Genomic DNA, 72,089 nt, shown 5'->3' with positions numbered 1-72,089 from the left:
TGTATCTGACCTTAACAAGCAATGAAATAGGCATCATAGCATTCTGAAAAATTATGTCTTAACATGATTGCATTGGTCCAATGTACTTAACACAAGCAAGCATGTACTCTCACGAAGTGACAAGTTGATGCTAAATGACACAAGTCAATGTCTAGAAGCGTTTAATATCCAAGTCACTACAAGACCACCAACCCCACAAAGAACCATTATGGAGGAAGTGACAGGAATACCAAGAAACAAAAGCCATGACGAAAACGCCACTGGATGAAAACCCAAGGACACCTCTGTGGAAAGCACATATTGCAACTGAGCATGGCCGAAGCATAATCATCGATTACCTCCTCCTTCTTGGCCAAACTTTATGTTCGGGCAGGAGTCACGCTCTCAACAAGGGCGAACGTCTCTTCATCATCCAGGATTCAATTCGCAAGATGCTCTGCCCTTGTCCATGCGCAGCTCACTCCAAGTGCTACCTCAATTCATACAAAGAGGATTGCAAATCTCTAGTGTATCTCTTCATCTCGACAATAGTTCCCCTAGCATCAAAGCTGGTGACACAATCATCTCTGTAATATCAATTCTTCATAGCCTTTGAATCCCAACATTTCTCAATCCAAATGAAAGGCTAAGAGCCTCAATGTGTGGCATTGATTGTATTCATTTTTCCCACCAAAAAAAAAGGCACACACGATCACAACACCGCACCTAGGAGTCCTCAAATTAGGTACGTCCAGTGACCTTGGTCGGCTGGCTCCGTCCCTAATCCCCTAGCCCTTTGTACATCCCCCACAATTGTTCAGGGCACATCAAGGGTAGGACATACCTAGGAGCTCACCTTGCCTATGGTTAGACCCGTCACCCTGAAACACTTGCCATTTCTTTTACACTCCATCTCAATGCCATTACAATCAACAGTGATCAGCAAGGCATGAAAGACACTGGAAAAGTACACTATACTTTTCAAGCACTACAAGTAGTCACTAGCTACCAAGAGCTAGACATCAAGGAGCTCAATTATTCTACATGGCCTTGACAAGACCATAATGATGTCTCAAGCAATCTTCAAGTGTACTCCCCGTCTTCATCGACAAAATTTTCCATCAACTTAGCCCCTTGCTTCACTGACCCATTGCTATACAAGGAACCAGGCCGACAGTCTTCTAGCTAAGTAATACCTAAATATGCATGAGCACTCACATAATATCTGCACCGAAGTATATACACAGTTTGGGTCCTCAAGTGCAGGACAATACTCCAAGATTGCTTCGAGTTCGACCTGTCTCCCAAACTAATCAAAATATGTCTTGTGCACGCTAAGAAGACTAGCACTACCCCTTAGGGAGAGACCACATGAGAGGTTTTCAATTGCAGGTGTTGAAGACTCTAACAAAAGTGTCGTTCGCTCTTCATCAATACCCAACTCTGAATGCTTATCCCTTAACATCCGACAAGCCCGCAAAGAATCGTCATATGCAGAATCCCCAACAAACCAACACTTGTGCTGACCAGCCCTACCGCCAACTCCAACAGCCTTCCACCAACCACCTTGGCCACCAACAGGTCCCCCAGGACCTTCTTCCACACCACCACCAACACTACTCCACGGAAACCACAGGCGTCCTTGTCACCCACGTCTTCGATGCATGCTACAGCCTGCTACCTATGACGGTGAGTGCCATGGGACTGGCACTCGTCTAGGAGGGGGGTAATGTTAACCCCAACACGAAGAAAGCAAAAGGAAATAAAAAATATGCAGGGCAAAGGCGGAAAAAAGGTAACCCGACTGAAGAAAGAAGAGGAGAAAAGGCCAAAAGCGCAAGGGCAACCTTAAAAGTCCAAGGCAAATACAAAAGGGGAAAGGTGCATTTTAAAATACAAAGGCGCACCTTGAAATCTTGTAAAAGAGTGCCAGGCGGTGGAAAATCCGGAAAAGCTAAAACAAAAAACAAAGACAAAGGCCAAGGCAAAGAGAAACGGAAGACAAAGGCGCACAAGGAAAAGCGCAAGTCAAACTATTGTAAAAGAGCGCAAGCGCAAGCGCATCATGGTTTAATTCAAGGAGCGCCGAGCTCTCACCCGTGCAATTTGTAAATGTAGACGGACGGTGGAAAGGACGCTAGGAAGATAGAAGGACAATGGAAAAAAGGGCCTAGGCTACGGCCGGCCATGTAAAAAATGGGAAAAGGGGATGACTGCCCAAAAGGGATTTAGGGTTTTGTATATAAAGTTGAAAAGTGAATGAGAAGCTCATTCTTGTGTGTGGCCAAAAGTAGCTCTCCTCTTCTTCTTCTTCTTCTTCTTGCTTGCTTGCTTGAGCTTGTTCTTGAGAGAGGGAGTGTGAGAGTGTGAGGGAGTGAGTGTGTGAGGGTGAGGGACCGAGGAGGAGAAGCTCTCCATCTTCTCCTCTCTTCTTCTCTTCTCTTCTCTTCTCTTCTCTTGCTCGTGGCAATGGAGCTTGGAGGGTGGAGCTTGAGGATGGAGCTTGCTTGAAGCTAGCACTTGGATCGTGGAGCTACCGGGGTGCGCGGGAGAGGAGGTAACTCGAACGGCATGGAGGTAAGCTCACTACAACTGTAGATATGGATGGCACGTCAGCTATGTGAGAGGTAGCCATTAGTGCTCGGCTTGGAACGCTTGAAACAATAAGCAGTCCGTGGGTCTTGGCATTTGAGAGAAAGCTCCCACAAGGGACAATGAACACTCTTGTGGACAACAGTCTATCATAATGATGCTCTGTCTACTAGATGGTTAGTGACTCATTTAAGTTTATCTTTTTCAGCATATTGCTCTTCATGAAAATAGTCGTCAAACTGATTAATGAAAGCAAGAACAATTTTGCCATCACGTTGCCCATTTAAAGTACAGAATTTAAAATTTATTTTACTTATCTTGACCTCTTTCCTAAGAGCCTGTGCATCGAGCATCACATCAATAGTACATTGAATGACATCTTCAGGTTGCACTCCATCTTGCTCGACGATGGATTGTTAAAGTGTAGCCAATTGTGCTTGCAAGTTTTGATGTTCCCTTTGCTCTTCTTGAAGCTACATCATGATTAGATCCAATTTTAGTTCCATAGTCGGCTCTGGCAAATTGTCTTCGCCCATAGAATCGTCCATGTTATGATCTGATATCCTGCAAAAATCTTAAACCTCACACACTCAAAATCTTGTTAGAAGGATGAGCATAGCTCAAATTTGGGTTTACAGGGCTTGCTTTTTATGGCTTTTACGATCTTGCTTTTTGGGTACGGCAATTGACAACTGTCTTCTTCCAAGCAAAATAGTCTTTCGCATAGACTGCATGTGATAGCCTACTTGCTATAAATTCGTTCAGCCAAGTTGCAAGTGGAAATATGAGCTTACTAAAGCTTCAAAACCGGTTCGGGAGTACCATGGTATGAACACATGCTATGTCAAATAATTGGTGGTTAAGCTTTAAGCTTTGTTAAGCTTAATAACTTAAAGCTTTTTAATAAAAGCTTAATTAATTCATTGGTTTAGTGCAGGACGATGGCATGTTTTTGCTGGAGTCGCCGCCTGTGAGTACATACTTCCGCCACAAATCTTGAATTTTGGAGAGCTTGTGCTCCCTTTAAGCTTCTCAAGCTTATAAACTCAAACTTGATAAAACTCTCATCTGCTTCTCTGTCAATAAAAACAACTTGTAAAGGAACTTCGTGAGTGGTCCTCCGCCTCCTGTGAGAGATCCTTCGCGATCAGAGGGTACAACAGGGGGTTCTTCACTGCCAGGAACACAACTATGTTGTCAATTCAAGCCTGTATTGCCCGTTCCTTCCAGGAGCTTCGCCTTCGCGTGAGATGGTAAGTGATTGGAAACTCTTGGTCTCAGCAGCGCTCTGATACCACTGGTGCACAGATCGGATGCTGCATGCACGCGTAGTGAATGCCGCAAGGTCCCCAAGAATAAAGAACTCTACAAACGTTCATAATTTCAAGAACAAAGGAGGATATGAATCCAATTGTAGAAATTAGCAGAAACTACACAAAATGTGCATAGCCTTGGTGCCATCTTACCAGAACGTACCTTGGCAAGTTGATTTACGAAGTATGTGCTTGTTGTACCTCAATCGTAAAGTTAAATAGTGAAGATCTCTTGTAGTTGCTTCTAATTTGAAGAGGTTTTTGATGTCATAGATTTAAATTAACTTCTATAAAAGAGGTTTGAGTAAGTAAAATTAACAATATTTGATGAGGAGCTACAAAAATTTGAGGAGAAGGAGATGGAAAAGTTGGCAACCAAGTTTGGGGATAGAATTGGAAAGGGCAAAAATTTCTTAATGGTAAGTGGTTCTGGCTTCAATAATAATACATTCATGTGCCATACAAGAAATCCTCTTTACATAGATTCTCAATATAACAAATCATAGCTTATGATGGGAGTGGCTTGCAAAGGTTCCCCTTGAAATGGACACTTGACATCTTTGTCACTATAGAAAAGCTAATATAGTTGCATTGACCAATGCTTCCATATCTATAAAGGTGTTTTGGCTCTCTCTCTTGGAGACAAACAAGGTAACAAGGGCTACAACAACCTGACCTATAGGGATCATAGGTACAAAAGTGAGTTTATGCATTGTTTTGAATTGATGTGGTGATCAAATAATCTTTTATAGTAATATCTTTTTGATTCCTATTTGATGTAGCTAGTTGAGGAGAGAATGCATCATAAAGAAGGTTCTACAAGGGGCCAAGTAATTGATGGATTGATCCATTGGGGGGTATTTTGAGGATATTACATTGGAGGAATGCAAGCAGTTATTTCCCATAGAGTACTAACTAGAGGTGAAAGATAACAAAAAGGAGTGGTTGGCCTTAAAGAACTATGATATGATGTAAATTGATGGTCAAAGAATTTTGTAATATGAGTTGAAATAAAATAGTTACAACATCTTAAACATGTAGCAAGGCCCTAGGTTAGCATGTTGAGCTTTTTGAAGAAAAGCTTATATAACCAAAATTCAAATTGTAGGGACCCTAAGACAACTAACAACTCTTTTTTAAATTGCCTTGTGCATACATCAAGATTCTCCTTGACACCTTGCCCAAACAAGTATAAGTCTCTCTTGGACCATACAAACTTCATGGTAACCATAGCATCTAAGTTTATTAGCCTCCAACTACCTTCATCTAGTTGGCCATGATTTGCAAAAAAGACCACAATCATGCCAAACCGATCCTTTAGATTGGATCCTTTCAACCATCTTTTGATAGCTCTCTAAACTAGAACCACATGCAAACACTCCAGGAACGTGTTTTTTTGTTTATTCTACATGCCCACAGAATGGGCAGAGAGGTGAGTTTGCTAGCCACTCACCTATCCTTGCTCGAAGAGGAAGCTTCTTGAGTACCAAGCACCATCAGAACACATTTAATTTGTATGAGGGGGAAGCTAACTAGACCCTCTTGAGCCTTCTTTTCCACATGGCAAAGCTAGCAATTGGGCACTCCTTTTTCCATTTGGTCAAAAGACTTAAGGGATGACTAGGGAGGGCATAGAATGGTCATGTGCCAACTTATAACACCATAGTTGCTTCCTTGAAGGACTCTAGAGATCTCTGAGGATCAATCCCTCTTCTTTGATTGTTGAGGTTGGCTTGATTGCCTTGATATCATGAAAGATTGATCTTAAGAAACCCATATCCCTATTACTCAAGTGGAATTGGTCCATGATCTATTCCATCGATCGCCAGCTGGTAGCATTGCTGCCCTAGAGGTCGGCTTAGGTCCTTAGACCTTTGCTGTGGAGTTTCCTTGCTTGCTTTGGGTTCCTATAGATCAAAGGGCAGTTAGGGTCAACCACATATGGGGAGAGCCATATGATTCTTCTCTAAGATGAAATTCCTTGTTTGGAGTGCCTAGAGTTCCACCATGTGTTTACAATGACCTTCTACCAAAATTGCTCACCAATCCTTGACCAAAGTTAGATTGGGGAATCCTAATGGTCAATGCAAGCATACAATTACATCCTGCCAATCTACATTTATTCATTGTTTGCCAAGTATTTTGGCTCCTCCAATCTAATGCCTCATGAGTAATCCATGATTCCTTTTAAGGAGTGCCATAGATAATCCTTGAGCTTTGCTGTGTAGGTCATGTATCCTAGCTCCTCTAGCTTCCCTAGCAGTGGTGATCACATCCTAGTCTATTTGCGCTACCTAGCTCTTGTCCTGGAAGACCATAAGAACTTATGTATTGTTTTCTCAATGTACTTCCATGCTACTTGGCTAAATGGAAGAAGCGATCCAACATAAACAGTTGTAGACATAAGCATAGCATTCTTGACAATTCATTTTTGTGAAAAGGATAGGGGTGCTCGCATCCATCTTCTTAGGTTTTCTTGAAACTTGATTAAAAACCATGTGAACCTTTGCTTTAGGGATATTCCTATTCCTATAGGGACCCCCAAGTACCTTATCATCTCCACGAGTTTGACAACTTTGATGCCCAACTGTAGAACCCATTAAGGAGCTTTGACAAACCAAAGTCAGAAAAGAGGACCCTTTGCATCAACCCAATCAGTCTATGAGATGATTATAGAGATACCCCAAAATCCTTCTTCAAGTACTTCAAGAGAAAAAAATTTGAAGGACTACTTGTCCAATTCAGTTGCAAGCATCAATAAGGAGCTCATGGATGTGATTACAAAAGAGTTACAGACATTGAAAAAGTGAATAGTGCTAGTATATTCAACACTGTAAGAGCCAGAAGAGATGTGATGAGATCCAACACATGGTGTGGAAAGTACCACTAAGTGGGACATTTAGACATTGAATGTATCCAAAAGGCAACTATAAGTGGAGCATTCTATTCTTACTGCCTGATAAAGAACCACACACACGACACTTGCTCTTTAAAAGAGATACATAATAGAAGGAAGGAAGATGAAGAAGCAAGATTCAACCAACTAGAAGTAAGATAACAATCTAAGATATTGGCCCAAAGCCCAAAGAGTTTGATCTTAATTTTGGTCCAAGGAGGTTCCTTGCCCAAAGTTATAGAGGAAGACAGTCGGAGATGAGAAGTGGAATGCTATAGATGTGGAGAGAAAGATCACATCTCCCCAAATTGCCCAAAACCTAGAAGATCCATGGATTACAAGCCCCTCTATAGCCCGATGCAAAGGAAAAGGCCACACTGCTAAAGACTATCCCAGTGCTCTTGTCAAGGCTAGTGCTAAAGACAGTCCCAGTCCAGTCCTTTTGCCAGGGCTAGTGCTAAAGACTATCCTAGTCCAGCCCTTGTTAAAGGTTAGTGCCATAAACAACCAACAAAAGAATCAAGAGCCTACCTCCAATCTTGTAGAATTGGAGGTAGCTACAATTATGCGAGTGAAGAAAAGAGAACCAATAGTTCAGAAATAGAATGTTTCATCTATAAAAATTGTGAAGTTGAAGCTTCCAGTAGATCCACATAGTAGTATAGAATAGGATAGTACAATGCAAAGCACTCCAGCGCCATAGATGGATACATAGACAGTCTAGGAGATAGGACCAGAGGTCTAAGAGATAGAAAATGTAGATATACATCTAGTGATAGATGAAGTGGTGATGCAGCCCTTGCCTGAAGAAATAGGAAAATAAAAGTGAATATTGCTCTATTCCCTAGCCAGTTGGAGAAACCCGTGGATCCCATAAAAGAGTATGATATTTGGTGAAGGACTTGGATACTTTTCACCTTAATTTGACATTCAAACAATTGTTAATGCTCTTGCCTAGTTGCAAAAAGAGGTTCAAAAGCATTCTCACGTAATGAAGTGGCCTTAGGATTGCCAACCCTACAATTGTTATAAAAAATAATAAGGCCCCAGAGTTTGTGAAAGAAGTAGACATGGCCGATGCCTTCGTGGATCCTAGCACTCTAGAGACTGGCATTTCGATAGAAGACTACTTCATTGCAAGTGCATTGATAGATGGAGGCTCTTCATTGCACATTATGATGGATGTGACGATGAAAGATCTAGGCTTGCAAGGCATGCAACTTACTCAATGGCTTATCAGACTGGTTGATTGGGATAAGATCAAGTCTTTAGGCATCCTTCCTTACATCAAGACCATAGTTGCCAAAAGAGATTACTAGATGATATACCTAGTGGTAAAGCCTAACTTTTATGGAATATCTTATTCTCTATTGCTAGGAAGACCATGGTTTTTTGAAGCACAAGCAAGGAGGATTAGTTTAAAGGAACCCTAACTATAGGTAGGGGACCTACCAATGAAGCTCTATGGTTCGCAAAAAGCAAACAGATCCACCTCCATAGAAGTCTCTTTTGACTCCTCCAATGAAGCTGCAGATGGAACATCAATAGAAGAATATGTTGTTAAGAAGATTTTTCCAAAGAAAGCAGAGGCACAGTCCCTAAAACAGTGGGCACTATAAGCCAACTCCCAAAGAAACATAGTCTTTATCAATGGGTGAATACCTCTTGCCTGAACTAGGGAATGAAATTTGAAATTACCTCAAATAGCAAGATAAAGGTATAGATATATTGCTCTCCTTGTTACATGGCCATAGTAGAGCCAAATACAGAACCAGAAAATGAAACAGAGAACCTGTTCTTCTCTTATAGAGCCCCTACAGAGGCAGAGACAAAGTTCAAAGAGGACGATGATGAAAGTGAAGATGAAGATTATGAAAGTGAAGTGGAAGAATGTATCCAACCAGAAGAGGATATTAATGAGGAGGAGATCCTAGAGGTTATAGAAGTTAAAGATCCCATGTTGTTGGATAGAACGACGATGGTACTCTTCAGACTTGTAAATGAATCTCATCATATGCAAAATATTTATAAGAAGTGGATTAAAAAAAATAAGCCTTCATTTAGTAGTGGCTATTGTTGCCCTAATCTATCATCCTCGAGAAAGGATGATGATGATGTACCTTGCTAATAAGCACCAGTCCTACAACCTGAATAGAACTTAGGTGGTCCTTGTTATGTAACTGTGGGAGCTTTCTCTCAACTGCCAAGACCCACGGACCACTTATTGTTTCAAGTGTTCCAAGCCAAGTACTAATGGCTACCTCTCACATAGCCGACGCGCCATCCATATCTACGAGTGTAGTGAGCTTACCTCCATGCCGTTCGAGTTACCTCCTCTCCCGCGCACCCCGGTAGCTCCATGATCCAACTGCTAGCTTCAAGCAAGCTCCACCCTCACACTCCCTCTCTCAAGCACAAGCTCAAGCAAGCAAGAACAAGAAGAAGAAGAAGAAGAGGAGAGCTACTTTTGGCCACACACAAGAATGAGCTTCTCATTCACTTTTCAACTTTATATACAAAACCCTAAATCCCTTTTGGGCGGTCTGTTGGGGGTAAAGGCGCCTTCGCCGTGCCGCCCCGTGTATTACTACACTGACAGTACCCGCCACTGCACACTGCAGGTGGCGGGCGCCCGTCATGTCACTTTATTCTTTATTCTTTTAGTGACAGTTTGAATAAAGGAAGGCCCGGTCACACATTGTGACTGTTGGAGTTCCCATTTCTTGTCTCTCTCTTTCTTGCTCTTGCTCTCCCGCCATAGCTCGCGTGCAAGCTTCGATCCTTCTCACCTTTCAACTGGTATCAGAGCTTGGCATTCTCTTGCTCGAGCTCGACTCGGTGCTTCTCTACCTTCGCATCAACTCCCTTCACGCATTGGATCTCCATCCCGGCAGCCATATCCGATCTCCCCGAGCTCCCATCACTCCCCGGCTTCCCGAGCACCTTCCCAGCCTATTGAGGCACCTTCAAGGCATTGATACTGAGGTATTTGATCATTCTTTCAAGGTTTTATTTCAGTCTACAGGTTACAAACAGCAAGGGCAGCCATGGCTTCAAACCCTTGAAGCTTATTCCCCTCATATTGTGCCTTACACCTATCAAGGCTCAAAGAGGCTTGTCATAGGCCTTTGATAGGCCCTTCTTGAGCCCCCCATTACCCCCTTTTCAGCCCATGTGGAGCAGCAATAAGTTCAGCACCAAGAGGGCAGATTGCATCATTTTTTTCCAGGCTATGAGCACTCATCTACTTCAGCTCCACACTTGGCCATTGCTTCTTGCTCTCTACCTTGATCAAGAGGGCTATAGACTTCATGTTTGATGTCATTCAAGCTTTGGGCATTGGTCTTGATCATTCGGGCTGATTTCTTCAGATTTGGGACTGTTATAAACTGTCATAACAGGCTGAAAATAGGGCAGCACCATTGGCATTAGCATTTGTTGCTTATACTCCATTCCGGTTGTGCTATTTGATGCCCATATGCGGTCTACATGATGCCTAGTGCCTTGGGAATGTATGCACATGATTATGCCATGATTTTGGCCTGAAATATTGGCTGATTTGGGATTATTATTTACTGTTATACAGTGCTGGAAACAGGGCAGCCACACTTGGCATTGGCATTTGATGCTTATACTCTACTCCGGTTACCTTATTTGATGCCCGTATGCGGTCTACTTCCTACCCGGATGTATTGGGGATGTATGCATTTGGTTTGACCATGATTTTGGCTTGAATTCAGGGCTGAAATCTACTGTTTAGAACAGTAAATACATGCTGTAATAACAGTGGGCTGAAGGTACTTTACATGCTTTGGCACTTACCTACCGATACCGGATGTATGCTTTGAGCTTTGGCATGATGTCTCTGACATTTGGGGATGGCTTGGAGCATATGTATGAGATTATGGGATGCTTTTGAGCTTCGCATTAGCTCCATCTTCACTGGCATTTGGACCAACTTGGCATGCTTGTGGACCGCCTATGCCTCATGTCTCTGCTTGACAGTTAGGCTTTTGCATTACATGCTTTGGTTCGTGACATATGCTATTTGGTTCGTGTATACCATACCGACATTTGGAGCTTGGATTTGGATGTATTTGAGCATTCCCGGATTACTTGATCACTGATCTTGGTTGCTATTTGGATGTCATTGAGTTGACCGAGAGCTTATTTGGGCTTATGTATTGCTTAATGGTTAATGCGACCGGTGCTTCATGTATGTCATGCTCTCTTGGATGCGCTTGATGCATTGACAGGGTCACTTATCACTGGTGCTTTCTCTTGGGTTGTTTGAGCTTCTGAGCTCGCTTTGTATGCCTTTTGTGCCAGTGGGAGCATTTTACATGCTTGCTTGACCTTTGACAGTTGCATGCTATTGGAGCACTTACATGTATTTGGAGCAGTTTATGTCTTGAGCAGCTACATACGCATTGAGACTTTGGGATCATACTCCGATCTTTATGGATATGCATTGATGTACTCTTGGTTCACAGGATGCTTATGAGCTAAGTCTCATATTTGGATCTTTCTTTTTGAGCAGACACCTATTTGTGTCAGGTTTTGGCAGTTACAGGAATACTTTGCCTAGAGTGTCTGGGGGTGTGCCTTTCACTGGCAGATGTTATTTTGACATGCTTCGGTGTTGAGCTCATGTTCTTTTCACTGTCATTGGCCTTGCTTATGTCCGTTTCATGCCGGATTTGGACCTAGCATTGTTTGCTTGACATTGGATCCTATTTTGGGACAGTTTGCTCTCTAGACTGCATACCTGCAATTTATTACAACAAGCAGTTATTGGTGGACTAAGGTGTACTTTTCATGCTGAAATATCCTGATTTGGTGTACTGCACCTAGTACTAAGTGGGCAGCAACTTTTGGCACACTTTGCTCGCCCTTTAGACCCCGTTTTGGTCATTTTTGGGCAGTTTCTGCAGTAAAACAGCAAGCAGTTTTGGACTGTTTGGGCATTTCCAGCCTGCATAATGGCGTCATCTTCGCATGATAGTGCCATCTTTAACATTACAAAGTTGGATGGTACCAACTACTCTTACTGGAAGAGTCAAATTTGGCAAGTCTTGGTGCAGAAATCTCAGATTAAGCCACTTCGATTGAGTGGGGAGCAGCCTGAAACTATAAACAATGACGACTGGCTTGAACTTGATGAGCTATGCAAGTCCACGATTGTATTGTCTCTCACTGAACAGGTACATTATAATGTATTTGAGGAAGCACAGAGTGCATGGGATCTATGGAATAAGATCAAGAATCTTTATGATAAGAAAAGTCCGGTGAGCCAGATGTACTGGTTGAAGCAGCTTATGGATCTGCGCATGAAGGATAATGCGACTATGTCTGCTCACTTGAGCCAGTTCCATGCTATACTGAAGAACCTGACTTCACAGGATATCACCTTTGGAGAGGAAGTAACTCCTCTTTTCTTGCTTGGGACTTTGAATGAGTCATGGGATGTTTTCCGTACTGCTCTTTGTGCCTCTAGTGCTACTCTAAAATTGGCAGATGTTGAGAGTGCTCTTCTTCAGGAAGAGGTGAATCGCAAAAACTTGGATGCCTCTCATGGTAGTCATGCTTTGACAGTTAGAGGCAGGAATGACAGGTATGACCGTGGTAATGGCCGAGGCCGTGACTCGCAGAAGGGTCGGTCTAAATCTCGTGGCAAGTCGCGTAGTAAGTCGCGTGGGCGCAATGCAAATGTCACTTGTCATCATTGTGGGAAAAAGGGCCATATTAGACCACAGTGTCATGAGTTGCGCAATGAGAAGCGCAAGGATAAGGGCAAAGAGAAAGTGCAGGAGAAGTCCTCTGATCGCAGCATAGTACCTGCGAAGTCCAACGTCAAGATTGAAGAAATTAATGTCATGCAGACCAAGGATTCCGATGGTAGTGATAAGTTCATACTTGCAGCTAGTTCTTCTGATGCTTCACACTTGACTGAGACACCTAGTATGTATGCACAGTGCTGGTTATTGGATTCAGGTGCGTCCTTCCATGTGACGCCTTACCGTGAGTGGTTTCACTCTTACCGTACTGTATCTGGATCAATCAGACTTGGAGATGACAGGTCTCTTGATATTGTGGGATGTGGAGATATTCAGTTGCAGTTTTCCACTGGCAGTTCCTTTTTGCTCAGGGATATACGTCATGTACCTGCGCTTACGCGCAGTCTTATGTCTGCAGGAGAGTTGGATGATGCAGGGTTTCATGTCTGTTTTGGGGATTCTGCCTGGAAGATCACCAAAGGCAGACTTGTGCTTGCTAGAGGTGCCAAGGCTGGCAGCCTCTATCCTCTTGTTGTATCTGGGTCTTCTGTAGACCATGTTTTGGCAGTGGGCTCTATCCCACATGTATCACTTTGGCATGCCCGTTTGGGGCATATGTCTTTAAAGGGAATGAAAATGTTATCTGGTTTGCAGTATCTTCCGCCTTTGGATTATGCATGTTTTGACTCGTGTGATCATTGTCTTTATGGTAAGCAGAATAGGTCTACGCATAAGAAATCGGGTAGGCCATGCATGAGTGAGCCCTTGGCATTGGTGTATTCCGATGTTTGTGGGCCTATGCCTTGCATGTCTATGGGTGGCGCGAAGTACTTCGTTACCTTCATTGATGATTTTTCTAGGAAAGTGTGGGCTTATCCCATAAAGCAGAAGTCCGATGTCTTGGCAGTTTTTCAGAGATGGCTTGCTCTTGTTGAGAACCAGACTGGGTATAGGCTGAAATGCCTTAGGACAGATAATGGGGGAGAATATGTCTCGCATGCTTTTGAGCAGTTTTGTGATGACAGGGGTATTAAGCGTCAGTTGACCGCCCCTTACACCCCACCCCAGAATGGTTTGGCTGAGCGCATGAACAGGACTATTCAGGAGCGTGTGCGCTCTATGCTTAGCCATGGAGGCCTACCCCAGAGTTTTTGGGCTGAGGCAGTTAGTACGGCAGTGCATGTCATAAACCGATCGCCTTCCAGTGGATTGGATTTCCAGGTTGTAGAGGAAGTTTGGGCTGGTAAGCCACCCTCTTATGCGCATCTCTGTGTCTTTGGATGTGAGGCATTCTGCCATGTGCCCAAGGACAAGAGGAGTAAATTGGACCCAAAGAGCATTAAATGCATATTCCTTGGCTAGGGTGAGTCAGGAGAGATGGGCTATCACCTATGGGATCCGCAGGCGCGGAAAATAGTACGCAGCCATGATGTCGTCTTCCATGAAGACAAGATGCACAGGCAGCCTGAGAAGGTGGTTGAGATCCGCAAAGTGATCTTTCAGGAGGAGCCTAGAGCTCCAGCACAGCCAGTAGTACAGCCTGCAGCAGTTTCTCCACAGGGCCAGGGTGTTGGACAGGCAGTTAGACAGGCAGCAGAGCCTGCGGTGAGACGGTCTGCTAGAGACAGACGTCCACCTGACAGATTTCAGCCCTCTATGCATTATGTTTTGGTTACAGATGCAGGAGAGCCTTTCACTTATGATGAGGCTATGCGCAGGGGTGACAATCACTCCTGGGAGAGGGCTATGCAGTCTGAGATAGACTCCCTGCATAAGAATGAGACTTGGGATTTGGTTGCCTTGCCTAAGGGCAAGAAGGCTTTGCCATGCAAGTGGGTGTACAAGCTGAAAAGTACCCCTGGACACCCCAAGCCAGCATATAAGGCTAGATTGGTAGCAAAGGGTTTTAAGCAGGAACATGGTGTGGACTTTGATGAGGTCTTCTCTTCTGTGGTTAAGATGACCACCCTGCGCTTAGTCTTGGCTTTGGTTGCACAGCTTGACTTAGATCTATATCAGATGGATGTCAAGATGGCTTTTCTACATGGGGACTTGCATGATGAGATCTATATGGATCAGCCTAAGGGTTTTGCAGAACCTGGTAGGGAGCACCTAGTGTGCAAGTTGAAGAAGAGCTTGTATGGCTTGAAGCAGGCACCTAGGGAATGGTATCATATGTTTGATGCCTTTATGCAGTCACAGGGCTACAACAAGAGTGCTATGGATCCGTGTCTTTACACGAAGAAAGCCCGTGATGGCTGTTTGCTTATCTTGGTACTCTATGTTGATGATATGCTGATAGTAGGGAAAGCTCATGATGAGCTAGATGCTCTTAAATCTCAGCTGAAGAAGAGCTTTGAGATGAAGGATTTGGGACAGGCCTCACATATACTTGGGATGCGCATTAAGCGCGATAGGCATCAGGGACTTTTGTATCTCTCACAGCGGGAGTACATTCATAAAGTCCTTGAGCGCTTCCGCATGCAGGACGTAAAGCCTATTGGCTGTCCATTACCTTCTTATGTGAAGGTATCACAGGCCGATTGTCCGCAGACAGATGAGCAGAGGGCCGAGATGGCCAAGATCCCTTATGCTTCAGCTGTGGGTAGTTTGATGTATGCCATGATAGCCACTCGTCCAGATATTGCGCATGCAGTTGGTGTTGTGGCACGCTATATGGCTACACCTGGCAGCAGACATTGGGATGCCGTGAAGGGTATCATGAGGTACCTGAAGGGCACATCAGATATATGTATTTGCTATGGCAGCCAGGATACAGGGGTCGTGGGGTACACTGACTCCGATTATGCAGGACATGCAGATAGTAGGAAGTCCACTTCTGGCTATGTATTCACCTATGCTGGAGGGGCTGTCTCTTGGATATCCAGGGTTCAGAAGTGTACGGCTTTGTCTACCACTGAGGCCGAGTATGTTGCAGCCACTGAAGCTTGCAAGGAGGCCATATGGTTAGGCCGTCTAGTTGCTGACCTTGGGATTGATGCTACACCTACACTGCATTCGGATTCTATGAGTGCCATTCAGTTGGCTAAGAATCCGGTCTTCCATGCGAAGACGAAACACATTGAGGTGAGGTATCACTTCATACGTGGTGTCGTGGAGGACAGGTCTGTTGACCTTGTCAAGATCTCCACTGACGAGAATCCTGCAGATCTGCTCACGAAGAGCCTCACTATTGAGCGCTTTGCCTTCCTCAGGAGGTTGATGGGCGTTGGATGAGATGTCGCCTTTCCTCATCCCTTGTACCTATGTACATTTGTACTGTCTTTTCTTTTTCTTTTCTCTCTCACTAGGGTAGATTCGCCTTTAAGTGGGAGATTGTTGGGGGTAAAGGCGCCTCCGCCGTGCCGCCCCGTGTATTACTACACTGACAGTACCCGCCACTGCACACTGCAGGTGGCGGGCGCCGGTCACGTCACTTTATTCTTTATTCTTTTAGTGACAGTTTGAATAAAGGAAGGCCCGGTCACACATTGTGACTGTTGGAGTTCCCATTTCTTGTCTCTCTCTTTCTTGCTCTTGCTCTCCCGCCATAGCTCGCGTGCAAGCTTCGATCCTTCTCACCTTTCACGGTCATCCCCTTTTCCCCTTTTTTACATGGCCGGTAGTAGCCTAGGCCCTTTTTCCCATTGTCCTTCTATCTTCCTAGCTTCCTTTCCACCACCCGTCTACATTTACAAATTGCACAGGTGAGAGCCCGGCGCTCCTTGAATTAAATCATGATGCGCTTGCGCTTGCGCTCTTTTACAATAGTTTGACTTGTGCTTTTCCTTGTGCGCCTTTGTCTTCTGTTTCTCTTTACCTTGGCCTTTGTCTTTGTTTTTTGTTTTAGCCTTCCGGATTTTCCACCACCTAGCGCTCTTTTACAAGATTTCAGGGTGCGCCTTTGTATTTTAAAATGCACCTTTCCCCTTTTGTATTTGCCTTGGACTTTTAAGGTTGCCCTTGCGCTTTTGGCCTTTTCTCCTCTTCTTTCTTCAGTTGGGTTACCTTTTTTCCGCCTTTGCCATGCGTATTTTTTATTTCCTTTTGCTTTTGTCGTGTTGGGGTTAACATTACCCCCCTCCTAGACGAGTGCCGGTCCCATGGCACTCACCGTCGTAGATAGCAGGCTGTAGCATGCACCGAAGACGTGGGTGACAAGGACGCCTGTGGTTTCCGTGGAGGAGTGTTGGTGGTGGTCTGGAAGAAGGTCCTGGGGGCCTGTTGGTGGCCAAGGTGGCTGGTGGAAGGCTGTTGGAGTTGTCGGTAGGGCTGGTCAACACAAGTGTTGGTTTGTTGGGGATTCTGCACATGACGATTCTTTGCGGGCTTGTCGAATGTTAAGGGATAAGCATTCAGAGTTGGGTGTTGATGAAGAGCGAACGACACTTTTATTAGAGTCTTCAACACCTGCAATTGAAAACCTCTCATGTGGTCTCTCCCTAAGGTGTAGTGCTAGTCTTCTTAGCGTGCACAAGACATATTTTGATTAGTTTGGGAGACAGGTCGAACTCGAAGCAAGCCTGGAGTATTGTCCTGCACTTGAGGACCCAAACTGTGTATATACTTCGGTGCAGATATTATGTGAGTGCTTGTGCGTATTTAGGTATTACTTAGCTAGAAGACTGTCGGCCTGGTTCCTTGTATAGCAATGGGTCAGTGAAGCAAGGGGCTAAGTTGATGGAAAATTTTATCGATGAAGACGGGGAGTACACTTGAAGATTTCTTGAGACATCATTATGGTCTTGTCAAGGCCATGTAGCATAATTGAGCTCCTTGATGTCTAGCTCTTGGTAGCTAGTGACTACTTGTAGTGCTTGAAAAGTATAGTGTACTTTTCCAGTGTCTTTCATGACTTGTTGATCACTGTTGATTGTAATGGCATTGAGATGGAGTGTAAAAGAAATGGCAAGTGGTTCAGGGTGACGGGTCTAACCATAGGCGAGGCGAGCTCCCTAGGTATGTCCTGCCCTTGATGTGCCCTGAACAATTGTGGGGGCTGTACAAAGGGCTAGGGGATTAGGGACGGAGCCAGCCGACCAAGGTCACTAGACGTACCTAATTTGAGGACCCCTAGGTGCAGTGCTGTGATCGTGTGTGCCTTTTTTTTTGTGGGAAAAATGAATACAATCAATGCCACACATTGAGGCTGTTAGCCTTTCATTTGGATTGAGAAATGTTGGGATTCAAAGGCTATGAAGAATTGATATTACAGAGATGATTGTGTCACCAGCCTTGATGCTAGGGGAACTATTGTCGAGATGAAGAGATACAGTAGAGATTTGCAATCCTCTTTGTATGAATTGAGGTAGCACTTGGAGTGAGCTGCGCATGGACAAGGGCAGAGCATCTTGCGAATTGAATCCTGGATGATGAAGAGACGTTCACCCTTATTGAGAGCGTGGCTCCTGCCCGAACATAAAGTTTGGCCAAGAAGGAGGAGGTAATCGATGATTATGCTTCGGCCATGCTCAGTTGCATTATGTGCTTTCCGCAGAGGTGTCCTTGGGTTGTCATCCAGTGGCGTTTCCGTCATGGCTTTTGTTTCTTGGTATTCTTGTCACTTCCTCCATAATGGTTCTTTGTGGGGTTGGTGGGCTTGTGGTGACTTGGATATTAAATGCTTCTAGACATTGATCTATGTCATTCTGCATCAACTTGTCACTTTGTGAGAGTACATGCTTGCTTGCGTTAAGTACATCGGACCAATGCAATCATGTTAAGACATAATTTTTCAGAATGCTATGATGCCTATTGGGATGCCTATTTCATTGCTTGTTAAGGTCACATACATTAACGAGAGGTAACGGGAATGTGTACAAGTGGGGATCTTGCCCCTTTACTCATCAAAAACAAAATGTTCTGGCATGCTGACTTGTCAAGCTACTTGTACATCATAGGGGTTTAATCGATAGGTACGAGGCAGGTGAGTCCGGTTGGCTAGACGATCAGGGCGATGCTAGTGCGGGGCTCCCATGAGGCTGGGCAGGGAACATGTCGGCCGAGACATGAATGGTGTAGTCCCGAGCCGCTACCGTTTCCAGAATGTCTTTAAACAATTCATTAAATCTTGCCCTATCCCTGGCCGCCTTGTCACTTCGTGAGCACCTTGTGCCCGAGCATGCATTCGGGGTTTGTGCAACCAGCGTCGCCACATTTTGTGTGCCTCCCTGAGCATCCGCTCCCCTGGCCCACGGATTCTTCGGCCTTCGTCCGGGGCGGTGTCGCTTGGGGCCGCGTTTCTTGGTGTACCTTTTAAGAGTTGGCACATAGCGCACCGGCGGGGGGGCATGTGTGGCATGTTCCTGTCGGCCGGAGAGCATCCTTGCAAGCTAGCTGCCCTTGGTTCTCCATGCGTTCCTCGTAGGGGGACCTATAAGATGCGAATCAAGGATTAGGATTTGTTACATGATAAGACCATTCATATGTAAGGGATTATAGAGCGGGTTATCAAGCGCATAGGATGAGAAGGGGAGGGGTGGGGCATGCAGTGCTTGTTGTAGCGGGATGGCCCCCGTGATGTATATTTAGCCTCCTGCCATTAGCAGATCTTGGTTTACTCCGAGTTACCTTGGCTTGCGATCATGGATTTAGGCAGGGCTCCTCCTCGGAAGGATAGACCGGAAAGGGAAGAAGGTGTATAGAAAGGGACTATACCCTGTCTACACCATCAGAGTTGTTGGTCAAGGCTTCCTATGGTGGTAATGTGGGTTGCATGCCCTTCACTTGGAGGTGGGGATGGTCACATGGCTTTTAAATGCGTGATGAGAGGAGGACTTGAGAAGCTTAGCCTATCAGACTCAACTCTTCTCCCTGTGCTTAACTATCATTGCTTGTGTGTGTTGATAGTATCTATACAGGGTGACACAAAAATCGTTGTTTATATATACATCTATATATACACATATACGAATCCATGTCACCTCACGAGGATAGAAACCAATTGTAGAACTCGGGATTGTACTGGAGCGTGGCACACACATCTAGTATTCGTGGCAGCTTAGTCAATACCGATAGATATTTTGCCACATCGAGTAGCATGGACCCTTGTCCGAGTCTACTGGCAATATGTAACTCCTCCTCAGTGAGAACTTTATCAAACAGAGCGTTCTCTTGGCTAGTTCCAGCTAAGTCCGTACCCCGAATGGCAGTCAGCACTCGAAGGGAAGTTGGTGCCATATAGGTTGGGTCCCTTTGGGATCGCTATTTGGCCAATCGCTCCTCAGAGACTGTCATGATCTGAGCCCCTACTTCGGCCATAACAACGCGGCTTTCGTACCAACGCTGCTCAAATTGACTCTGGCCTGCTGATAGTCGCTTTAGTTGCTCTATGTCTACAAGATTCGGTCGGCAGAGCACATTCATTGAACGTGATGGTTAAGCGCAGTTCGTCAGCCTCCTCGTCAGAGATGAGTCGCATGCGTTCATGCAGGAGCCTGTCATAGTGCTCGTTAAGATGTTCTTGCTCTTCCCAGGATAGAGGAAAGGACAAGTAATCTCCAAGCTGCTCCTTGGGGATCGTGCTTAGCATCCAACTCAGTTAAGCATTCTGTGATACTTCTATGTTCAACGAGGGCTTGCTCGGTTGCCATCTTGTGCAAGGTTTTAGGAGTTTCCTTAGGCTTTAGCATAGCTGGCGGCTCAGGCCTAGATGAGCAAGATTGGTCAACGCTAGGATTTCTTATGCTCTTGGGGTTCTCACGTTTTTCCTGAGGTTTTGTTGCTATTTTGTCATGGTTCTTCTCGGATGTGACTAGTATGGATTTGTCACCCTGTTGTGATGACATTGTATCCACTCTTGATTGATCAATGCGAGTTCTATTGTCAGTGGATAGAGTGTTGCAAGCAACTATTGATGGTAACAACTCCTTTGATTTTTCAGAACACACGGATGTGTCTGAGGTTTCACCGCTATTAGGAGAGGCATTAATGGGTTCATTGGTGGATGGACCCAATGCTTTATTCATCGTCACTCCGGTGCTCTTCATCTCAATGTTCTTGGGGTCCACAACCACCTTCAATTGCTATTGTTTTCAATGTTTTCTCCTATGTTTCCTGGTCCGTGAAGGTGCGTCTCTCGTCAACTCAGGATTCTGGATTAGGCCAACCGGTGATGTGCTTGGTTGGGCCTCAGCATTTCCCTTCCCTAGTGTGTCCTCATGGGACATAGCTGTGGCCTGCTGAATAGCAATGCCCAGTTGTGAGGATACAACTGCCTCCCTTTTCGGAGAGTCTAGCCCTTCAGCCAACTCCATTGTGTTTAACCCCTCTGGCCTAGGCTTTAGGCACTTTGAAAGTGCTGGAGTTGTCGAGGAAGTTGGTTGCGACACCTCCTCCACACGCAAACTATTAAGGACACGTTCCACAAGGGGCATTGTCACGGCCAAAGATTGTGACTGTTGTGGTCTCCCTGATTGGAAGTAATGGTGGCTAGTTCAGTGGACTGGCTACCATTGGTAGACTGCGGTGTTAAGTCCTGAGGCAGATCAGAATTGGTCGTGCCTTTTGATGCCCTTAGAGCATTCACTTGCGTAGATCGAGTATCCATTGATCTAGCCACAATGGATTGCACAGGCACATCCTTAGGTTGAGAGCTAAGGGTGGTGTCATGTCCTGCCTCTTGGACATTTGGAAGCTTTGATGTAGGTCGAGATCGGGATTGAGTAGCCGCACTTGACAGGTGTTGTGCTTCTTGTGTCCGTGTAGGGGAAGAGGATGTAGGAGACTTAGGACTCCTAAGTGGCTTTGACACTGACTTGGAGATTTGCTCATGGTTGTTAGATGATTTTGCTATTTGCTTTGTTGAGCATTTAACCTTGCCATGAGCAATGTTGTGCCTATGATGCCTGCTATCCTCTTGGGGAATCAAAGGCTCCTTGGGCACTAGTGGCTTTTGCGTATCCTCAATGATTACATCTGATGTCTGCTTGTCAAGCACACTAGGCTGAGGATCTACCCTCCAATTGGTCCTGTTGGGTTTCTTGATTTCGACCATGAGGGGCTCAGTCACTCCACTGTTGTTGACTCGAGACTTGGTTTTTAGTTTAGATCTCCTCCTACGCTTCTTTACTCTTGATACGATCTGGCCTTCAGTCGGCCAGGGAGGTTTAGAAAGGGGTTTTGGCACCCAAATCCATCAGTTGCCTGCATAATACCCTTGAGCCCGAAGCAACGCCTTGGATATCCATCGTGGCATTGTGCTGGCTCTCCATCGACACCTTCGTCTATAAGGCTTGGGCTTCTTTTGGGGTCTTCTATGATATTTGTAAGTCCAAAGGCGGTCCTTGGCACTGTCTCTTGACCTTCTTTTTTCAGGCTTGGCCTCACTCACTGGTTCTCGTTGTTCGACCTGTGCTTGTATTAGTTTTTTCAACAAGTCCTTGCTCTCGTTAGTAGGCTTGACTATTACGTCAGCAGCTTCCTTGCCTTTCTCTTGAGGTTTGATGAGGTCACCCTTGCTAAAGGTTGTGACAATCCTCACACCTGGTAGTGTCAGGTGTATCCTCTGTGCTACATAGTCGGCCTCACACTTGGTCGCCCTTTTGAAGGGTCTTCCTAGGAGGGTTTCTTTCCCGCAGCTAGCACTATTTGGAGGAACATAAAATAGGATAGGCAAGCTTTCTGTTTCAATTGTCGCAAGGAATTTGCACTTCCCTATGAGTGCTTATGGGTGTCCCCCATAAGGGCTAAGAGTTGCACTGGTCGGTGTGAGCTCTGGTTGGCCTAGTAGGGTCCATGATTCATAGGTCAAGATGTTAAAATCTGCTCATTCATCAATCAAAGCATTGATAGTATGCTCTCTTTTTGCGGTGAGTTTGACCCTAAGATAAGCAGGTGGTACTATGTCTTCATCTTCCGGGTCTTGGCTTGTAAATTTGAGCCTTCTGACAGATGCCCTTGAGTCCCCACATGCATAACCAGACGTGGATTCTTCTCCAATGTCTTAGGTTGTCTGTGCAGTGTTACTCAAGATACATCTCTCATCAAGAGTGTCATGTCTAGTCATCTTGGCATTTGTAGCTTGCTGATGTTGCATTTCGCTCTCACTAGACATGGTGTGAACACAATGTCTTTGTGTTCTCGTAGTGTGGCCTTTTTGCCCTTGATGGCTAGATGGGCCCATTGACGTTCTAGGGTCTCTTTTTATCTCTATTCGGGTACGGGCTTTTGGTTGCTCTTTTGCAAGTGAGAATCCATGCCCATGTAGGGCCATTACTTCACTAGGGTCCAATTTGGAGGGCATGTCACGGCACGCGTTTTCTCTCCAACCTACTTGGGGGAGGTGCGGAGGGGGCAGAGCCCCCTCTACGAGGATGGGGCAGTCCCCCCCAGCCCGCAGGGCCGTTACGGTAAAAGCCATGCACAATTTGGAGGACCGTTTATAGCCAAATTTGAACCACTTACTCTAAGTTTTAGCCCGGTAATGAATCCATGATATGGTTTCGGCTCTATATGGTTTCTCGATTAATTTCACTATCTTCAGGTTAAAATTGGAGAAAATCTAAATTCGGCCTAACAGGTCCGAATTGCAGGGTCCAAGTGGGTCACTCGGACGGGCCGAGACGCATGGGCCGAGGGCTAAATTCAGACGATTCGGACGAATTCGGATGAGGTCACTCGGCCGGGCCGAGGCACTTGGGCCGAGGGCCGAATGTGGGACGTAGCCGAGGGCCGAATTTTGAGTCTCGAATGGGTCAACTCGGACGGTCCGAGGCCGACTAGGTTTTGGCCGAGTGGGCCGAGTGGTCCGAGGGCCGAGTCTGGGCCTCGGACCAGAATCAACGTGACTCGGACGCGCCGAACGCCGCCCGTTTTTTCGTCGAAGCTCGCAAAATTCTTCATACAAGGCGCTGGGGGTCTTCCCCCTTGTCAAGCAACTCCAAATTGGTCCTACTATTGTAGGGGGAGGTGTAGAATTACCTGGGTTAGCCAAAGATCTCACTGATGCCAAGATTGAAGCGGATTTCCTCGCCAAGCTTTCCTCTTCTCTCCTGCTCTCCTGAAACCCTGCAATGCACACTGTGGCCTTTCTTGCCACTTCTGGCCCTTATACCCTCTTCCGGGTATGGTATTGGCACCCCCAATAACTCACTTACTGACCTTAGGCATCACAAGTAAGTTTTTTACCACTTTTGCACGATTCTTGCCATGTTTCTGCCCTGTTTTGCAACAGTAACCCTAATGCTTATTTTCTTTGTTTTTCTTTGTTTTCTCCTACTCTAATGCATCCAAATCACAAATAAATACCTACACTACTCCATCTCACAACATAAATCTCAAGAAAAACAACAAACCTACTTGCCAAGGAGATCGAATACCATCTTCAACCCCCTCGCTTCCTACCTATCTCAAGCACCGGTTCGGGGAAAACCCTACTCCAATGCTTGATTCGAAGCGCGCAAGCGCTCAAGGCTTGAATTCGTTGGTCCCGGCAACGGAACCAAAATGTGGAAGCTTTCTCTCAACCGCCAAGACCCACGGACCGCTTATTATTTCAAGCGTTCCAAGCCGAGCACTAATGGCTACCTCTCACATAGCCGATACGCCATCCATATCTACGGGTGTAGCGAGCTTACCTCCATGCCATTCGAGTTACCTCCTCTCCCGCGCACCCCGGTAGCTCCACGATCCAAGTGCTAGCTTCAAGCAAGCTCCATTCTCAAGCTCCACCCTTCAAGCTCCATTGCCGCGAGCAAGACAAGAGAAGAGAAGAGAAGAGAAGAAGAGAGGAGAAGATGGAGAGCTTCTCCTCCTCGGTCCCTCACCCTCACACACTCACTCCCTCACACTCTCACACTCCCTTTCTCAAGCACAAGCTCAAGCAAGCAAGAATAAGAAGAAGAAGAAGAGGAGGAGAGCTACTTTTGGCCACACACAAGAATGAGCTTATCATTCACTTTTCAACTTTATATACAAAACCCTAAATCCCTTTTGGGCGGTCATCCCCTTTTCCCCTTTTTTACATGGCCGGCCGTAGCCTAGGCCCTTTTTCCCATTGTCCTTCTATCTTCCTAGTGTCCTTTCCACCGCCCATCTACATTTACAAATTGCACGGGTGAGAGCCCGGCGCTCCTTGAATTAAACCATGATGCGCTTGCGCTTGCGCTCTTTTACAATAGTTTGACTTGCCCTTTGTCTTCCATTTCTCTTTGCCTTGGCCTTTGTCTTTGTTTTCTGTTTTAACTTTCCGAATTTTCCACCACCTGGCACTCTTTTACAAGATTTCAGGGTGCGCCTTTGTATTTTAAAATGCACCTTTCCCCTTTTGTATTTGCCTTGGACTTTTAAGGTTGCCCTTGCACTTTTAGCCTTTTCTCCTCTTCTTTCGTCAGTCGGGTTACCTTTTTCCGCCTTTGCCCTGCGTCTTTTTTATTTTCTTTTGCTTTCTTCGTGTTGGGGTTAACATCCCTCTACTTGGGAAGCCTTTCAAAAGAAATTTTTGCAAAATTTGCTTCCACCTCAATTCCATGAGAAAGTCATCAAACTGTGGGATCCCCTGCAACAAAGAGATCATGAATCCATCCCGCAATACATTGAGTGTTTCTGAAGTGCCTTACTTCAACTTCGAATGCTTGAAGATGTTTCTGAGGAGACCCACAAGCACAAGTACATGTCTAGTTTGCTTGGTCACTTCTATGTGGAAGTGAATATGTTTAAGCCAAAGACTTTGGATGATGCAATTTCTTTAGCGCATGATGCAGAGGATAAAATTCGTGGACGAATAAAGCAACCGCAACAATTTTCGGTTAATGTTAACTTTGGTACAAAGCAATTCAATTCTAACTTTCGAAGATTCAATTAAAATCGCTTTGTTCCTTCTTCTTTTCGTAAACCCTGGACTCAACCTTCTACTTTGCCATCAAATATAAATTCAAACCACCCTAAGCCGTCCCTCTAGCCAAATCCCAATATACCCAAACTTCCAGCACTTACCAACAATGTCTCCAAAGCAAAGCTTATGGTTTGCTATAAGTGTCATCAGCCTGGACACTTAGTAGCGAACTATCAGTCCAAGAAGCAAGCTGTTCAAATCGATCACTTGGGAGCAACTGATGATGAGGACCATGAAGATATGCCAAACTTCACTGAAGATGATGATGATATCGGCGATGTTTCAGATACTTTACCAGGTATGCCAAATCCTCATTTGTTATTAACAATGAAATGTTTTATGCAATATGGTTTATTAATGCCTTTACCAATTCCTAACCGTCCATGTGAACATATTTCAATTGATTTTATAACTGGTTTGCCTAATACACAAGCTAATCATGATATGATCTGGACTATAGTAGATCGATTTAGTAAACAAGCATATTTTCTACCATATAAGAAAACATTAACTGCATCTCAAGCTACACAATTGTTTTTTAAGACTGTTTTCACCAATCATGGTTTGCCAAAAGTTATTATTTCTAATCGTGATTTTAGTTTTTGTAATAATTTTTGGACTACTTTGTTTGCTAATTTGGGTACTAAGATTGATTTCTCATCTACATTCCATCCTAAAACCAATGGCCAAACAGAAGCTACTAATAGTACAATTCTAGATCTTTTGCATACATACACAATTTCAAAACCACAAACATGGAACACACACTTACATCTACTTCAATTGGCATACAATAATACACCACACACAGCTACTCATAGAGCACCTTTTGAAATCATTTATGGACAAAGATTGCCAACACCTATTATATCATTGTCAAATAAAGTTAAAGCTACTGATGATATTACTAATACGATGTTACGCAAGCGGTGATCGAGAGCAAGCCTCACTCACAACCCGATAACGAGACGATAAGGAGTGTCGGTTAGGGTAATTGACTTTGTCGGATGTATAGGAACCTCTAGTTGAGTGTGTAAGGAGGTTAGGTGAGTTAGAGGGTCATGAAGGACGCCATCAATTGTAAGAAGGGTTGTTCATATTTGGTCAACATCTTGAGGACCATCTTTTCTAGAGTATTGGTGAGATTATGGGTGGGAGGAGTGAAGTATGTTATATTTTTTTGAAGAGCGTTGAGAGGTGAAGATAAGGATTTAAATTAACAAGGAATTTTGTTTGCATTTTGCATGACGCACAAGCACATCTAGATAGGCTAGGCACGATTCTTTCAATGCATCCATATTTTTTGTGTGAGCATTGTTTGAATGGTAGCATGTCATGGATTCAATCAATTACATGTTTTCTCAAATCATGTATGGTTGTGCACAGAGTTCTCTTTCATAGCATATTCTAGGGCACACTGCATGAAAAACAAGTTCATATCCAGAGAATGTTTATTTTGAAGACTCAAGGATCAAAGGAAAAGATCGTACGTTTTACATCGTCAGCAAGTATTTCTTAAAGAAAAAGAGGACATGTGTGTTGAAAGTGTGTGCAATTACAATAATAATAGGCCAAGGAAGGGAATAAGTCGTCCAAGATAAAAGTGGAGAAAAATGATGCGATTTACGAATATCAATATTTTTTCCCATTTTTTATGGTTTTTTTGCAATTTTGCCCATGTTGACCTATCAAACAAATGTGTTCTGATCGTTTTGAGTACCCGAACAACTATATTCAGAGTTGAAATGATGAAGTTATGATCCAAACAAGTTGCAAACAGGCATAGAGCAGAAAAAACAAAAATTGTGAAAAGCAGTAGAAAAGCAAAAGCCAAAAGTTGAAAGCAAAAAGCCTAATGTGTGTGCGTGTGGATAGAAAACTATATAAGAAGATGAGATTGAAGAGTTAAGGGCCTTCCCCCTTGATTATAAATATATTTTGTGAGAGAGGAGAGTGGAGGGTCGCATGCTAGAGTGAGCTCTTGTCATGCCAATTTGGAAGTTGGAGCTTTTGGGTGTCAAAGAGCCAAGCATCGGCTCAAGGTTGTTAAGGTACGAAAATATATCTCGCTTGGTTTGTTTTCGAATTGTTGGTGTTTTCGTTGTGTTGTGGTTGTGTGATGCTCTACCCACATTCAGGTTTTTACTTGTTTTGAGCTTCAAGAGGCATTGTGTTTTGTTGTGTTTTTATATGTGGCTTGTGGTGTATTATCGAATATTTAAATTTTTCAAGTTGTGTTGTGCATTTGACAAAGTCAATTACCCCAACTGGCACTCCTTAACGTCTCGTTATCAGGTTGTGAGTGAGGCTTGCTCTCGATCACCGCTTGCGTAACATCTCTTTTTTGGTGCCCCCACTGAGAAGTGCCGATATTGACATTGTTGTTGTTTTAAATGTGAGTTTGTTTTGATTTCTTGTGATTGTTGAAAATGGTTGATAATTTTATTGAGTTCCATGGTAATCATATTGAAGATCCCGAAAGATTTTTAGAAAAAATAGAGCTATGTTGTTTGATAGAGAGAGTAACTAATCTTGAGAATAAACTCCAGATTTTTAAATATCAATTGCAGGGAGAAGCACGAAATTGGTTGCTTGATTTGAAATTTAAGAGACAGAATTGGACTATGAGACTATTATAAATGCTTTTCTATCTAGGTTTAAAAAAAAAGAAAGTCAAAGTGAGATTTGGGCGAAAATAGAAACTTGTGTTCAAAAATATGATCAATGTGTTGAGGATTTTGCTAGGGACTTTGAAAGATTTTGGAATCGATGGAGTCTAACATTCTTAGAAGGTGAGATAGCCCCAGTTATGTTGAAGATAATGTATTTTGTAAATGGGTTGAAATTAGAAGATTGGAGAGTGAAATTAGAGATAAAAAACCCTAAGACTTTTGAGGAAGCGGTGAAGATAGCTCAATATCAAGAGAGGAAGACCAGAAGAAAAAAAAGTTAGGGTTTGATGAACCAAGGGAAAGGTTGAGTTCAAGGCGAGTTGACAGAAAAGTTTTTGAGGAGAAGAGAGTTAGTTATGCCTATCCTGAGAGAGGTATACTATATTCTCTATTTAGGAGAGATGAGTTGACTTGTGAGAAATCAATTGAAGTATGTGAGGAGAAACTCCCTAGGGTGGTTGAGGAGAAAAATACTTGTTTGACTAATTGGAGTGAAGAGTCTAGGAGTGTGAATTCATACCCATTGACCACGGATACTTCTAGTTCAGTGATTAGTGATTTAACTAAAGAAGAGGGATCGACTGATGATACTTTGGAGCTTGAGGACTATAAAGATTGAGCTAGAGTTGGATCTGAGTTGTAAAGAAGAAAATGAGAGACCATATGATTTTAAGGACCAAGAGTTTTCATGTTCTTTGGGAGAGGATGAGAGTCAAGAAAGTTTTGATATTTCTGATGAGGGAGGGTGTGATGAAAGTTCTGATAGTCATGGCAGTGTTGAAGAGAGTAAAGACAATTTAGAGAGTGAGTTTGTTTGCCTTGGTGATAGTATAGATGGATCAGATTGCTTGAAAGATGAAGAGAGAATTGAGGATGATTTTTTGAGTCTTTTGGAAAACTATGAGGGGGAGGGCTTAGAAACTGTAAGTTTTCAAGATGAAGTTAAGGGTTCAAATTTGTTCCCTGATGAGTTTGTTGAGTTTGGTTATGAGTTTGTTAATCAAGAGAGTATTGAGGTTTTGGGTTCTGACTCTTGTTGTGATTCTGGTATTGGTGTTATTGACTCTGATGAGTCTTGTGAGTTTGTTGTTGATGGTTTGAGTAGCCCTGGAGAGGCTTTTGTTTGTGATGTTGATGATGTGGTTTTGAGTAGACCTAATCTTTTACTCCTTGATAGTTATGATGATGATTGTTTGGTTGTTTTAGGCAACAATGTCGAAGAAAAAACTTCATCTTATAGTCTTTTAGTTTCTTTGAGTTCTCCTAAAGGTTTTGATGTTGTTTGTAATGATTCTGATTGGGGTTTTGAGGACCTTGAGAGTGACATTGATGAGGATGTAAGAGGGAATTTGAGTTAGGCCTTGAAAAGAATTGAAAATTTGAGGGAAGAGAGGTTTAAAATCAAGAAAATAGAGTTGGAAGAGGTTTGTGAGGAGGTAGTTGGGGATTTGGTAGTTAAGGAGTCTTTGGTTGAGGTTTTAGACCCAAAATTGTTGTATTGTGAAGATGTTATTTGTGATGATGTAGAGGTGAAAGTTTCTTCAGTTTCTTGTGAGGTTTCTTGTAAGGATACTATGGAAGGTGTTCACCACTCTTTGTGTGTGAAAGACTCAATGGAGTGTTGTATCACTGATGAGTTGAGTGAGGTTACTGGGTGTCCTGGAGTGACCCCATGTGTTGATGTTGTTAGTTTTTGTGGTGTTGTGAGTCTAGAGTTGACTCCTTTTGATGTTGTGTTTGATTTGGAGATTGAGTTGGAAAATCCTTGCATAGTATCTTTAGGAGAAGTTATAGATAAATCAGTGGATGAGTTTGATTTTGGCAACATAGAAAGAGTTCAAACTTTGTTTCAAAAACCTAGCTTTGTTATGTTTTCCATATGGGAGGATAGGAAGGGTATGTGGATTGTCATTGTGGGTGATGAGATGTTTTGCTTTGATAATGTGAGTTGTTTTGAGAAATTTGAATTTGAAATTTTTGAGGATTCCAAAGAGAAATTTGTTGATGATTTTTGTGTGCCTGTTCAGAAGTGGTTTGAGAATGGTGTGTCATGGATTTTTTGATTTATGAATTTAAAGAACTCAGAGATAGATCATTGGATTTGATTTTTGATTGGCTCATAAATGTTGCATCGTTTTATGAAAACAACTGTTGCACATGAATGTTTGCAGACTAGGGGAAGGGCTAAATATGTCAAGTGTTTTTCTGAAAACTGAAAAGCCCTAGTCAAATTGTAGTTAGGTTTGATTTCTGCTAGCTTAGTTGTTCGTGTGACTAATTGTTTTGTCATTTCCTAATTGGTTTGCTTATGTTTGTTTAGCTTAGAATTTGTTTCTGTTATTTTTTTTAGTTTGTTGAGTGTGAAATTTGATAGCCTTAGTCGCGCTTGGTATTTTTTTGAACAGGATGAAGCTTGTGTTTGTCAATAGCTATTGAACATTGAGGAGCTAGGTATGTTTTCTTGTCGAGACTTTTGCACATCACGGGGATAATGGGTTCACGAGCACTTCACGTTGCACTAGTTGATGCACTGCACTCGGGGGTCGTCTCTTGTTCTTATCAAATACTTCCATGCCATGGGTTGGGATTATGTATGTTTTGCACCATCATTGAGCACTAGCACGACATGAGGTCCGCTGCAGCTATATGCAGTAACTTTTAGATGCATGCGCACATGAGAGAGCACCTGTCATTGAGTACGCATATTTCTTGCGCGCACGATATTTGGGATGCTCATCACAAAGTTAGGAACCTCTGGTTGAGTGTGTAAGGAGGTTGGGTGAGTTAGAGGGTCGTGAAGGACACCACCAATTGTGAGATGGGTTGTTCTTATCTGGTCAACATCTTGAGGACCATAATTTTTTAGAGTGATTGTGAGATTTTGGATGGGTGGAGCGGAGTATATCATATCTTTTTTTATGAGAGTTGAGAGGTGAGGATAATGAATTTTAAATTAATCAAGAAATTTTGTTTGCTTTTTGCATGATGCACGATCACATGTAGATAGACTAGGCACAATTTCATCAATGCATACATTATTTTTCTGTGTAGCATCGATTGATTAGTTGCATATCATGGATCCAACATTGCATATTTTTCCAAATCATGAATGATTGGGCACGGAGTTCATTTCAAAAAACCATATTCCGTGAAAAATAATGCATGCATTGAAGAAATTGTGCCTAGTCTATCTACATGTGATCGTGCATCATGCAAAATGCAAACAAAATTTCTTGATTAATTTAAAATTCATTATCCTCACCTCTCAACTCTCATAAAAAAGATATGATATACTCCGCTCCACCATCCAAAATCTCACAATCACTCTAAAAAATGATGGTCCTCAAGATGTTGACCAGATAAGAACAACCCATCTCACAATTGGTGGTATCCTTCACGACCCTCTAACTCACCCAACCTCCTTACACACTCAACCAGAGGTTCCTAACTTTGTGATGAGCATCCCAAATATCGTGTGTACAAGAAATATGCGTGCTCAATGACAGGTGCTCTCTCATGTGTGCGTGCATCAAAAAGTTACTGCATATAGCTGCAACGGACCTCATGCCATGCTAGTGCTCAATGATGGTGCAAAACGTACATAATCCCAACCCATGGCATGGAAGTATTTGATAAGAACAGGAGACGACACCCGAATATAGTGCATCAACTAGTGCAACATGAAGTGCTCGTGAACCCATTATCCCCGTGATGTGCAAAAGTCTCGACAAGAAAACATACCTAGCTCCTCAATGTTCAGTAGCTATTGACAAACACAAGCAATTAGGAAATGACAAAACAATTAGTCACACGAACAACTAAGCTAGCAGAAATCAAACCTAACTACAATTTGACTAGGGCTTTTCAGTTTTCAAAAAAACACTTGACATATGTAGCCCTTCCCCTAGTCTGCAAACATTCATGTGTAGCAGTTGTTTTCATAAAACGATGCAACATTTATGAGCCAATCAAAAATCAAATCCAACGATCTATCTCTGAGTTCTTTAAATTCATAAATCAAAAAAATCCATGACACACCATTCTTAAACCACTTTTGAACAGGCACACAAAAATCATCAACAAATTTCTATTTGGAATCCTCAAAATTTTCAAATCCAAATTTCTCAAAATAACTCACATTGTCAAAGCAAAACATCTCATCACCCACAATGACAATCCACATACCCTTCCCATCCTCCCATATGGAAAACATAACAAAGCTAGGTTTTTGAAACAAAGTTTGAACTCTTTCTATGTTGCCAAAATCAAACTCATCCAACTGATTTATCTATAACTTCTCCTAAAGATACTATGCAAGGATTTTACAACTCAATCTCCAAATCAAACACAACATCAAAAGGAGTCAACTCTAAACTCACAACACCACAAAAACTAACAACATCAACACATGGGGTCACTCCAGGACACCCAGTAACCTCACTCAACTCATCAGTGATACAACACTCCATCGAGTCTTTCACACACAAAGAGTGGTAAACACCTTCCATAGTATACTTACAAGAAACCTCACAAGAAACTGAAGAAACTCTCACCTCTACATCATCACAAATAACATCTTCACAATACAACAATTTTGGGTCTAAAACCTCAACCAAAGACTCCTTAACTACCAAATCCCCAACTACCTCCTCACAAACCTCTTCCAACTCTATTTTCTTGATTTTAAACCTCTCTTCCCTCAAATTTTCAATTCTTTTCAAGGCCTTACTCAAGTTCCCTCTTACATCCTCATCAATGTCACTCTCAAGATCCTCAAAACCCCAATCAGAATCATTACAAACAACATCAAAACCTTCAGGAGAACTCAAAGAAACTAAAAGACTATCAGATGAGTGTTGCCTAAAACAACCAAACAATCATCATCACAACTATCAAGGAGTAAAAGATTAGGTCTACTCAAAACCACATCATCAACATCACAAACAAAAGCCTCTCCAGGGCTACTCAAACCATCAACAACCAACTCACAAGACTCATCAGAGTCAATAACACCAATACCAGAATCACAACAAGAGTCAGAACCCAAAACCTCAATACTCTCTTAATTAACAAACTCATAACCAAACTCAACAAACTCATCAGGGAACAAATTCGAACCCTTAACTTCATCTTGAAAACTTACAGTTTCTAAGCCCTCCCCCTCATAGTTTTCCAAAAGACTCAAAAAATCATCCTCAATTCTCTCTTCATCTTTCAAGCAATCTGATCCATCTATACTATCACCAAGGTAAACAAACTCACTCTCTAAATTGTCTTTACTCTCTTCAACACTGCCATGACTATCAGAACTTTCATCACACCCTCCCTCATCAGAAATATCAAAACTTTCTTGACTCTCATCCTCTCCCAAAGAACATGAAAACTCTTGGTCCTTAAAATCATATGGTCTCTCATTTTCTTCTTTACAACTCAGATCCAACTCTAGCTCAATCTTTATAGTCCTCAAGCTCCAAAGTATCATCAGTCGATCCCTCTTCTTTAGTTAAATCACTAATCACTGAACTAGAAGTATCCGTGGTCAATGGGTATGAATTCACACTCCTAGAATCTTCACTCCAATTAGTCAAACAAGTATTTTTCTCCTCAACCACCCTAGGGAGTTTCTCCTCACATACTTCAATTGATTTCTCACAAGTCAACTCATCTCTCCTAAATAGAGAATATAGTATATCTCTCTCAGGATAGGCATAACTAACTCTCTTCTCCTCAAAAACTTTTCTGTCAACTCGCCTTGAACTCAACCTTTCCCTTGGTTCATCAAACCCTAACTCTTTTTTTCTTTTGGTCTTCCTCTCTTGATATTGAGCTATCTTCACCGCTTCCTCAAAAGTCTTAGGGTTTTCTACCTCTAATTTCACTCTCCAATCTTCTAATTTCAACCCATTTACAAAATACATTATCTTCAATATAACTAGGGCTATCTCACCTTCTAACAATGTTGAACTCCATCGATTCCAAAATCTTTTAAACTCCCTAGCAAAATCCTCAATACACTATCAATCTTTTTAAACACAAGTTTGTATTTTTGCCCATATCTCACATTGACTTTCTCTTTTTTTAAACCTAGATAGAAAAGCATTTTTAGTAGTCTCATAGTCCAATTTTTGTCTCCTAAATTTCAAGCTTCTCTCAAAGTCAAGCAACCAATTTCGTGCTTCTCCCTGCAATTGATATTTAAAAATCTGGAGTTTATCCTCAAGATTAGTCACTCTCTCTATCAAACAACACAGCTCTATTTTTAAAAAAAATCTTTCGGGATCTTCAGTATGATTACCATGGAACTCAAGAAAATCATTAGCCATTTTCAATATTTACAAGAAATCAAAACTAAGTCACATACAAGTGAAACAACAAAACAAAGTCATTTTTTGCACTCCTCAGCTGGGGCACCTAAAAAGAGATGTTACGCGAGCGGTGATCGATAGCAATCCTCACTCACAACCCGATAACGAGACGTTAAGGAGTGCCGGTTGGGGTAATTGACTTTGTCGAATGCACAACTCAATTTGAAAAATTCAGATATCTGATAAAACACCACAAAACAAGACTAAAAACAATGCCTCTTATAGCTCACAAAAAATTTAAAACCCGTATTCGAGTAGAGCATCACACAACCACACAATGGAAATACAAATAATTCGAAAACAAACCAAGAGAAATATATTCTCGTACCTTAACAACTTTGAGCCGATGCTCAGCGCTTTGACGCCCAAAAGCTCCAACTTCCGAATTGGCATGACAAGAGCTCACTCTAGCGTGCGACCCTCCACTCTCCTCTCTCACAAAATACAATTGTAATCAAGGGGGAAGGCCCTTAACTCTCCATTCTCATCTCCTTATATAGTTTTCGTTCCACTTTCACACTCATTAGGCTTTTGCTTTCAGATGCTGGCTTTTGCTTTTCTACTACTTTTCACTATTTTCGTTTTTTCTGCTCTATGCCTATTTGCAACTTGTTTGGATCATAACATCGTCATTTGAACTCCGAATATAGTTGTTTGGGTACTCAAAACGATCATAACTTGTCTGGTCGACAAGCCAATGTGGGCAAAATTACGAAAATCTATAAAAAATGGACAAAAATATTGATATTCGTAAATCGTATCATTTTTCTCTATCTTTTATCTTGGACGACTTATTCCCTTCCTTGCCTATTGTTATTGTAATTGCACACACTTTCACCACACATGTCCTCTTTTCCTTCATGAAATACTTGCTGACGATGTAAAACGTACGACCTTTTCCTTTTATCCTTAAGTCTTCAAAATAAATATTCTTTGGATATGAACCTGTTTTTTTATGCAGTGTGCCCTAACAGGAATATGGTTTTTTGAAATGAACTCTGTGCCCAATCATTCATGATTTGGAAAAATATGCAATGTTGGATCCATGATGTGCAACTAATCAATCGATGCTACACACAAAAATAATGTATGCATTGAAGAAATTGTGCCTAGTCTATCTACATGTGATCGTGCGTCATGCAAAATGCAAACAAAATTTCTTGATTAATTTAAAATTCATTATCCTCACCTCTCAACTCTCATAAAAAAGATATGATATATTTCGCTCCATCCAAAATCTCACGATCACTCTAAAAAATGATGGTCCTCAAGATGTTGACTAGATAAGTATAACCCATCTCACAATTGGTGGCGTCCTTCACGACCCTCTAACTCACCCAACCTCCTTACACACTCAACCAGAGGTTCCTAACTTTGTGATGAGCATCCCAAATATCGTGCGTGCAAGAAATGTGCGTGCTCAATGACAGGTGCTCTCTCATGTATGCGTGCATCTAAAAGTTACTGCATATAGCTGCAGCGGACCTCATGCCGTGCTAGTACTCAATGATAGTGCAAAACGTGCATAATCCCAACCCATGGCATGGAAGTATTTAATAAGAACAGGAGACGACCCCCGAGTGCAGTGCATCAACTAGTTCAACGTGAAGTGCTCGTGAACCCATTATCCCCATGATGTGTAAAAGTCTCGACAAGAAAACATACCTAGCTCCTCAATATTCAGTAGCTATTGACAAACACAAGCTTCATCCTGTTCAAAAAAAAAACCAAGCTCGACCAAGGCTATCAAATTTCACACTCAACAAACTAAACAAAATGACAGAAACAAATCTTGAGCTAAACAAACATAAGCAAACCAATTAGGAAATGACAAAACAATCAGTCACGCAAACAACTAAGCTAGCAGAAATCAAACCTAACTACAATTTGACTGGGGCTTTTCAGTTTTCAGAAAAACACTTGACAGCGCGTGCTACTATTTTTGCTCAAGTTAAAGACATGATTGCGAAAGCCCAACAATCATACACTAAACAAGCTAATAAGAAAAGACAAGCCATGAGTTTCAATATTAGTGATTATGTTTGGTTACGTATTGAAAAGAGAAGATTGCAAAGTGTTGAGAAACACCTTGTTGCCAAATTAGCACCTGGGTTTTATGGACCTTTCAAAATAATTCACAAGATTAATGACAATGCATTTCAATTAGAACTACCCAAACATTGGAAGATCCATAATACTTTTCATATCAGTTTGTTATGACCTTTTAGAGGTCAATTACATGTCCACACTATCTATGAAAATTCTCCTTTGTTAGAAGTAGAAACTGAAATCCTTGAACCTGAAACTATTCTAGACACTGACTTTATGACCACTAGAACTGGCCGTAGATATTCTAGATATTTGATTAAGTTTAAAAATCATCCTATTGAAGAGGCCCAATGGATGCATGCCTGTGATCTAAGTGCCTACCCCTCACTACTCGCTCCACATTGAGCTTATATCAATTGAGGACAATTGCTATCCCACCCCGGGGATATGATGTCAGGAGGCATATTCCATGATGGATTCCATAATTATATTTATTTGCCGAGGCTCGTACATAAGGTGGATTGCTTGTGTGAGAAGCTGAGGGGGACGCCTGTTCTTTTTGGGCATCAGATTAATTTAATGTGCACGTGGGTGATTTCGTAAAATACATATTAAATTAATGGACATTTACGAGTTTAGAGTGCGCACTCAAATTAAACTAAGGTTAGGATAGAGTTCCAACCTATTTAATTATTTTGTAGTTGAAGACTACTAGGTATTCACTTCTGTTAGGTTTTATTTAATTATTTTCTAACAATTGTGAATGCTTCAGTTGATGTGTAGAGCAGGCGCGGCGATGGTGTTAGGTAGCACCAGGCGATGACGTGAATCCAAATGCCTAGAAGAATTACTATTTTTGATGGGCGTGAGCCTTATCACTAAAGGTGTGGCACCAATATTTATTTAAGCGTGCTTATTTATTAAAGCACTTGACAAAACATTTATTATCTTGTATGCACATAGGCACTTAGTTAAATATTTCATTATTTGATATTTGTATTTGGGCACAGCCTGACTTTTGAACGCCCAAACACCTTACTTTATATTTACGCAAAATCAAACGCAAAAGCAAAAGCATGCTATTTGCAAAGTGGGCTATTTTTGGGCTTGAAGATAAATAAATCTATAAATACATGCCTTGTGAAGCACTCACACAAGATGTGGGGGGAGATTGCACCCAATTTGTCTTTTTTTCTCATGTCGTGCAAATTCCCTTTTGCTTTGTTCTTGAAATTATGAAGGTTTGTAGAGTTATTTGTTCTTGGGGACCTTCCAGCATTCACTACGCACACATACAGCATCCGATTTGCGCACCAAATATCATCTAAATCCACGATTCCTTCTTCATTTCAGCATTCATTGAAGTGTTTGTTTATAGTCTAAATTATAATAACCAGATAGTTTGTTTATAGTGAGCTATGATAGAACATTGTCACTGATATAATCTAAAGCCACGATTCCATAGAGGTAGCATGACCAAATTATATAGGGATCCTTTATGGTCCACATATAAACAAGGTGATCCTCTATGATCCACATGCAATCAATTTCTATGATACAATTGCTCCAATGCTCAAGAAGCATGGTATGATGAAATAGTATTGTTGTACAAAGTGCAACCTCGCATACTATGTGCACTAGCATATGCATACAACATACATATACATTCCTTTATCGAGTGTATTAGGGGGAACATGCCTTCTACGCACTTGCAGAGGCACAAGTCATGCCCTTCATGCTTCCCAAATATATGTGGTCATATAATATGTCTAGTTGGCTTGTTGCCACTAACCATGCTTTGCACAACATTATGGTATTGCAAAACTCATGAGGTCGCACATTGCTCACTTTGCATTCTTCGGGAGCAAAGGGAAAAGGGAGTCGTGCTTCATGCAACCTGATAACACACTTCACACATGACAAACAACATACTTAAAGATATCACATGACTTTACAATATGCTTCACACATGACAAACTACATGCTTCACATGCCACAGAGAGAGAGAGAGAGAGAGAGAGAGAGAGAGAGAGAGAGAGAGAGAGAGAGAGAGAGAGAGAGAGAGAGAGAGAGAGAGAGAAGAAGAAGAAGAAGAAGAAGAAGAAGAAGAAGAAGAAGAAGAAGAGGAGGAGGAGGAGGAGGAGTATATTAATGTCTCTAAAAGGCCAATGTGGCGTGTGAGACCAAACCGATCGATACAATGACATGCATCTCTCATCTTAAAAGGTAAAAGATATGCCTATAAGACTAGAAATTAGGTAGCATTCTATGTAAGAATATGCTTGTGGTACAAATGTAATTAATAATTCTAAAATATGGAAGAAAAGAAGAAACGAGAAATGGTAGAAATGTTTTTTCCCTTAGTGAAGAATCTATCTCAAGTGGAGATGATGTGGCTATAAGTGGTTAACATGCCTCAACATCTATCTCGTATGGCACTAAATGATATCTCTAATCTATATGTGATAAGGGTGTCTAGTTCTCCTCCTAGATGAACGTGGGTGTCTTGCTCAACTAAGTGCCACTACCTTGTCCATAGAGATACCTCCTGAAGATGAAGCTAATTTGCAATGTGTCCCTAGTGGCTATCTATTAGCAATGGTGGCCAATCTTGTACTAGATTGTGTGGTATCAAAAAAGTTAATAACAATCCTCTGTCAAGGTGGAGTTGGATGTGAGGGGCTCCTATCTTGTAGAATAGCTGATCTATACCTCTAAAGGTCCTCAAACGCCATAGATGCTATCACCATCTCTGCTTTGATGATCTCGTGTGGGGTTGAGCTCTTTGCTTGTATCAAATGTGATATCATCATGACCAACAATCACTCCATATGCTCCCATCCTTCATAAAACTCCCTCTATGGTTCATCATGATCTATCAATGGCTGTCTCCTCGTGTGATAGAGGCTTGGGCGCCAAATGGCTACCCCATAAAGGAGTGTGGGTGTAACCAGTGTATCAAAGAGCCATAGTTGGGTGCGTGGCTCATGGAACTGTATATGTGCACATTGTCTCTCTAGTGCACCTAATGCTACATGTGCTTGTGCTAGTCGAGCCTCTAATGTCTTGCTCCAATAAAATTGTGGCCCTTTGAAAGTGACTCCTTAATACACATATTGTCGGTGTAGTCTCCATTTATTCTCCATCAAATGTGAGTTGATGCTCAGATCTTGTAACCCAAGTGTCTAAGGTGTTGAATATCATAACCTTAGTTTTCTCAAGATTCACCCTAAGGTCTTTATCTTTGCAAAAAGTTGATAGTGCATCCAAGTGTCTCTGTAGTCTATATATATATATATATATATATATATATATATATATATATATAGAGAGAGAGAGAGAGAGAGAGAGAGAGAGAGAGAGAGAGAGAGAGAGAGAGAGAGAGAGAGAGAGAGAGAGAGAGAGGTTGCAAGTGTTTTATTTGGCCATGAGAGATGAATTTCACCAGTACTTTAGACCCACTATTAAGTACTAAGGAGGGCCACTTGCTTGCACCAATCATCAAATTGGTTTGATAGACTCTCTCTTGCTCTCTATCTCTAATGGCATAAGTATTGAGATGACATGGAAGTCCATCACCAACCTCTTTGTATTGGGTGGATTCATGACTCTCAGTTCGTAAAACAATAGTTTTAACCATTATTGACAGGGCTAGCTTGATCTTTAGCAAAGATGGTTATTGGTTCCAACTTTGTTCCCCTTTACTTATGTAGACTTAGGCCGATGTATAAGTGTGGTTATGTTACGATCAATGTCGACGCTATCTTCTTTTGGGGGGGGGGGGTTAAGTCCATGTTGAAAGCATCATCAATAGCAATGTCTATTTGCTCTATTTACTCCATTTAAAGAGTTCACAATTGTAAAGTTATATCTCATCGCCTCTTGAAGTTGGTGGGTTTTACACAGTATTATATGTGGAGCGTGCAAGAAGTGTGCTTGTCTATCTTGTGTTTGTGAGCAAAGAGAACGAGAGCTAGTTTCATAAGTTTGCTGAGTGACATGCCTTAGTTGATATGGGTGCCACATTGTTTGGTGTTTTTTTTTTGTGCTTTAACAAAAGGAGGAAGGCAGAGCAGAAATAAGGCCATCTAGAGGGACCTTTTACAAAACATGTGGGGATAAAGGGAGAACGAGATGGTGCATGCTGAACCACAATCTCTCTTGCCCCCTCCTGCTGAACCACAACACTCTCTGTCAAAACAAAGCAATCGAAGCAAGCGAAGGGATTACCGGAAGCCTTAATCACATTTATCCTTCGGCCTTATTGCGTGAATTTGCATGCTTGCTTAAGAGTGGACAGTATCTTATCGCGTTTGTATCTGATCCCTTTTTCCTGCCTGGAGCACAGGGCCTTACTTCTTCCTCACCACCATCAACATTGTTATCATCAGCCAAAGATAGAGAGACAGAGTGAGAGAGAGAGATAAGAAGAAGAAGACGAAGAAGCAGCAGCAGCAGGCAGGCAGGGCTTGTCTTCTGTCCTGTGAGTGCATCAGATTTTCCTCTGTGCTTGATTCTGCTAAATTGCATTTGCATATAAATACACACTATAGACCTTGTTTGTGTATGTTAAGGCTGAGCCCATCAGCTTCTCCTTATCCGTCTGGCGGTTAAAGGCCAAGAGCTCATAGCCATTGATGGGCCTCTTCAAGCTGTCTCTAATGAGGTTCTAAGCTGGTGCCATACCCAGCTGGACTGCCACTAGTGTCCCAATGGCTTCCCTCTTCTCGATTGCCTCCATCGCGCCTGCGGGCCAGCATGGTGCTGGCTTCCAAGGCTCGCCCGGACAGGTCTGTATGCAATCCTGTGCTCATCCTCACCACAGGCCTGTCCCCATTGGACTGAACTCGTCTCCTTGTGAGGACGCTCCGCCTTCCGCTGTTAACTTGAAACAGTGTTCATGGAGCGGTGCTAGTGATAGCCGATGGAATGCCGGCCGCAGGAAAAGGTTCATAACCTCTTGTGTGATCACTACAGCAGTGGTTGAGCAGGACACTGAATTGAAACCGAAAACAAGTACCTCTACTCCTAACTCAAAGCCAGCCTTGGAGGCAACAGCTTCATCAAGCAGTGGCTCACCATTGGTCCTTAAGGCATCCCCAAGGCCTCTTCCACAACCATCTCCAAAGCCTGTCCCACAGCCACGGCCAAATTTGAATGCACCTGCTCTGCCTGCAGATGCAACTGTAGGTATTCGTGGTGGTAGGATGCCTCGGACAAATGGTACAAGGAACGGAGTGAACAGGCAAATCTTCAGACCTGGAGACAAGACAAATGGTGGCTCGGAACACAAGAATCCTATTGACGCATTAGGACAAATTTTGGAAAAGGCAGAGAAGCTGAATGAGCAGGATCCAAATGTGCAGAAGGACAACCGCTACACCAAATCCACTTGGCGGAAGGGAGTTGGAATGGTGGACAGACCCCCACCCACCAAGGTATTGCAATCAAGTAAACCTCTTGATGCCTCAAAAGATGAAAGGCTCGAAGCTACTATGCCTGGGGCAACAGCCTCTGCTATTACCTCAGGGACTGAAGCTGGCAAGGCCTCATCCGCTGTAAAGGTAGAGTTGAACAAACCCGAACTACGCAAACCTGTCGTGAAGCCACCTGTCAAGCCAACCCCAAGCAGGGAAGGTCCACAACGTCCTAAACAGATTATTTTACGAGATATAGGTGCTGCACCAAAGACTGCTGTGTCCAAGGGCAAATCAGCAGCAGTTGCCTCAGTTGATGCAGCTACACCTGTCAAATCAGGTAAGATAGGGACTATGAAGGGAAAGGATGGCAAAGAGGACTGGAGAAAGAAGACTGTTGCTGATGGTCCCAAAAGAAGAACCGGTGCCAAGGATGACAGTGATGTGGTGGATGTGGATCTACCAGGTGCTGTCAATAGTGCTCGCAGAGGTGGCAGGAAGATGTCAAAAGCCAGCCGAAAAGCTGCACGTGCAGAAGCTGCCAGAGCAGCTGCACCTGTCAAGGTTGACATCTTAGAAGTTGGGAAGCAGGGAATGTCTGTTCCTGATCTTGCTCAAAAACTGGCTGTCAATGATGCAGAAATTGTGAAGACACTTTTCTTGAAGGGTATTGCCACGACTGTGAATCAAACATTAGATGAGGAGACAGTCAAGCTTGTTTGCCAAGCATTTGACGTAGAAGTTTTGGAGGCTGGCACGACCAAGCTAGAGGATATGGCCAAGAAAACTGGGGAATTTCTGGATGAGGAAGACCTTGATCACCTTGAAGTGCGGCCTCCGGTCGTTACTATTATGGGCCATGTTGATCATGGGAAGGTGTGTCATCCTACAGTCATGCATTCCCATTTATGCATCTCTTGTCCTTCATTTTGAGGCTTCAATCGTAGAATCTCATTTTCTGAATGTCGTTGTTGTCGCCAGACATCATTGCTGGACTTCATCAGAAAAAGCAAGGTAGACTTTAAATCTTTCCATTGGTGTAGAAACAAATTGCATTTCTAGTCAGTCACATAAGTAGCCATCGGTTGGCTCTGTGCCTAAAGCTTGGTTTGATGATGTTATAAAATGTAGGTGGCGGCAAGTGAGGCAGGAGGTATTACCCAAGGTATAGGAGCCTACAGGGTACCTGTCACAGTTGATGGAATAGAACAATCTTGTGTTTTCTTGGATACTCCTGGACACGAGGTGATTTGATTCAGTTAATAACTCTGGTTGTGCTAAGCTTACATTGTGCTTAGAAATGTGCATTTCCTTGAATTCACATGGTGGTTGTATGTTTTATTCAGGCTTTCAGTGCTATGCGAGCTCGTGGGGCTCGGGTCACAGATATTGCAATCATTGTAGTGGCAGCAGACGATGGGGTTAGACCACAGACACAGGAAGCAATTGCACATGCAAAGGCTGCAAATGTTCCCATTGTGGTAGCAATAAACAAGGTCATATGAATTCTAGTGCCTGTTGTTTTTGTCTACATGTGTATCAAATTTAGTCAAGCCATTATGTTTTTGTATTTCCCTCTCTCTAGTCAGAGGAGGAGGCGCATGGATGTCCTGTTATGCAAATGGAGTATGACAAGGATTTTTAGGAGTGTGTGGGTTAGTTTAAAAGTGGAGGGCAATTGATGTCATGTTTCTTGTGGTTAATCTGCCCCCAGGAATGCATTAGCAGAACATAACAATTGAGTTATTGGATATCGGATGGACTGATGGTTAAACTTTCTTCTCCTTAGAGCCAAAACATAGAAATAATTTCTGCTACTAGTAGGTTGCATGACAGGCTAGAGCGTGCGTGAAACAGGCTAAGCTGTTCCTAGGTTTAGGTATGGGGATTAGCATAAGGTTTCTGAATGCCGTTCAGCTCCTGTGAAAGACTGCTTGTTTGATCTGCCACTTTATTGTACAACTGTGATTAGTGCAAGCGATGGAATCAATCATGAGTGAAACTTTTGGACAAACTTATGCACTCTTGCCTAGCAGAAACAAGGCCATTATTGACTGATTGTTTTTGACATTGAGTGCTTGTAATTCAAATCGTTAAAAAGAATAACGAAAGAGTGATGCTCCCACTTCTCACAGATGATGGGAATCAAGCTCTAAACCAAGAACAAAACCTGTTACTAGTTCACAATTACTACTCTATATTATTCTTAGCTCTGTCCCCACCCCTAGCATGGAAGAAAAAATGCCAAAGCCAAAATTGCTCAAATTAGGTCCAAAGTAGTTCATGAATCCATAGCAAAACTTCTCGAACAAGACCTATCCATAATCAAAATAGGAGATACCGTTCATGAACTCAAAAGGGGAAAACCCTAGGCTTGAATGGCCTCCCCAGTGAGCTTTTCCAAGAATTCAAAGAATTTCTTATCCCTCCCCTTTTAGAAGTTTGGAGGGAGGGAGTCAGATATGGTGCCCTCCCACACTCCATAAATGGAAGAATCATCAAACTCATCCACAAGTGTGATGCAGACTAGCATAATGGCAGGGTACTTTATTGCACTTGTTTTGTGCTGGCTGTATGATTGACTTTTGCCAAAAAATGAAGTTGCTAGTGAAATTGGCCTTCGGTAACCCAAAGGGTGGTACACCACATTTCAGCAAACACTTAATTGAGTGTAACAATAAATTGAGCAAGACAAATCCATAGGTAGCTAGAGCTAGAGTGGTCTTGCACCACACATGACACTTGTTGGCCGCAAAGCTTGGCACCTCTTTTAATATTTCTTTAGATTAGTGATGCACTCTTAGAAATAGTTACGTAGCTGTATTTCAGCTGATCCTTAGCTTAATACAGGAAAGCTTGGTGCCCCTTTTAATATTTCTTTAGATTAGTGATGTATACTCAAAATTAGTTACAGGGTTGTATTAGGGCAATCTCTCGTGGCACAACTGATTCATAGTTGCACAATGGTCTTGCTACTTTCATTGTTGGCCTCCAATCAACTACAGAGTGTTCAATGTTGGCCTCCAACCAACTATAGTATTCAAAAATACGCATGAATATTTTAGCTTGCCAAACCCTAAGAAAGATAGCTAACATTTGAATCCAATTTCATGGAGCATTTTCCTTGACAATTGTCTTGCAAAGTTACCATGCAATCCCACACTATTCCTCTCATAAATAGGGGATTTTCTCATAATGAATCTATAAGAAAATCACTTTCTTCATGGAAAAAGTTCTTCAAAAAATGCACAATATTTGAGATCTCAGAGGAGTAGACAAGATCACAACCGTTGTAATAACTTGTTTTTATGATATCTAGATAAAAAATAGCAACATACCATAGTTGTTAGGTATGAAAGGGGGACGATAAAATATGGTACTAAATGGTACCTTAAGATTTTATAAGGTACGATATGATATTAGTAGAAAAAGAAAAACTTGATTATTTTGGACAAAAAATAATAGAATAAATGTTTTAAGTCTAAATAGCAATGCTATTAGAGTATATAAGATGAATACTTGAGGGTAATATGCCAAAACCTGATGTTGCATGTGCAACATGTGCTACTGCTACTTGCAAGTTACAACTACATAGATGGGAGTGGATACATCATACATGAATGATCATATAAATAAGAGAAGTGTGGGCTTGAGAGAGAGAGAGAGAGAGAGAGAGAGAGAGAGAGAGAGAGAGGCCAAAGAGTGCCTATTTTTTCGTACTAAATCATACAGATATGTACCATACTGTACCGTATGGATCGTACCATATGGATTAGTCCGTACTACATACGGAGACAACCTTGCAACATGCCTTGTTGTAAATGGAGTTACAAATTTGCCCAATGGATTCCCTATGGGGAGCTCAAAAGATCGGCTACTGTCCTCACTCCATACATTTGGTCAATTCCTATTTAATGGCCGAAACCTGCAATTCTATAGCAAAGAAGAGAAGAATGGGTCTTTAAACCAGCCTTTCTTGCAGAGCAGGGTAGAAAATCCCTAGTTAACAAGTAATTACAGATGGCAATAAATAAATGAATAATTAATATTCAATTCTTTACCAAACAAATATTATACTAGACACAAATTGGTCCCAAAACTTGGCACCTCTTTGGGTATTTCAGATTTCTTTAATCTTTATTTTAGGCAGTGATTGTACAACCAAGAAAGACTGAAGTTCTGAGAGATTAGAAGACCAGGCTGAGAACTCAAAATTATAAAAATTCGTCCAAGCTCCTTCAACTGAAATTTCCTTGATTCCCAGCAAATCAAGGCAAAATCTCTATCAATTCTGGGACCATGACTGACCACAGCAGTCAGCAACTTTAAATCCTCAATTTGCTCCTTGATTCTGATAGGTTGGGAAACCAAATTGAGTCTTCATCAATTGTATGCAACATGAATCTTGTTTGAGACAGTCAAATGTCTTCAAATCTGCTGATATCTTTTGATTTACAACAACAATCTTCTGATATCCTTTGATTTACAACAACAATCCTTCATGCTTGACTGAAATTAGCTTACATGCATTCCAAGACAGCCATGCAAACCCTAACTCTTACTGTTTGCAGGCATGCAGTTATCAGTTTCAATGCTGAAACACTTCAGGTTAACTGTAGAGGCTTTAATTGGCTCGGAAGAGAGAAAAATAAGTAGAGGAGAGTATTCTGCAGTTTCAGCTTGGAAACAGAGTGCTGCAGCTGTCGCCAGCCCCTGGAGGTGCCAGAAATCAGGTTGCCTGCTTCTTAGGGTGTCCAGAATCAGGTTGCATGTTGTCCTAGTGATTCAGCTGCTGTCTAAACTCCTAGAGTTGTTGTCGCCTGCCGCTAGAGGTCCTTCTGGTGCTGCCTAATTGACCAAACAGACTTAGAATGGCCTTCCCTAGCCTTGCATGGCATCTCTTCCAGCTGCATACCAAGTGGCAAACCTGCCCATGTAGAACTCAGCCTCTAGACTCGGTTTCCAGCCAATATTAGTTGAGAAAATTGAAAAGTACTTGGGCTTGCACAAGTGTTGGTCATTGCCCAGCCTCAATTTTAAATTCCTAAGCCCTATGAATTTGATAGGGTTAAAGCTTTCACAAACCTTAGTCCAAGACATTAAATATTTTAATAATCTAAACCCCATGACACCAAAAGTCACGAGCAAGATTTCTCACTAGGCACCCACTTGGCACTTGCCAACAACGATTTTGGCCAATGTTCTCCATTGCACAAGCTACGATTTGTGTGTCACTGTGACTTATATGACTTTCTTACCTTATACTTGTCCAATGTCCCATCTTTGTGTAGTTGGTCTTGTAGATCTCGTATTTTGAAACTACCCATCACCTTGTAAGAGCCCGTTATCATGTGAGCCCATTGAGTGAAAATAAGCTTATTCTGCAAAGCTTACCACATGATCCCTTTAATACCTGTCTTTATGGCAGAAAGTAGACTACCCACTAGATGATTAGAACATAGTCTCTCTCTTCATTGTCCTTCTCCCTTATCCGTTCTTTATGCTTCTCATTTGTAGATGCTCTTGTTGTAATACCACTATTGCCTTTATGTTTGAAGTCGATGTTGGATGAGCTTCTTGCTTGAGAATTATAGGGATGGACTTCTATTGAATGTGTCACGTAGTAGAGGAAAATTGAGTAGAAAATAATAAATTTTGAGGAAGGCAAGTAGGTAAGGACTAAGCAAGGTGACAGCCATGTCCTCCAAGTTGATATACTTTCGACAAGCAACTATCTCATTTCTAAGGTGGGCCATTGTATTACATTTTGAAACAAACAATCTATGCAACTGAACCTTGAAAGATAGATAGAGAGAAAAATTTTGGAAACAATAATTGCTTTTTATGAATCAAAGTAGAATCAATGTAGTTCAAAGAGTATATCATGGCTTGCATGAGCTGCTTGCGCTTCACCATAAAGGTCAATCTATGGACTAGGGATGGGTTTGTTGAGAAAGGACCAGAGGTTATAGGTGGTGATGATAGTTTTGGCCATGTGTGTGGTATTTGTTGAAAGGGGTAGATGAGGATGACCACTAGTCTTGTGTGAAGAAGAGTTGGTTTGATCAAATAGGGTAACAACATAGGTGTGAATATATCTTGCTGCCCTATAATCGAAATCGTGGTTGCTTCAAAAGAATTCAAGACATAACAATTTCAAGTAAGAAGTAACATTGGTATGGAATAGACAATGCACTTTGATGACTAGTAAGCTAGGTGCCCCCTTCGAATGAGAAGGTAGAGAAGCTAAAAGTGCTTGAAGCTACTTTGCATGCATATCTAGGGAAGCTAGAAATGTGGCAAATAGCATTGTGTGTTGATCCCTAGTTGCGTCTAGAGTCCTCTAGTTGGTCACCTGGTTGTTTGGGACAACTCAAGTATACATGTCTATTATAGACGAGCTATTCTAGCATAAAGTATGCTATAATGAAGGGTTGAAACAGTTGACCAAAGCAGGCAGGGGTAAATATAACTTGTTATATATGGGGGCACTGTTGAGAAATACTAGGGTTTGGAGGGAGGAGGAACATAGTGTGTGCATGGCAAACATTGACCCAAAACTTAAAAACTTTGAAGAAGAATAAAGCATGAATTATGAACAATAAATCATGCTGAAAGCTGCTACAATGAATTATGAACAACGAATCATATTGAACACTGCTACAATGAAGTGAGCCTGATGGTGCTCTGTCTCTAGGACTAGGATTGCCTTCGTCGACACACTCAAGGAAGAGGGGTGCCAGGCTGTGGTAGCAAGTATAGAGGCTTAAGAGTGAAGATGATGTGGGATGTGGAGTGGTTGGACACATTCCCTATTTATAGACATATGAGCCAACCAAATGTTCTCTAGGGGTTGCGCCTGGGTAATTTATGTGCATTTAATATTTGAGTTTGGGTTTTTATATTTCAATAAAAGAAAATTCTGTTAATAACACCTTGGAGAAAGATCTGAGGCAAAATACAAAGTACAAGGAATTCTATAAAGAGTAATTGCATATATCATAAATACAATGGTTCATAAACAACCAATTTGGTGGGCTATAATGCTAAACCATCTGGGGCTATCGAGTCCATTTTCTCTCGGACACTTGAATGATTGCAATGCTAGAAGACTAGAAGTGCCTTCTCTAGCTCCTCCTCTCTAAACTGGGCCATAAAATATTTGATCATCTTGTTTGTGATCACCCTCTGGGTACTTTGCAATATAGTCCGAGGGGCCTAGCGGTGATCCCTGGCAAAACTATGTAATACTGTGTAGCTACTTGTCTTGCCTCCAAAGGGCTGTGTGCAATGGATGTATCAACCATCGTAAGTCTTTGCAGACCTTGTCTAGAGTTTTTTGGTTTTGTGGTGCAGAAGAAGTCTTTGTTAACTTAGCCACTAGACTGAGTCTAGAAGGAAGCTCTTGCATGAAACCTATACTTTGATCTGGCTTCCTTCATGGCATCAATCTTTGCTCTAGCAATGTGCATTACTTATGGTGTCCATCTACACTTTGGCCCTCTCTCCTCCTCTCTCTATAGGGCAGCCAATGATGCTTTAGTGGACCACTGCTTCCCTAGGAAGCCCGACATCCTCCTTGTGGCCTCCTCCCTGAAGAAGGAATTGATCTCTTGTAGGCTTTTGTCCAATTCACTAGCTTCTTGTCCAGCTCATAAGGGTCTAGATCTCCAAATCTGCGTGACATTCTCTCTAAGATTGTTCTCGTAAATTAGATGCTCTAGAATCTTGACATAGGACTATGGTCCTTCAACTCTCTCAAAGGGAAGTAGTTGAATTGATGAGTGGTGCAAGAGGGTCGTGCTAGGTATGATGCCTATTAGGTTTGAGAGAGTTTCAGTTGTCCCCCAAAACCCTAATTTTTGGGGGTAGTCTTCAACATTTATAAATAGATAAGCTGCTCACCATTCAGTCTTATTCTTTTGTGCAGGTTTCTCACTCTATTGTGTAGATTTCAGCCATCAGCCAACTACCATCTACTGTGCAGTCATCACCAACTGCAACCCATCACTATCGAGCCCTAGGTGGCATGTTTTTAGCCATTGCCTCACTGTTTGGATGTCTCCATCTACTGCATCATCATAGCACTTGATCAGCCTGTGTTTTTAGCATTTGATGCCAAGCAACAGGCTGCTGCCATCTCTCCCCCCAGGCAACTACTGTAGTACCTACGTTTTTGCTGTCCAGCAAGCCATCTACATCAGCAAACACCTCTCCTATTGGTTGCCTCAGTTCCTTGATACTTTGGTGATCAATGTTTGGTGTTTCTTGCACCTTGACACTCCGACTGGTGGTCACAGCACTTTGGATCCGTCTCTAGTGGACGTCACTCTCCGATACTGCATTGCTTTGTTCTTTGGTGTTTTGTACTCTCTTATATTTATTTACAGCATTCATTCACTTCAAAGTTTCTTATCTCTGTGTTTGAGTTTTGAGTTTTTGTGTTTTGCACTTAAGGTTTGAGTTTTGCTTGTCTTTGTCCAAGTCTTTGTGTTTCAGTCTTGGTCGTACATGCGGTGTTTCCTTAGTGCAAACCCTAGCATATATTCACATGGTATTAGAACCGATGCTCTTCTAAAGAGTATCTTGCGGTGATTGTGGAGGCTAGTCTTTGTGCAAGACTCACACGCGACTTGATTCTGACCCATAATGTCTTAGGCACCTTCTTTTTCAGATCCTGTGATGCCCTATTAGGCTTCTCCATCATTAGAGGCTCTGAGAAGGCATTATGGTCTCAAGGAGGAGGTAGATACACCTTCACCTTTACCATCATCTTCTTCTTGTTTTGGGCATCTTACAAACGAAGAGCTTGAGGAGTACTTGCACATCATGTATAGTTTGGTTTGCACTCTTTCAACGAGTGCTACTACTTTGTTTAGACTGATTGGTGAGACTAGCCATCTCTCTAATCTGGAAGGGACCACGACATTTAGCACGTCTGGTGATCCATCTCCTCCATCTCCTTCATCTTAGCAAGGTCTTATGTCAGGTTCGTATAACCCTTTTGAGTCATATGAGCTAAAACCCTCTCCTGTTTCTTCTTTTGTCGTGCAAGATCCAGATGATTCGTAGCATGTTAGTTTTAACGGAGGAGGCTCTAAAAGCAGAAACCCTTCATCAGGTATATCTCTACCATCTGTTTCATTTGAGCAAGTAAACGACACTCCCATGTCACCCTTGTCTTCTCCACATTCTGATCTATTCACATCTTCATTCCAAAATCTTGGATTACATTCCACTTCTACTCAAAGTACAAAAGGGGTTGGATCTTCCATCTCCGCTCCTAACACTTTCTTTTTCTCCATCCCACCATGTGCCCACCTTCCATTCACTCCACCTCTTGGTGCATCGTTTGGGGGAATGCCACGCTTTAACACTGTATCTTCCACATACCCCCACTTTACCACATCCTTCCACTCTGGGACTGTTGTGATGGGTATATCTCTCACTACCCTTCGACACTCACAAACCCCCCATGTGACCTTGTAGATGCAGGGATATCCATCCTCTGCTTATGTACTGTCGCTCCACATCCCTTGGGTCCCTTCGCAGGGATTTCCATCCATTGCTCCCCGTGTCTTTATCCCTCTACCTTGGGCTCCATAGGCGGTTACTATGCCCATACCCAATCTGCCCTTGCTCGCATTTGGATCATCTATGTACACTTCTCGTATACATGTAGGCACTCTAGGATTCCTTCCCAAGTGTATTCCGCTTTTCCACCTTATTCTCCATATTCACCCTACCCCCATTACACACCTTCATCTCCTAGCACTACCACTCTTGTTGCAATGACCAAAAATACCTTCACGGATAAGACTTGTTTTAACGAGTTGAATTTCACCACTTGGTCGAACTTCATGCAACAAGTGCTCGAATCTTAGGAACTTTGGGACCTCGTCGTTGGTATCGAGCCTATGTTGGACCCTCGATTAGCTCACTCTGATCACATTTGTCAATGGAGAGTCCGCAATGCCATATCCAATATTGAGTTAATGCAAGGATTGCTTCCTAAGTTCCACTCTCAATTACAACATTTTTCTCTCATATTTGAGCGTTGGAGTCTTCTCATTGACCGTTATGCGGCTTGAGATCGCATGCGACATATCGATCTTGATTTTGAGCTTCAAGAGTTTTCCATTAAGGAAGGGGATGATTGGAAAGTCAAGTTGGCTGAATATTAGCGGTTACTTGCCGAGTTTGCTCCTATTGGCTCCCCATAGTCAGATCACATTCTTCTTGAACAAGTTGCTCGACAAATACTTCCATTTTGTCCAGCACATTATCTCACTACCTAGATTACTGACCTTCTACGAGTTCGAGTGTCACTTCTTGTGTTATGCAAGGCTGCATGATTAAGTCCACAAGTTCTCCATACGCATCCATTTAGAGGGGTGAGGGTTGATTGCCTCTTCTTTCGGAGGAAAAACCAACAATGGCAAGAACTTGCAAGATGCGAAGGCAAGCCAAAACAAGGGTGATACCACTTCCTCTGATGGAAATAAAGAAACATGACCTCTTTGGCAACGAATTCTTAAGAAAAATAGGTTTTGCACACATTGCTAGAGGTTGGGCCATGTGGGCGAGGAGTGTCGTCCCAAGGCCCAAGGTCTTCCTCCTAGAAAATTGTAGTAGACTGCCTTGCGGCTGGCCAATCTAGTGGGGCTATGCCTCTCGTAGTTGCGCCCTCTACTCCATCTACCCCAACGGCTATTGGATATATGGCATGTGGACAGTCTCAGTAGCCTATCTCCTTCACTACTCCTGAAGGATTGGCTGATTGGGCTACTAGTGACTCACCTATTGCACTTTACGTATCCATTCTTAGGGCATCTATTGCACCTTCTAGTACCACTTCCCCACCTCGCCTTATGCAATGGTGGCTACACTCTTAGCCTTTCTCTTTTTAGACTTCCACTGCACATTTACATACTCATTGCATCGCACTTAGCTTGCTTTATTTTGTTTTATTTTTAGTTTTGTTTTTTGGAGCATCTCACTACTCACCTCTATGCTTGCAAATTTTCTCTATTTTTTGTAGGGTTTTGTATTTCCGTGTAGGATTAATATGCAGGCTTGCACAAACCCTTCCTGAGCTGGAGAAAGGAGATGCACGTTGTTCCTTTCATGGTTCCATCTACTTAGAGTTTTGCTCTTCTATCAGCATGGAGGCTTCCCCTCTCGTGGCGGATTGTGTAGCATCTCTCTTGATGCTATCATAGCGGTGACTTTTATCCTTGCTCTTCCAACAGGGATGCTTCATTATCTTCATCCACATGGTTCTCTGCACCACATGAAGACCGATATCCTCAAGCTCCTCTTCTTCGGCATTGACGTCCAGGTTGAGAGGGGTTTCCTACCCTTCTTGGCATTCTACAGGTTTTGACACTTGTTTTTGACATCGGCCTTCCTTCCCTTGTTATACCTTCACCTATACATTGCATGATTTCATCATATTTGTAATAGGGCGCTTGGGCAAGTGAACAATTTTCCAATGAGAAACATTGTCCAAGTATTACCTGCTGTATGAGCATGCTTCAACATGTAGCATTCTATGCATCCCATTGTGCAAAGCACCACTGGACGGATCCTAAGCTGTTTCCATTGGCGGATTAAACCACCATTCTTCTTCACATGATACTTCATTACCTTTCTCTCGTCATTGATATCACTGAGTGGTTGGGTAAGCGTGTACTATTTTGTGATGTGTTGGGTGTACCGTTCCTACTCTCGACTTTTGGATCATTGTTACTTTATTGGCCGCCACCTCTTAAATTAACTTTCGACAAAATAAAAGTTCAATTTGGTTCCATCCGCCTTTGTAGTGCTTGGTATGCTACTGGGCAGCCAATGAGCACCCTTTGTCCAATGCCCTGTCTTCTCTAGGGTGACTACTTGGACTCTCTTGGTAAGATAACCATCGTCTCTGTAGTCTTGGTAGACCACTAGGTAGCCAACGTGCACCTTGTCCGATGCCCTTGCTGCTTTGGGGTGGGACATCTTGGGGTAAACATTGTAGGCCTTCCATTTTAGGCTCAATTTTTGGCCTAAGAGGGGGTGTTGAGCTAAAATATGCTTTATAGTCGATTAGCATTTTAAACAACCCCAAAACATGCTTAATTGATGAAAAACGCAAATTTGGTGCATGACTCGAGAGAGTTTCAATGGTCCCCCCATACTCTAATAATTTTTTGGGGCACCCTTCAACATCTATAAATAGATAGGCTACCCACCGTTTAGCCTTATCCGTTTGTGTAGGTTTCTCACTCTACCGTGCAGATTTTAGCCATCAACCAACTACCATCTGCTGTCTAGCCATCACCGAGTGCAGCCCATCATTTTGAGCCCTAGGTGGCCTGTTTTCAGCCATCGCCTTGCTGTTTGGAGGTCTCCATCTACTACATCATCATAGCACCGGATCAGTCTGCATTTTCAGCATTTGGTGCTAGGCGATAGGTTGCTACCATCTCTCCCACTAGGTGACTGCTGTTGTATTTGCGTTTTTGCTATCTAGTAGGCCGTCTACATCAGCAACAAGCACCTCTCCGTTTGTTGCCTTAGTTCCTTGATACTTTGGTGATCAGTGTTTGGTGTTTCCCGCACTTTGACACTCCGACTGGTGGTCATAGCACTTGGGATCCGTCTCCGGTGGATGTCACTCTCTGATTCCGCATTGCTCTGCCCTTGGGCATTTTGTAGACTCTTACATTCATTTACAACATTCATTCACTTCAGAGTTTCTTCTCTTTGTGTTTATTTTTGTGTTTGAGTTTTGGGTTTTTGTGTTTTGCGTTTAGGGTTTGAGTTTTACTTGTTTCGGTCCGAGTCTTTATGTTTCAGTCTTGGTTGTACATGCTGTGTTTCCTTAGTGCGAACCCAGCATATCTTTACATGTGGCTCTCCTTAGGATCATGGTATCACAGCCTTGTACTAATTTTTTCCACTACTCCCCAACACATATTCATACTCTAGTATGTATATCGGCTCCCACAGTTGCTACCCAGTAAGTGGGGCTCTCGATTGGCAATAACTTCTTCTAGCATCGAGATATCCTCTTTGTGAAGAGATGGTGCTCTTGCAACATGAGAAAATCAATCAATCCTCTCACTAATGCTCTGTGTAAATCTTGGCTTGTGATACTTCAACCTTGCTTGAAGTGATCTCCTCGGAAGCCTCGTATGTTCCATGAGAGTATCCTCATGGAGTGTGTTAGAGCTTCTTTGACTAGTGTGACTTTGCAGCTCATGCACGTATTTGCTACCTCCTAGCATACATTCTCTCAAGTGTCCTCTCTTCTAGCTTTGTGATGACATGTAATGGGTGTGAGATGGGGGAGATCGAAGCTCAACTGAGAGTACCCAGTTGACAGTGAAGAGAGTAAGAGAGTGAAGAGACGACTTTTAATGCAATTACCAAATTACCAAAGAGTATAATGCAAGTACAAAGTACAACCCTTAAGCCTTAGGGTTGTTAATGTGCGTTCACACCTGAAAGATGTAAAACACGATAGATGCTCTACATTGTAACATAAGAACATAAAATAAAAGATAATATAACTGGGGGAAAAACCTCTCATAAGGAGAGTAAAAAGTGCCCCAGTGTCCTACCGTAGATCACCGATGCTCCTTTGTGAGCGTAGGTGTGAGTCATAGCCAACAATGGGGGCAAGTCCTTAGAGTATACATTTGAGTCCTTTGCCGCTTGCTCACTTTCTTGGGTCTCCTAGGCTCTCCTTGGCTTTCCCACCTTGCTAGGTGTCGATTGCTTGTGATGGAATCAGCTTTGGAATCTTCGTTTGATGACTACAGAGTTTGAGAGATGGTGGCACGTTTGCAATGTGTTGCATCTCTTGGGGGGTTGCTGATGTCATTGCTTCTATGGGTCGTGTCAAATCTATCTGTAGCGTATTGCAATTAGGGTGTGCGGAATCATTGGCTCTTGGTAACAGAGGGAGTATTTGTGGCAGGAGGTTGTGGTGGTGCTACACGGGCTAGTAGTTTGAGGTCCTTGATCATTCTCCACTGCCCCTACATCTATCTCTATGGCTTTAGGCATTGTTTCTTGTGCCCCTATCCCTCAACTACATGCTCTTGCTATTGTTGGCGTTGCCTCCTTCTCTATCTAGCATTGTGCCGTCTCTAGTGCTCTACGTCACTCCTTGATTGTCTCCGTCATCCTTGATTGCGCTCCACCGCCCCTACATCTATCTTTGTGGCTCTAGGCATTGTTTCTTGTGCCCCTATCCTTGTCCCTATCCCTTGGGTACATCTTGCTATTGTTGGTGTTGCCTCCTCCTCTATCTAGCATTGTGCCGCCTCTAGTGCTCTACGTGACTCCTCCATGGCTTGGGTCTATTGTCTCTGTCATCCTTGAAGGAGGTCTAGCATTGTTGTCTTGAGGCATTTTGCTGCAAGATGTCCGATCATCTTGCAGGTGAAGCATTGGATAGGGAGTCTTTTATATGTGATTGGCTTGGTGAGAAATCCCACGCGGATGGAGTGAATCTTGATGGCTTGGGGAAGGGAGTCTACAAACTATGTTGGTATGATAACTCAGACAGATGGTTATCTATGTGGACCTCTTGAGATTGTGTCGGTAAAGTCCTCTCTCTGTGTATGACATGGCCAAACTTCAAAGGTGTTGCCGATCTCGGATAGGTATGGTGTGAAGTGCTCATCAAGGCCGGGAAAAGAGATGGTGATGGCAGTTTCATATGCGAGTTACAAGTATCCCTACCTTGATCCATTTGTCAAAGTATGCCATTGAAGCTCTAACATTGAGCAGGCTGGTATCAAGCGCTCCCTCCATCTACTCACATGGGCTGAATTGGAGCTTGAAGCACCCTTCCCCTAGGGGTACTATTCATGTGACCCTAGTTGGGGTGTTGGTGAGAGCTGACTAGATGGAGTCCTTAATAATGCGAATAGGCGGGCTACCTCTAACCATTTTTTAGGCTAGAGAAGACGCCTCAAGGACCATCACTCTGTCCTTGAGTGCCAACTTTGTGTTTGGAGTGAAGGGAATCAACGGAAAGGTATTTGTCGAATGTGTGGGGGGGTTGCACTTGAGCCCCCTGGTGGTGGTGGAGGACTAGCTGCAATCTGGGGTGATACACTAGCTCCATGCATCTTTGACGTAGATGCTTTTTGAACGACTGGAGCTGAATTGTGCTGTGATAATGCCTGTTGAGTTTGAATGGGAACAAGGGCGATGGAGGTTGCATGGGCAAGAAATCATACGATGGCTACAAAAGTGGATGAGGAGGTTGAAGACATATCCATGTTGTGAGGTTGGACGAAAGGGAGCACTGGTGGGCTATCAGGTGGCTGTCATAGGTATAGGTGGCAGATGGGGGCAGGAGGGGCAGTGGTGGGTGGGAGGATTGTGCAGAATGGTGGGTAGAGACAGGATTGGGAGGTTGTGCTGGGCAGACGTGGGGCAGGACAGGGCTATGGTTGTAAAGAAAAATACCCTAGCATAGAAACATAAACAGAAACCGTACGACAAAGCACAGACTGATTAAAAGGACACAGTTAGGGTTAGGGTTACAGTAACTTAGAGACAATGAACACAATGAATAAATGAAATGATATGACTACTAATAATACGATGCTCATGTAGTAAACACACTATGTAGTGAATGAATACTGAACCTCGAACTCCTGTATCTCTAGGATCAGGGCAGGGGTAATGAGCTGGAGAGTGTGTCGTACTCTGAGAGGATCCCAAATCGCAGCAAGGCAGCCTCCGAATGTCAAACACCAGCAAATGCAGCAGTGAGAAGTTGGATCTGATGTAGACAGCAGTGAGGAAAGAGAAAGACTAAAAACGGAGCTTGCAGGAGAGAGAGAGAGAGAGTAAAAACGCAGGTAGGACAGCTTGAGACGCCAGACTGTAGGAAACAGTGCTGGACAGCAAGGGCTGAGATGTCCTCCATGACCGGGGTGTGGGCAGCAAGCTGGTCACACTTGAAACCTGCAAAACCAAGATTGTGAAAGAGTGGAGGGCTGGCTGCCAATTTATAGAAAATTAGGGTTCTAGATCCTCTCCCACTTAAATGTCTCGATCTGCTCCCTGTTTTAGGGTTTTGACTAAAATAAGCCTAAAATAAGCATGTTTTGGGGTTGTTTAAGTGGCTAAGTGTATTTCTTAGCACAATGCCCCCTCTCAAGCCCAAAATAGGGTGAGAAAAGTAGGCCAACCTAAATTTTGATTTACCCCAAGGTGTCCCACCCCAAAGTGGCCAGGGCATCGGACAAAAGGTGTACGTCGGCTGCCCAGTGGCCTACCAAGACTACAGAGGCGATGGATATCTTACCAAGGGAGCCCAAGTGATCACCCCAGAGAGGTCAAGGCATCGGACCAAGGGTGCTCGTCGGCTGCCCAAGGGCCTACCAAAGCCTACAAAGGCGCATGGAATCAACAATGAACTTGTTTGTTTTGTTTTGTTTTGTTTTGTTTTTGTCTTTTTTTTTGAAAAGTGTTTTAAAAATACATAAGTAATATAGGGGCAACGGCCGATTAAGTGACAGATAGGAAAAGATAAAGAGAGTTTTAAACCCAAGTTATTCACAAAACTAGCAAGCCAATCCCTTGCACTGACGAGTCTAAATGCCTAAGGATGATAAAAGTGAGTGTATGTGCCTATCATGTGTTGAATATGTGAGAGGCAAAAAAAACGGTGGGCATAGTAAGACAAGCAAAGCAAGCAGGCAAGCAAGGGTAGGGAAACTGCCTTTAGGAGAATTGCCAGGTGTTATGCTAGGAATATGGTGGATCCTAGAGTCGACCACTCCAAAAGATCGAAAAGGGATAAATGCGCACTGATGCATGTTGATATGAACAGAATGCCAATGCATAGGGTAATGCAAAGGGAGATGCAAGATGTCATGCTCATGCAATATGCTATGCAACGATGCCACTGGGAGAGTGCCCTTGCAGGGGATGTGTTCACTTGTCCAAGTGCCCTTTTATAATCAGGTCATCTTGATAGTGCGGATGAAGTTACAAATGCCCATAATACAATTCAAAAGAATAAGTAAATGTAATGTCTAAAAAACTGTAAGCATCATCACTATCACGATCAAGAGTAGGAGCCGCCCCCTCTCAAACTTGAAGGGAAAGCAAGAGGGAAGCACCCTCTTCCCGTCAAGCTGAAGAAGTAGAGGAGGGTGTACCCAAGCCGATCTTGGGTAGTAGGTCCTGAAGAACCGGCCGGTTGACTGTTTGGTCAAGATATCTGCAAAATTATATGCTGAAGGCACAAACTCTAGGCAAATAGTGCCTAGCTCAACCTGCTCTATGAAAAAGTGGAAGTGGACTCCCACATGCCGTGTCTGTGGTGTGATGATCGGATTGCCCGCAAGGGCAATGGCATTCTGGTTGTCGCAGTAGACAATTGTGGGAGAGTCACATGGAAAATGAAGCGCTGCCAGTAAACTCCTCAGATAGATGGGCTCGGTGGTGCCATCAAAGAGAGCCCGGTACTCAGTCTCGGCTGTGGAAGCCGCCATCGTCTCTTGCTTATGGCTGGACCAAGAAATGGGAGCCGTGCCCAAGGTAAAGAGGTAGCCACCATGGGAATGCCGGGTGTCAGAATCTCCTACCCAATCAGAATCAGTGTATCCCTGCAAACATAAATCAGAACCATATGTCAAGCCATAAGAAAAAGTACACCGCAAATAACGCAATACACGAAGACATGCAATCCAATGTGACATCCTAGTTACTGTGAAATACTGACTGAGTATGCTAACCGAGTAAGCTAAATCTGGCCCAGTGTGAATTAACCAAAGAAGTTTTCCTACAACAGAACGATAGGTGTGTGCATCGAAGGGCTGTCCTAGGGTATCCTTTGATAAGTGGACAGTAGGATCAATAGGCGTAGCCACTGGTCGTATCTGATCTGAAGTGTATTGTTCCACAAGCTGAAGTGCGTACTTCTGCTGTGACACAAAAATACATCCTCTAGAACGAACTACCTCCATCCCCAAAAAATAAGACAACAAACCAAGGTCTGCCATTTCAAATGTAGCTTTAAGCTTAGCCTTAATTTCTGCTATGGTAGTAGAATCTGAATCTGTGATAAGTAAGTCATTAACATATAGCAGGATATAGCTAACCCCCTCTAGAGTGGATCGAACATATAAGTTCGGGTCGTAAGGGGTAAAATGGTATCCATGAGTCTGTAAGAACTCATCCATTCTATAGAATCAAGACCGTGGCGCTTGCTTCAACCCATAAAGAGCTTTCTGCAAGCGGAATACTGTATCCCTAGGGTTCCTTGAGGGAAAGCCCGGTGGCTGCTCCACATAGACTTCCTCCTCCAAGTATCCGTTCAGGAAGGCACTCTTGACATCCATTTGATGTATCGGCCAGCCGTGGTGAGCGCTGAGCGTGAGTAGCAACCGAAAGAAAGTCAACCGTGCAGTAGGGGCAAAGGTCTCTTCATAATCAATGCCTTGCTTCTGTCGAAACCCTTGCACTACAAGGTGAGCCTTATACTTGTCTAAAGTCCCATCAGCTTTTAGCTTTGTCCGAAAAATCCACTTTGTCCCGAGTGACTTTCTTGTGGCTCGGACGATCCACCAATGTCCAAGTCTCATTTCGGTCAATACTCTCTAGCTCCCTTTCCATGGCCTCTCGCCATTGAGGGTGCTGAAGAGCCTCCTGCTAGGTATTCGGCTCAGAATGCGCTATGTAATCAGCTGTAAACAGCGATGTAAATGATACTTGAGGAGCAAGTCGGGCAGATCTTCTAGATCCCTCCGGAGCGGAATCCGGTGGTAGGATCCCCGAATCCCGCATGGTTTGTTGGTACCAGCGAGGTAATGGGTCTCACGAAGGGGGCTTGGGAGGTGAAGAAATTGTGGGAATGTTAGGAGCGGGAAGTAGACCAGGCTCAGTAGGCACGATCTCTGATGATGTGGAAGAAGAAAGCAGATCGGAATCCGGTGCAGAAAACTACACAATATCCCTCTCGTCAAAGACGACATCTCGCCTAACGATCACCTTGTTTGTTCGAGGATCGAACAAACGATAGGCTTTTGCTTTAGAGGAATATCCCTAAAAAATAAGGAGATCAGCTCGGGGAGTAAGCTTTCCTATCTTGTCATCAGGCGTGTGTGTGTACGCATGATACCCGAAGACTCTGAAATGGAAAATAACATGCTGAGAGCCAAAAAATGCCTCATACGGGGTCTTCTGAGGAAGAGCCGCAGTCGGGCACCAGTTGAGGATGTACACCGAAGTGTTAACAGCCTCGACCCAAAGGCGCTCAGGAAGCTCTGTTGCGAACAATATAGAGCGTGTCATTTCCATGACTGTGCGGTTCCTACGCTCTACGACTCCATTCTGAGAGGGGGAGTTGGTAGAGGTGAGCAGGCAAGAAATGCCATATTTTTGTAGAAACTCGGAAAACTCGTGGAAGATAAACTTACCACCGCTATCACTCCTCATGCACCCATATGACGACCAATCTGGTTATGAACCAATAGAACCCAAGTAGAAAAATATGTGAAAGCATCCGACTTATGTTTGAGGAAGTACACCCACATGTATCGAGAATGATCATCCACTATAAAAAAAAAGTACAACGCGTCGTTCAAAGCAACAGTGGATGTCGGCCCACAAAGATCAACATGAATCAGTCTAAGAGGATCCTCAGCTCTATGTGTAGACTACTGAGGAAATGGAGTATGGTGCTGCTTCCCGAGCTGACAGGCTTTACAGACATCTTGAGCTAGCTTCAGGCGTGGAAGGCCCTCAACCAGCTCACGGTGTGACAACTCATAAAGTGAGTCATAAACAAGATGCCCTAAGCGAAAATGCCAAAGATGCTCATTTTGCGTAGGCTCTTGAGATGTGGCTAAGGCCTGGAAGCTATGGAACACGGAGCCTTCGTCGGTCAGCTCGGTCAGAAAGTGTGTCATGTGGTATAGGCCATTAGGCTGTGCCTCACCGCGAGAGTCAAGGACCTCGACTGTGGTCGCTGTAAAGAAAACTGCTCGCCTCAACCGGCAAAGCTACTCGACAGATAACAAGTTCACCCCAAGCTGAGGAACATGATATACATTGTCCAGTGAAGCCAGATCCGGACCCTTGTCAGTGGCAAAACTGACGCAACCTTGAGCTCGAATCTTGACCGAGGCGTTGTTTCCTACACGGACCCGCCCGGTTGTAGGGGCTTGGGTACAGAAAATGTCCTCTATAGGAGTCATGTGATGTGTAGCTCCACTGTCCACAATCCAAACTGGAGCCGAAGTGCTCGGCTGTGACGAGTGGGCTTGCAGTAACCTCGTCGAGAGGCAATTCACAGATGTGGACGAGACTCGCATCTGACGTCTCTATGGAGACGATATGGGCCTCGCAGATTAGTCAGACAAGGCCTCTAGAGTTGAGAACGTTGTCGACTGAGATGACTGTGTGGTGGCAGTGTGAGTCTGGCCTTTAAATTGCCCATTGCCATCACCCTACCTCCCTTGCTGGGGGTTGCCCGACTGAGGGGCGGGGGTTTGAGACTTAGGTTTTGGTATTGTGCCTCGTGCCTTTCATCGACATTCGTCATCAAAATGGCCAACCTTTTGACAATGTTGACAAGAACTATTCTTTTTAGTTGCATTCTGCCACTGAGGTTTGAGTTGTGACTGGGAGTTTTCTTGAGAATCCCCAAATCGATTTAGCTTTTGAGTTTGATTTTGATTTTGAGTGGAGGTTTGGTTTGGTAAGAGTAAGGAGGGGGAAGAGGTGGGTAGGTAGAAGTAGACTATGAGTGTCCAATGAGTGCCAATTCATGCGAAGGCATTGAAACATGAATGTTTTCATAAGGTGGCGATGTAGGTGGAGAAATTGGGACACAGTAGCCTTGTCCAAAGTAAGGCTGGGACACAACATTATGACTAGAAGGTCCACTAGGCAATGCCATGGAGACAAACTGTGGAGGCAACTGATCCACACTCGGGAGAGACTGAGTGGGATACCCAGGCTGCAATGATCCCGAAAGTGTGTATGAGGTAGGTGGAACACCACCCGGCTGAGGGAAGGATGAGGTCCTGAAGGATGTGCCTATGTTTCCATAGCTCCCCGGCGTGATGTGCGGTGCGACATGAGGTGTCTGAAATGGAAATGTAAATGGTGTAAATGGAAGTGGTGAAGCAGCGGAAGAATGTGGTGGGATGGGTGGGTTTTGAAAGTGAGGTGTATGAGGTGCATATTCTTTTTATTCATTTTTATCATTTAAAGACTGAAAATGAAAGTGTGAAGATGATGATACATTATGTAATGAAATGAAAGGAACACCAAATTCAATCTGATTATGTGAAGTAGATGGAAAAGAAAGAAGGATAGAAGAAGAGTTACCTGGCTTTTTCTTATAATCCCCTTGACATGTGTTAACATACAAGAATTGGTCCTCTAGAGGGCCTTTTCCGTAGTCAACAGACTGGACTCTTTCTTCCACATAATCTCTACCAGTATATTGCAAAACAGAAGAGGTAAAAGAAGAAGGCACAAAAGACGAATCAAAAGTACCTTGCACCGGAGAGGACGGAAGAGTCTGAAAAAATGGAACATACTCCGGATCTTGCTCTCCAAGAGGGGGCCCCATCCTTGATGGAGGTCTCGACAGCCCTGCAACATCATCAGACTTATGCACAACATCTAAAGAGTGAAATCCATGCATACCTTCATTTAGAAGCTTTTCTTGAAGGGCTATTCTTCAATTGAGCTCCTCAATCTTCTTTTGTCAATAGGCTATGATCAGTTTATATTCCTCAGAGGTCAGCTTGCCTATCTTTTCTTCCATGTACTTAGATGTTTCTCCCACCATGTCGGAGCTTTGTGGAGCAAGCTGATTAGCTCACTCTCGCTCGGTTCTCGGCATAGGCTGATCTGGAGACTGAATCGGTGTTGATGTGTTCGAAGTCATTTGAACCTACTGTTGTTCTTGCTTCTTGCGAAGAGCTTTCAGATCAAAGGCCTAGGTTTCTCAGAGAGTGCCACGCTCTAATACCATGTAAAGAAAAATGCCCTAGCACAGAAACATAAATAGAAACCGTACGACAAAGCACAGAATGATAAAAAGAACACAATTAGGGTTACGGTTAGAGTAATCAGAGACAATGAACATAGTGAATAAATGAAATGATATGACTACTAATAATACGATGCTCATGCAGCAAACACACTAGCAGTGAATGAATATTGAACCTCGAACTCATGTATCTCTAGGATCAGGGCAGGGGTAATGAGTTGGAGAGTGTGTTGTACTTCGAACGGATCCCGAATCGCAGTAAGGCAGCCTCTGGATGTCGAACACCAACAAACGCAGCAGTGAGGAGAGAGAAAGACTAAAAACGGAGCCTGCAGGAGAGAGAAAGACAAAACGTAGGCAGGACAGCTTGATGGAGAGAGAAAGACTAAAAACGGAGCCTGCAAGAGAGAGGGCTGAAAATGCAGGCAGGACAGCCTGCAGGAGAGAGAAACACTGCTGCGACTGCAGACAGGAGAGAGAAAACTGTCAGGGTGGCAGCTGGAGCCTGCAAATGCAGCAGTTTGCTGGCGTGGCAGGCTGTACGACAGCAGTGCAGATGAACAGCAGCTAGTCGCCAGGCAGAAATAACATCAATCATTGTGTGGAGGGCTGGAAACAGGCGCCAGACTGTAGGGAACAGTGATGGACAGCAAGGGCTGAGATGTCCTTTGTGAGCGGGGTGTGGGCAGCAAGCTGGTAACACCTGAAACTTGCAAAAACGAGATTGTAAAAGAGTGGAGGGCTGGCTGCCAATTTATAGAAAATTAGGGTTCTAGATCCTCTCCCACTTAACTTTCTCGATCCGCTCCCCGTTTTAGGGTTTTGGCTAAAATAAGCCTAAAATAAGCATGTTTTGGGGCTGTTTAAGTGGCTAAGTGCATTTCTTAGCACAACAGTGGTGGTGGGGTGAGATGAATTGTAGGCAAAGAGCAGGCGGGTGGTGACGGGGTTGGTGACGACGGCCTGTGGTGGCAGGGCTCTGGTGAGCAGGACTGTGTGTGACGGGGCTGCCGGTGCTTCAGTGGACAGGCATAGGCAGACACATTGCCTCCAAGTGAGCAGGTTGCGTCAGCGATTCAGACACTTGCATCAACTCCTGCTTTAAGCTGGGGGTCTGCTGCCAGCACAGGGCCTGCCTACAAGCCAAGTTTGAGGATGTTTAATGAGCTGAAAAAGGGTGATTAATGTTAAATAACCCTTTGTTGCTTGATAGGACACCCATGGCTGTGATGTCTCCTGTTCAGGGGTAAAGAGTACAAGCCCAACAAATGCTTTTCAGATGAGTAGCCAGGCAGGGCTTATGTTTGGAACGGGCTTTAGTGTATCTGGACAGGATAATCAACCTTGCAGTTGTCAGCCTGGTAAGTTCCACAACACACTTGGTAACCCAGCCTGTTACTATACTGTTTTTCTCTCCTTCAACTCTGTCCATCAGGACTGCTCACTCCAGTTGCAGATCTGAAATTTTAACAGGAACTTTTGGGTTTCTTGCTGCTTGTCATACCTGGAAAGCATGGCTTGAAAATTCCTGTATGGGGTGAAGTAAAGGTTATCAATGACATGTTGCTACAGGGAGTGTATATGTGATTTTTCACAGTTTACTTACATGTGTCACCTTAGGGCGTGGGAACTGCTGTTAATGGAGGAATCACAATATGTAGCTCTTAATTTATAGCATCTGAGCAGACTACTTGTATTTGTTGTCATTTGTCTTGTCGCCTGTAGGCCTTCATGTGTAAGAATGCCATTAACTTTTAAAATGTCAACGTGAAGTCCATTTTGCTGTTCACATTTATCAAGCACGAAATGTAGCACTGCATAATCCTTACATGCTTTTCTAAAAAGATGTTTTCCTGTCTGTAGATCGACAAGGATGGTGCAGAACCGGAGAGAGTCATGCAAGAACTTTCTGCCATAGGTTTGTTACCTGAAGATTGGGGTGGGAATGTTCCTATGGTTCAGGTGAATGACAATATTTGGCATCTGCTTTGTGAAATTTTATGCAATTTGATGATCTGTAAGAATTGGCATTGAAGCTGTCCTCTGTTGTTTTTTCAGATTAGTGCTCTCAAAGGACTGAATGTGGACACTTTATTAGAAACTGTAATGCTGGTGGCTGAGGTACATCGTTCTTAGAGATTTTGATTTGGTTCCTCTCTGTTGAAGAGTGCAAGAGTGCGTTACTTAAAACCTCTGGTTTTGCAGCTTCAAGAATTGAAGGCCAATCCTAACCGTAGTGCCAAAGGAACCATAATAGAATCTTGCCTTGACAAATCAAAGGGAGCTATGGCAACCCTTCTTGTGCAAAATGGAACTTTGAATAAGGGCGATGTTGTGCTTTGTGGTGAAGTGTATGGTAAGGTATGACAATGTTGTAGGCTCAGGCAAAGATTTCAGCTTGGTTAAGGATATCTCTATCTGTCATTGGCATTTTTATATCTCATTGTTTGGGTTGGACCGTGCCATTGTTTTCATTATGCCCTTCAGGTTCGTGCTTTGCTTGATGATACGGGAGCTCGGGTGGACAAGGCTGGGCCATCGACTGCAGTGCAGGTTATATGATGATGTGTTCTCAAAGCTTCAAAGTTGTAACTTAACAAGCCGAATATTGGCATGTGGGATTTTCTTTTTCTGACAAGTGCACTGATAATGGTCACAATTTATGTTTTTACCATCCTTGCCCACGCTGTGATTGTGTTTGTATGATTCTTTTCAGTTGCTACGTGATTTGATACATGCATGGCAAGACTTAAGTTGTTTTGTGATAGTATTTAGGTTTGTCAGTGAGCTTCAGAGTCCCTTCATGGTTGCAATTCCAGTAGCCCAAAGGTATTGTTGTGTTTGATGGTGTCTTGGTGTCTTAACACATTCAAATTTTAGCCTCTTTTTGTGAAATTTCCTTTAAGATTCTCACAAATTTCAGTAGCTCCATAGACCTTCTTGAAGGCTGTTAACTTGACATTGCTTTACATCCTTTGCTCTTCTGCATGTAATCTTAGCTTCTGTATACACCTGGCTGTCTATGAGTTTCAGCACTTGATCTTATAGCTTTTTTAAAGGGCAATGTCAAATAACTGTTTTCAGCATGATATGTTTTCCTTGTACAGAATATTCTCAACTTGTAAGAAAGATATGACAGGTAATCAGCAAGTCAGGCATCTTCAATATATTTCTGGGTATTTTGTAGGTATTTGGCCTCAGCAGTGTTCCTGTTGCTGGAAATGAATTCAAGGTTGTCGATTCACTTGATGTAGCTCGTGAGAGAGCAGAGGAGTGCGCTGAAGCTGCACGATTGGCTCGCCTTGCTGCTCAATCTGCAGAGGCCAAAGTCACACTTGCATCTCTTGCAGCCTCTGTTGCTGAGGGTCAAGAAGGTGCAGTTGAGAGGCATCAGTTGAATGTTATTTTAAGGGTTGATGTGCAGGTAATTAGACTTTTTTTTCTCTTGCCTTGAGAATGCAGTTACATAAAGTAGGCACGTAAAATGTCTCTTTTGGTTGATGTGAGAGACACATGCACATGTACATATGTAGACATATGCCCATATCCACCACTACATGCATGCAGATGCCTGTGAATTTGTCTGTGGCTCAATTTGAACATAATTAAAATAGTGAAATTATGGAAAGGACAAGACAAGATACTTGGAAGGGGGCCATGATTTTCTTGCCCGAAGGCTGTTTCATTTTCACCTCGACTGTTTGTTCCAACACTTAGAGCTGTACAATCATACATCATGTCTGAAATGACTTGAATATCTGTTATGATGATGTCACTGTGGACATTTATGATACTGATGTAATCGGGCTCCTGTTAGCAGAGTAGGTTACTGTGGTCACTTCTGAAGTGACTTGAAAATGCGATATGATGATATCACTGTGGACACTTATGAAATGCTGATGTAATTGGGTTTGTGTTAGCAGATCAAGGCAAGGCAGAAGTATGGATATTAGAGGTACTGGGATGGAAATTAGCTTTCCTTTGCAATGGGTTTGTGAACATGCATGAATGCATGTGCTAGAGAGGATTGGTATAGTTCTCATGCAATGTTTCAACTATCAGAGTGCTAAAATACGGAAGCGTATGGAGGAGAAGATGCAGCTGTTTAGATGGTTCATGGAGCAGGCAATAACATGAATGGTTTGAAAACGTAGGCTGTTTAGATGCTGGAAATTCCAGTCACTTAGCTGAAAACAGGTCGCTAGCAGCAAGGACAAGGTGTGGTAGTAGGGTGGCAGTGGGGTGGCTTGTTGTGGACAGCAAAACACAGCTGTCTGGATGGGAGCAGCTGGCTGGCTGCAGGTGGAGCAGTAAGCAACAGGTGGACAAAAAGGGCGAGAGTAAGGTAACTGTAGAATGATGGTTGCAAGATGTATAAAGTGATAGGACAGATCTATTTTTATAGAAAAGGAGCACCAATTGTCTGGAGTGGTGCCTGAGCACTCTCAAGTGGTGTGTGGACACTCTGGGTATATTAAATGTGGGCGCATGGACACTTTTGGGACATTTAATGTTTGATTATTGGGAATGTTTCAATCAGGGTGGTTTTGTATGTTTAGTACGATACGATTCATACGTGAACTAGCATGATACCGAACGTACACAAAAACTTCAAGAATAAAATACGTTGTTTTGTACGTTCATTAAAAATATGCATGTAAAATTTTATTTATTTATATATATATATATATATATATATATATATACATACAAAATGTGCAACTTAAAGATAGATCAATCATCACAAAGTTTCATGAACTGGAGACTAGAGTGTAGAAAACAATTGCAATGCTATATAGTTCTAAAGAGTCCAAATTGTTACTAGAGTTATGTATTGAGTGCTCCAAAAAGATACATCAATTGTAAATGTGCATGAAAGGACTCAAAATATAAAATGACAAATGGACTTAGTACAAAATGTCTAGATTCATGAGGATGACTCATCATTAGGCTCAGACACATTGGAAGGTGGAGAGCGGCCCTTACTAGAAAAGGCCTTAGATGGCTCACCAAAGTTGCCATCACTTACAACATTTCCATCATCATTATACTTGGGCTTCCTAATTGGAGCATTCTCTATAACAACTGTACGTGCAATAGGGGAACTCCCAGAGCCTCGCCTCACAAAGGTCCTAATGGCTGGTGTAGAGCTGGTCCTAGTGCTTGCAACTTGAGTAACAACCCAATGGCCCCTATGTGTGCGTGAGACTCAACGGTCGATCTTCACCAGCTCCATGTAGAGATCCCTGAAGATGGTCTCTTGCTCCTCATTTCGCTCCTTGTTGACACTCTTCAAGGTAGCTCCGCTTAACTTGATCTCATCAACATTCACCTAATTGAAATAAAATGATAATTCGCATATTTAGAATCTAACTCATTATTTAGAATATGTAGTAAGTGGAATACAACTTGTTACTTCCAAGCTCTAACTTTACCTTTCTAGCCATGGGCATCTCATGCATAGTTTGAAGCGTATGTAAGTTAGAGTGATAATAAATTGCCATTTGGTCAACTTGTTTCAGATCTTGGTGTGAATGAGAGAATATGTTGACCAGTTTCTCTCACACTCACCAGTCGAACAATCCTACTTAGACAAAAAGTTCATCATTGATCACACAATAATTCAGCTTTAGGTGACAACTTACAAGTGGGTATTTACAACTTACTTGTGCAAGCACTCTAAGGGCAATCTTTTGGACAGTGGGTACTTGATATCCAAAAGATTTCCACCAAAAAAGAGGCTTGACCAAAGAGACCCTCTTCTAGTATAGAGTGCTGGCAAAAGCGGTTCCTCTTTGGTTACTATAATTGATGATTTCTTGTAAGAATGCCACGTGTTGGTCTTCATCCAATGCCTTCGAGAGGTAGGCATCTCTATTGGCTGCCAACTCTTGATCCATGAAAAGGGGTGGAGCTTTATAAGGAGGATGTAAGAGGGTAGTCAATTTGTGATAGGTCTTCTCATCCACTTTCATCTTTTCTCCACTAAGTAAATGATGTCATCATGGCTTGGCGTGGCATCCAATATGTCAACACTACATTTAAAAAAAAACATTTAATTTAGTCACGGAGAATTTGAAAATTGAAACTCTTTACTTTAAACTTAACTAACTTATGCAAAAACGAGTGTAGTTACCTTGGGTCCTCTGCATCTAGTACTTTGTATGCCTCGATCTCCTCAATGGCCTCCTTTATGAAGTGCACGAGAAGCCCCAAGGTGGCACTTTCCGGGTCATTCATGCGTAGAACCCTATATAAGGGGATAATAGCAATGACTAGCGCTCGTATATCTTTCCAAAATGCCTCTCTCAAGCAAAGCCTTTGAATGGATTTTCCCTCCTCCATACTTGAGAGTGGCTCCTCCTATAGGCATGCCTTGAACTCCTTCGAAACCATGGCTTGCTGAATTTTGTTTTGCACGTCATATAGTTGCTCTAAAAGCAACCCCATGGTGGAAAAACGGGACTTGGAGGGCTTCTTTAACTCTAGATCGCTGTAGGCATGGTAGATAGCCAAGACCTTTACCTTCTTGGTGATGAAATCTACTATGAGACAACCATCCCTAACAATCTTTCTCACCCATTCCAATGACCCTATTGTTAGACAGTCATTTCCTGGACAGTTGGCAGATAGCAGGTTCCACGTCAGCAGGTTGGTGGACAGCAGGCTCCACGTCAGCAGTACGGCAGTCCATGTCAGCAGTACAGCAGGGCACTGGTACAGTCGGCCAGATTAACTGCAGTCGGCTGCATTTAATGCAGCCGACATGCTCCAATTATTTCCTATTTTACGGCTATTTATAGCCGGTTTCGTGGCTCACTCTAGTATTCATTATTCAGATTCTGATCTTGAGATCTGTTGGCTGAGATAGATTGTGCTTGGGGTGACGGAGATCGAGGTCATCAAGTCGGAAACATACATAGATATTTCCTCTGCTCCCTTGTGTATTTTTGCACTCTTATACAGCATATTACACCGCAGATTTTCTGCGTTTACACTGTCTCCTTCTTTCTCTCTCTCTCTCTCTTCTCTTTGTATTCACTCTCTCTCAGTCTTTGTCCTACGCTTCAGCATTGCTGCACTCTGACATGGTATCAGAGCGGTGAAGATGGATTGACTGAGGGCTGAATCTATCTGAAGAGGAAATTTCATTGCGACACAAGGCCGCGTTTCCAGGTTTCGAGAGCGAGCGGGAGGGCTGTGCATCGGATTAAGGCTGAAGCGAGCGTGGGCGTGCGGGAAAGGAGTCTAATCAGTGAATTTGTTGCAGGTTATTGTTGCTTGAAGGGGAGGAAGGCTGTGTTTAAGGCTTTCCATCGCAGATTTTACCTTTTCATCGCCTTCGGCGGGTGAAGAAGGTTTGGGAAGCGGAGGAATCAGTCCTAGAAGGTTGCATTTTCACAGTCAAGAAGGGTTGCTTTTGCGATTGTGCAGGTATTGCAGGTTAGCAACTTTACAGAGACTGATTTGGAGTTCCAGGCGATCATGGACAGGAAGGTGCGTGTCCTACCGGCTCTTCCAACGGATCAAAAGCTTGATGGTGACAATTACCGCATTTGGCGGGTGATGATGTTGGCCATTTTAGAGTTTTATGATTTGGCGGAACATTGTCAAAGTGTAGCGATGCGGAAACGTAGGACAAGATTGAGAAAGAGTGAACACAGAGAGAGAGAGAGAGAGAGAGAGAGAGAGAGAGAGAGAGAGAGAGAGAGAGAGAGAGAGAGAGTGTGTGTGTGTAAACATAGAATATCTGCGGTGTAATATGCTATATAAGAGTGCAGAAATACACAAAGGGATAGAGGAAATATCTGCATATGTCTCCGACTTGATGATCTCGATCTCCGTCACCCCGAGCACAATCTGTCTTAGCCAACAGATCTCAAGATGAGAATCTGAATAATGAATACTGGAGTGAGCCACAAAACCGGCTATAAATAGCCGTAAAATAGGAAATCATTGGAGCAGGTCAGCTGCATTAAATGCAGCCGATTCCAGTTAATCTGGCCGACTGTACCAGTAAATCTGGCCGACTATACTAGTGCCCTGCCGTACTGCTGACATGGACTGCTATACTGCTGACAAGCAGCTTGCTGTCCGCCAATTGTCCTGGAAATGACTGTCTAACACCCCCTCTCAGATCTTGGACGGGTCAAAAGACTGAGGGATT

General features: G+C 43.1%; 1 protein-coding gene across 1 annotated transcript; it reads left to right on the top strand.

Annotated features, from left to right (window-relative positions):
• The first annotated feature begins 40,546 nt into the window (after window positions 1–40,546).
• On the top strand, window positions 40,547–69,096 carry FUG1 (Translation initiation factor 2, small GTP-binding protein). The gene is made up of 13 exons (XM_087696790.1): window positions 40,547–40,958; window positions 41,050–42,768; window positions 42,874–42,906; window positions 43,024–43,137; window positions 43,239–43,388; window positions 65,786–65,884; window positions 65,981–66,043; window positions 66,128–66,283; window positions 66,410–66,475; window positions 67,110–67,346; window positions 67,985–68,047; window positions 68,211–68,267; window positions 68,848–69,096. Exons 2-13 carry the CDS (start codon window positions 41,188–41,190, stop codon window positions 69,094–69,096), a joined length of 2,868 nt encoding a protein of 955 aa, XP_087552916.1. The 5' UTR covers window positions 40,547–40,958; window positions 41,050–41,187.
• The last annotated feature ends 2,993 nt before the right edge of the window (window positions 69,097–72,089 follow it).

This window comes from Lygodium microphyllum, chromosome 17, assembly GCF_053477565.2.
Source record: "Lygodium microphyllum isolate KBCC chromosome 17, Lygodium_microphyllum_v1.1.10, whole genome shotgun sequence".
Classification (NCBI taxonomy): Eukaryota; Viridiplantae; Streptophyta; class Polypodiopsida; order Schizaeales; family Lygodiaceae; genus Lygodium; species Lygodium microphyllum.
This window is presented reverse-complemented; position numbering and strand designations above follow the sequence as displayed.

Bases quoted from the DNA above. Each gene is read 5' to 3' on its own strand.
- FUG1 (XM_087696790.1), top strand. From the start codon at position 41,188: ATGGCTTCCCTCTTCTCGATTGCCTCCATCGCGCCTGCGGGCCAGCAT. The intron at 42,769-42,873 runs GTGTGTCATCCT...TGTTGTCGCCAG, and splicing joins GCCATGTTGATCATGGGAAG to ACATCATTGCTGGACTTCAT. The intron at 42,907-43,023 runs GTAGACTTTAAA...TATAAAATGTAG, and splicing joins ACTTCATCAGAAAAAGCAAG to GTGGCGGCAAGTGAGGCAGG.